The sequence below is a fragment of the Pristiophorus japonicus genome, chromosome 21 (assembly GCF_044704955.1).
Source record: "Pristiophorus japonicus isolate sPriJap1 chromosome 21, sPriJap1.hap1, whole genome shotgun sequence".
In the NCBI taxonomy this organism is placed as follows: Eukaryota; Metazoa; Chordata; class Chondrichthyes; family Pristiophoridae; genus Pristiophorus; species Pristiophorus japonicus.
The window spans coordinates 14902135-14974223 of record NC_091997.1 but is presented as its reverse complement, the minus strand read 5'-3'; the positions used below and the strand labels follow the sequence as shown (position 1 = coordinate 14974223).

The following is a 72089-nucleotide window of genomic DNA, read 5'->3' as shown; positions in this document are numbered from 1 at the left end:
CCCTGGTCCAGTCTGTTTTGACCTATATCATTGCTGATCTAAAAGAGTTCAGTTTCCTGGCGCTAACCAACTCCTTTTCACCAAGGATGTCCAGTCACTCTGCGCATTCATCCTCCACCAGGACGGCCTGCAAGCCCTCTGCTCCTTTCTTCAATGGTGACCCAACCAGTCTCCATCCATCAACAACAACCTCCTCCACCTGGCTGAACTTGTTCTCACATTGCACAACTTCTCCTTTGACTCCACTCACTTCCTCCAAATGGAAGATGTCGCTATGGGAACCTGTATGAGTCCTGCGATTCCTGCTTTTTCGTGAGATACGTGGAACATTCTTTGTTCCAGTCTTTCTCAAGCCCCGCCTTCACCTCCTTTTCCAGTAAATTGATGACTGTATCGGTGACGCTTTCTTCTCTCAACTTTGCTTCAAACTTCGTTTGCCGATGCCGATCACTTGCACAATCACACATCTGGTTGTCATTTGGCTTTTGCTGCACCCGTCTTTGACTTCGCTGGTTGGGTGTCTCACGGGTGTCATCAACCAAATGGACTCAGCTCCACTTACCCGCCCGCTCCCCGTAACCCTTAATTCCCTTATTGGTTAAAAATCTATCTATCTGTGGTTTGAATACATTCAATGAGCTAGCCTCAACTGCTTCCTTGGGCAGAGAATTCCACAGATTCACAACCCTCTGGGAGAAGAAATTCCTTCTCAACTCGGTTTTAAATTGGCTCCCCCGTATTTTGAGGCTGTGCCCCCAAGTTCAACTCTCCCTGACCAGTGGAAACAACCTCTCTGCCTCTATCTTGTCTATCCCTTTCATTATTTTAAATGTTTCTATAAGATCACCCCTCATCCTTCTGAACTCCAACGAGTAAAGACCCAGTCTACTCAATCTATCCTCATAAGGTAACCCCCTCATCTCCGGAATCAGCCAAGTGAATCGTCTCTGTACCCCCTCCAAGGCTAGTATATCCTTCCTTAAGTAAGGTGACCAAAACTGCACGCAGTACTCCAGGTGCGGCCTCACCAATATCCTGTACAGTTGCAGCAGGACCTCCCTGCTTTTGTACTCCATCCCTCTCGCAATGAAGGCCAACATTCCATTCGCCTTCCTGATTACCTGCTGCACCTGCAAACTAACCTTTTGGATTCATGCACAAGGACCCCCAGGTCCCTCTGCACCGCAGCATGTTGTAATTTCTCCCCATTCAAATAATATTCCCTTTTACTGTTTTTTTTTCCAAGATGGATGACCTCATATTTTCCGACATTGTATTCCATCTGCCAAACCTTAGCCCATTCGCTTAACCTATCTAAATCTCTTTGCAGTCTCTCTGTGTCCTCTACACAACCCGCTTTCCCACTAATCTTTGTGTCATCTGCAAATTTTGTTACACTACACTCTGTCCCCTCTTCCAGGTCATCTATGTATATTGTAAACAGTTGTGGTCCCAGCACCGATCCCTGTGGCACACCACTAACCACTGATTTCCAACCCGAAAAGGACCCATTTATCCCAACTCTCTGCTTTCTGTTAGCCAGCCAATTCTCGATCCATGCTAATACATTTTCTTTGACTCCGCGTGCCTTTATCTTCTGCAGTAACCTTTTGTGTGGCACCTTATCGAATGCCTTTTGGAAATCTAAATACACCACATCTAGCAGTACACCTCTATCCACCATGCTCGTTATATCCTCAAAGAATTCCAGTAAATTAGTTAAACATGATTTCCCCTTCATGAATCCATGTTGCGTCTGCTTGATTGCACTATTCCTATCTAGGTGTCCTGCTATTTCTTCCTTAATGATAGCTTCAAGCATTTTTCCCACTATAGATGTTAAACTAACCGGCCTATAGTTACCTGCCTTTTGTCTGCCCCCTTTTTTAAAAAGAGGCGTTACATTAGCTGCTTTCCAATCCGCTGGTACCTCCCCAGAGTCCAGAGAATTTTGGTAGATTATAACGAATGCATCTGCTATAACTTCCGCCATCTCTTTTAATATCCTGGGATGCATTTCATCAGGACCAGGGGACTTGTCTACCTTGAGTCCCATTAGCCTGTCCAGCACTATCTCCCTAGTGATAGTGATTGTCTTAAGGTCCTCCCTTCCCACATTCCCGTGACCAGCAATTTTTGGCATGGTTTTTGTGTCTTCCACTGTGAAGACCGAAGCAAAATAATTGTTTAAGGTCTCAGCCATTTCCACATTTCCCATTATTAAATCCCCTTCTCATCTTCGAAGGGACCAACATTTACTTTAGTCACTCTTTTCCATTTTATATATCGGTAAAAGCTTTTACTATCTGTTTTTATGTTTTGCGCAAGTTTACTTTCGTAATCTATCTTTCCTTTCTTTATTGCTTTCTTAGTCATTCTTTGCTGTCATTTAAAATTTTCCCAATCTTCTAGTTTCCCACTAACCTTGGCCACCTTATACGCATTGGTTTTTAATTTGATACTCTCCTTTATTTCCTTGGTTATCCACGGCTGGTTATCCCTTCTCTTATCGCCCTTCTTTTTCACTGGAATATATTTTTGTTGAGCACTGTGAAAGAGCTCCTTAAAAGTCCTTTACTGTTCCTCAATTGTGCCACCATTTAGTCTGTGTTCCCAGTCTACTTTAGCTAACTCTGCCCTCATCCCACTATAGTCCCCTTTGTTTAAGCATAGTACGCTCGTTTGAGACACTACTTCCTCACCCTCAATCTGTATTACAAATTCAACCATACTGTGATCACTCATTCTGAGAGGATCTTTTACTGGGAGATCATTTATTATTCCTGTCTCATTGCACAGGACCAGATCTAAGATAGCTTGCTCCCTTGTAGGTTCTTGTAACTTACTGTTCTAAGAAACAATCCCATATGCATTCTATGAATTCCTCCTCAAGGCTATCCCGTGCGATTTGATTTGACCAATCGATATGTAGGTTAAAATCCCCCATGATTACTGCCGTTCCTTTTTCACATGCCTCTATTATTCCCTTGATTATTGTCCGCCCCACCGTGAAGTTATTATTTGGGGGCCTATAAACTACGCCCGCCAGTGACTTTTTCCCCTTACTATCTCTAATCTCCACCCACAATGATTCAACATTTTGTTCATTCGAGCCAATATCATCTCTCACAACTGCCTTGATATCATCCTTTATTAACAGAGCTACCCCACCTCCTTTCCCTTCTTGTCTATCCTTCCGAATTGTCAGATACCCCTGTATGTTTAATTCCCAGTCTTGGCCACCCTGTAACCATGTTTCTGTAATGGCCACCAAATCATACACATTTGTAATGATTTGCACCGTCAAATCATTTACTTTATTTCAAATGCTGCGTGCGTTTGGGTAGAGTGTTTTAATATTAGTTTTTAAACCATGATTTTTAGTTTTGACCCCTTCTATTGCCCCTTTATATTCATATATATTGTCCCTTCCTATCACCTTGTGGTTTACACTTACCCCAGTGCTACTCTGCTCTGTTGCCTCCTGCTTTTTGCATTCTTCCTTGGGGTCCTGTTCATCTGCGCTCTCACCCACTCTAACTAGCTCAGAGCCCTCTCCTGGGTTCCAAATACTCTTCGCATTGAGGCACCGAGCTTTCAGGCTTGCCTTTTTATTACACTTTGACCCTTTAGAATTTTGCTGTACATTGGCCCTTTTTGTTTTTTGCCTTGGGCTTCTCTGCTCTCCACTTTTACTCATCTCCTTTCTGTCTTTTGCCTCTGTCTCCATTTTGTTTCTCTCTGTCTCCCTGCATTGGTTCCCATCCCCTTGCCATATTAGTTTAACTCCTCCCCAACAGCACTAGCAAACACTGCCCCTGGGACATTGGTTCCGGTCCTGCCCAGGTGCAGACCATCTGGTTTGTACTGGTCCTACCTCCCCCAGAATCGGTTCCAATGCCCCAGGAATTTGAATCCCTCCCTGCTGCACCACTGCTCAAGCCACATATTCATCTGCGCTATCCTGCGATTCCTACTCTGACTAGCACGTGGCACTAGTAGCAATCCCAAGATTACTACTTTTGAGGTCCTACTTTTTAATTTAGCTCCTAGCTCCTTAAATTCGTCTCGTAGGACCTGATACCTTTTTTTACCTATGTCGTTGGTACCAATGTGCACCACGACAACTGGCTGTTCTCCCTCCCTTTTTTTTCTATTAAAACTAGGGAAGCTCCTTGTTCTGATATAACATCCCAGTCTGCCTATTCATTCCTTTAAGTAATCCCTCTAATTGTTTGTGCATTGTTTTATCATATTCCCATTGTCTCTCTGTGAGTTCACATAAATATCAACCTGTAATTATTAAAAGTGTTCAATTTGTCTAAGTACCTTATGATAAAACTCTACATACATTCAGTTACATAATTCAGATAATGAATGATAAAGAAGAAAAAATGTAACAGCATTTCCAATCGTAAACCGTTATAAAATGTTTCATGTGTTCGCGCCACTATGATCATTCACGGGTCCTTTATAAACACAGTAAGCATCTTTTCCTGCACCTCCCATTTTAAAGTATTAATTGCAGTCCTGTCAGTTTTAGATCAAGTCTACATCGACTACACTCAGGCATGTGCGCTACCCATCGTAGCCTCATGATGGTGCAGAAATATGGAAAGATCAAAAGTTCTTATATCCCATTGCTCCTTAAGCATGTCCTCATACAAAATCCCCACTATGTCAATGTTTCGACATCCAAGGTGTCAGTCATACTGTTTCCTACTGTTGTCACAATCTTTCGTTAAAGAATGACACATCCACATCTGCGTGCAGGTCTTGACCAAAGACGAAACAAGAACCAACGGCTGCAAAACTGGGTGCCATAGTGCCCGTTGTTTGGATGCTACAAGTGCAATTTAGGTACCAAAATAGCATCTGCAGCCGACGCGCACACCCCTGCAGCTGGCCGTCCCAGATGCCACCTTGGGTAAGGTGTGGCCTGCACACAGGGAGCGACTGCCAGAAGTATGCAGAGTAGACAGATCATGACATCAGTGTGTAACATTTCAAAATTCAATTTTCCAGTTAATGCCCTCTCTTAAACTCATACAGCCGAACACGCATTCAGTGGCAGGAAGCGCTATTTAAAGGGAAAATCAACTGCTTACAGGTTAATTGTTGATTGATTTCTACTGGCTGTTGCTGCATTTATAGAAGTGTTAGGTGCTTTCTGGATCTCTTTAAAGTTGGTAAAGCTAAAGTACTTCGTCCTGCCTTCAAGGATTCTGCTTTCCCCCAGACATGGGTGTAATAGAAGGCATTCCACTTATCCTACAGCATGAAAGGGAGAATGAGCAGAGGCTACACAGAGCAGGACAAGCTGCTGGAAGAGCGAGAAGGAGGAGGGGTGAAGGGCTCTCAGTGGGAGGCCATATCCACCCAGCGTGTTCAGGGAACAATATGCCTCCTCTCATAATTTTTTACGGTGTGATTATTTCCACGCTATTCTGGTCCCTCTGAGCATGATCCCCATTTGGTGCTGCAAATGTTCTCCTGGCCAGCCTCCCATCTGTCACCGTCAATAAACTTGAGTTCATTCAAAACTCTCCTGCACGTATCCTAACACGCAGAATGTCCCCATTCACCCATCACCTCTGTGCTCGTTGACTCATGGTCCACCGGGGCTAGAAATTCTGTACCGCCCCAGTTAACTTTTGAAAAGTAGAAAAAGTAGCGGCAGGTGCTCGTGATTCTCTCCTGCCGGGACATTCAGCTTCTGCGCTTCAAAAGGGAAGTGGATCGCCAAATCAAGCGCAAACTATTTCTCTTAGGGCGCTAAAGTCCAAGAGCAGAGCAGTAGGGGCGGAGCGCTGAACAATTTGCAACGCAATGCTAATGGCATCAGAGGCTGCTTCCCTCGCTTAAAGGGAAAGGCCAATGATGGTGCATCACCTACTTGTCGGCAGGTCTGCGTTGCCAAGTGACCTGCATGACTGCCATTAAAGCTCGAAAAACTCTCACAAAGCGGAGGGCTTGGACAACTTGCAGCAATGAAACATGAAAACTTTGAGTAGACACCAGACTGCTGCAAATTATAAAGGTTGGCCTACCTGAAAACCTCCCTTTAATTAGCGCTCCCCCAGCAGGCAGCCAAGGTGACAACACCTCCTCTTCCTGCCATTGTCGACACGCAGCGGTACAGCAGGAAGCGGGAGGCAATTCCACATCCGGGGCCATAACAGGGTGCTGCGCACTTTATAACGTCTGCGCGATGCTATAGGCCCAGGCGCTAAGAGTTCACACTAGCACTAAACCGGCACTGAAGTTCACGGAGATCGCTGAATTTGTCAGGCCCGGTCACTAACTCCTTACCGCCCAGTTAGCGCCCCCCCCCCCCTGCTGCCACTTAGGCGCTATCGGGAGTCGTTAAGCAGCCAAATTTCTTCCCACTTGATTTTAAAATTCTCATCCTCATGTTGAAATTCCTACATGGCCTTACCTCTTCCTATCTGAACTCGGCAGTCTGAACACTGAGTGCTCCTAACCCAGGCTGTTCTCTGAAAGCAGCAGTGTTAGTAGACTGCTTCATTATCTGACGAATTGCGAATGAACCTAAACATTTTGTAATCACCAACGAACATCTCCAGCTCTAATCTTATGATGGAGGGAAGGTCATTGATGAAGAAGCTGAAATTGGTGGGCCTAGGACATTGGCCTGAGAAACTCCTGAAGCCAAGATGATTGGCCTCCAACAATCACAACCATCTTCCTCTGTGCTAGGTATGACTCCAGCCAGTGAGTTTTTCCCTTGGTTCCCATTGACTTCAATTTTACTAGGACTCCTTGATGCCACACTCGGTCAAATGCTGCATTGATGTCAAGGGCAGTCACTCTCACCTCACCTCTGGAATTCAGCTCTTTTTTCCATATTTGGACCAGGGCTGTAATGAACTCTGACGTCGAGTGTTCTTGGCGGAACCCAAATTGAGCATTGGAAACCAAACTCCTACGTGAACCTCAGCAAGGAACAGTGTGTCAGATGTCTGTGTTTCACTGGGACGTCCTCACTGAAATCTGCCACCTGATGCATCCACAACTGCAACCTCAGAGCAGGGCGAAGACTGCATTGCCAGTGTCTGTGAAGGTGATGCTGAGCATGAACTTCTACCCATCGGGTGTCTTCCAGGCTAGAGCAAGAGATATTTGCAACATCTCCCAGTTTGCTGTCCACTTTTGCATAAGGAAGGAAACTGAGGCTCTGTATTCCAAGAGAACTGAATACATCTCATACACTCTGGCCAGGGAGCAGTAGACGGAATGAGCATGTGGCTTTGCAATACTTCAAGCTTCCCATAGTGCGGGGTGCCATTGACTGCATGCACATGGCTTTGCCGGCACCGTGTCTGAAATCTGAGACCTACTGCAACCGAAAAGGATTCAATTTTTTCAATAACCAGCTGGTGTGCATTCAGCAAAGCATGCAAGTGAAAGCCCGGAATGCCTGGTATGCTGGCAGCCGTCATGATGCCTTCATTCTGTGGCAGTCCACTGTGCCAGCTGCATTTGAGCCACCACGACAAACCAGAGGGTGGCTACTTGGTAACACGGACTGTCTGTTAACAGCATGGCTCATGACTCTGGTGTGCAACCCACACACACACGAGGGAAGCATGCATACAATGAAAACTGTTGTGTATCTGTAAAACATGCACTCCCATGTTCTGCCACCAGGGAGCGCATCCCCTGAAGTCCCAAGGGATCCCAGTACCCCTTGGGAGCACTGTATATAAGCCAGCCCCTAAGGCCTGTTCCTCACCCTGGAGTGTTTTAATAAATACTGAGGTCACTGTTACTTTAACCTCCCTGTGTGCAGTCTCATCTGCATTAGAAACACAACAACTGGCGAAGAGTACACGAATCCAACGGAAAGATGCAGCAAACTGCGGGCATCCTGGAGAAGTTCTCGGAGGGTGAGGACTGCGAAGCCTATGTCGAACAGCTAGACCAGTACCTTGCAGCCAACGAGCTGGATGGAGAAGGAAGCGCTGCAAAAATGAGAGCGGTCCTCCTCATGGTCTGCGGGGCACTGACCTACAGCCTCATGAAGAATCTTCTGGCTCCGGTGAAACCCACAGATAAGTCGTATGAGGAGCTGTGTACACTGGTTCTGGAGCACCTTAACTCGAGGGAGAGCGTGCTGATGGCGAGGTATCGGTTCGATACGTACCAGCAATCTAAAGGTCAGGAAGTGGCGAGCTACGTCGCCGAGCTAAGGTGACTTGCAGGACAATGTGAGTTTGATGGCTACCCGGAGCAAATGCTCAGAGACTTTTTTGTACTGAACATTGGCCACGAGACCATCCTACGAAAATTTTTGACTGTAAGGCTATTGCGATAGCACAGGCGTTTATGTCCACCAGTGATAACACCAAACAAATTTCTCAGCACACAAGTGCTGGCAACATTCATAAATTAATTGGAACTCTATTTGCGAGCAGAAATGTACAGGGCAGAAACCACGAGTCTGCAACTGCCAGCAGACCTCAGGTGACCCACATGATTCAGAGTCCGCAGCAAAGGATGAATGCAAGGCAATTCACACCTTGTTGGCATTGTGGAGGCTTCCATTCACCCTATTCATGCCGCTTCAAAGGGTATATTTGCAAGAGCTGTGGAACAATGGGGCACCTCCAACGAGCTTGCAGACGAGCTGCAAGTTCTGCAAAACCTGCTAACCACCACATGGCAGAGGAAGCTCGGTCCATGGTGGATCAAAGCAATTTCGAGCCTCAGAGAGAGGACGCAGATGCTGAAGTACACGGGGTGCACACATTTTTGACGAAATGTCCACCTATAATGCGAAACGTAAAATTGAATGGCTTACCCGTAGCCATGGAACTGGACACTTACGCTAGCCAATCCATCATGAGTAAAAAGATGTTTCAGAGACTGTGGTGCAACAAGGCACTCAGATCAGCCCTGAGCCCCATCCACATGAAACTGAGAATGTACACCAAAGAGCTTATCACTGTCCTGGGTAGCGCCATGGACAAGGTCACCTACGAGGGCACGGTGCATGAACTGCCACTCTGGATTGTCCCAGGCGATGGCCCCACACTACTTGGAAGGAGCTGGCTGGGCAAAATCCGCTGGAACTGGGATGACATCCGAGCGCTATCATATGTCGATGAGGCCTCATGTACCCAGGTTCTTAACAAATTTCCTTCCCTTTTTGAGCCAGGCATTGGAAACTTTTCCGGGGCGAAGGTGCGGATCCACCTTGTTCCAGAGGCACGACCCATTCACCACAAGGCGCGAGCGGTACCTCATATGATGAGGGAGAAAGTGGAAATCGAGCTGGACAGGCTGCAACACGAGGGCATCAGCTCCCCAGTGGAATTCAGTGAGTGGGCCAGCCCGATTGTTCCAGTACTCAAAAGTGATGGCTCGGTCAGGATTTGCGGCGATTATAAAGTAACTATTAATCGTTTCTCGCTACAGGACCAATACCAGCTACCTAAGGCAGCGACCTATTTGCGACGCTGGCAGGAGGCAAGACGTTCACCAAGCTCGACCTGACTTCGGCATACATGACGCAGGAGCTGGAGGAGTCTTCGAAGGGCCTCAATGCATCCATCAACACGCACAAGGGACCGTTCATCTACAACAGATGCCCGTTTGGAATTAAGTCGGCTGTCAGAGAAACATAGAGAGCCTTTTCAAGTCAGTGCCACGCACGGTGGTTTTTCAGGACAACATATTGGTCATGGGTCGGGACACCGTCGAGCACCTACAAAACCTGGAGGAGATCCTCCAGCGACTGGATCGTGTAGGGCTGCGGCTGAAGAGGTCAACATGCGTCTTCTTGGCAACAGTAGTAGAGTTTTTGGAGAGAAAGATCGCGGCGGACGGCATTCGGCCCACAGACTCCAAGACAGAGGCTATCAGGAATACGTCCAGGCCACAGAACGTCACGGAGCTGCGGTCATTCCTGGAACTCCTCAACTATTTTGGTAACTTCCTACCGGGGTTAAGCACCCTCTTAGAGTCCCTACATGTGTTATTGCATAAAGGTGAGAACTGGGTATGGGGATAAAAACAAGTAATTGCTTTTGAGAAAGCCAGAAACTTTTTATGCTCCAACAAGCTGCTTGTATTGTATAACCCGTGTAAAAGACTCATGCTAGCATGTGATGCGTTGTCGTACGGAGTCGGGTGCATATTACAACAAGCTAACGTTGCGGAGAAGTTGCAACCTGTCACCTATGCTTCCAGGAGCTTGTCTAAGGCCAAGAGGGCCTACAGCATGATTGAGAAAGAGGCATTAGCGTGTGTGTTCGGGGTAAAGAAAATGCATCAGTACCTGTTTGGCCTCAAATTTGAGCTGGACACTGATCACAAGCCCCTCACATTCCTGTTCGCTGAAAACAAGGGGATAAATACTAATGCCTCAGCCCATATACAAAGGTGGCCACTCGCGTTATCAGCGTATAACTATACCATCCGCCACAGGCCAGGCACCGAGAACTGTGCGGATGCTCTCAGTCGGCTACCATTGCGCACCACAGGGGTGGAAATGGCACAGCCTGCAAACTTGTTGATGGTGGTGCAGCCTGCAGACTTGTTGATGGTCATGGAAGCATTTGAAAATGATAAATCACCTGTCAAGGCCCGCCAGATAAGGACTTGGACCAACCAAGATCCTCTGCTGTCCCTAGTAAAAAAACTGTGTACTGCATGGGAGCTGGGCCAGCATCCCCGTTGAAAGGCAAGAGCTAATCAAGCCGTTCCAGCGGCGAAAGGACGAGCTGTCCATTCAGGCAGACTGCCTGTTGTGGGGTAACTGTAAATTCCTGGATTCTTTTACCTCAATCTGGTTCAGTAAAATTACTGAGTCGAATACCTCTTGTGCTTTGAACAAAGCAGTCTTTATTACCGGCCAGTAAGACCTATCAGACAGAAGATATACTCTCTGGATAGAGCGTACACACTCCCTACGGATAGGTGAAGTTACATCGTAAAGCGTTAACAGTTGTACAGTTTTGAAATCAGATAACAAAATACAAATGGATTGACAGTCTAACTCAGCCACTCATTAGTCAATCTATATGAGATGTTCTTCTTGAAAGCTCAAGTATTGCCTCTAAATGTTTCAATCTAATGGTGTGACTATTAACTGAGACCTTGCAATTCTGCAGATGTATTTCATGTTACAATTAGATATTATTGGCAGGATTAGTGACTTGAAACCTTGAGAAAGACTGTTAGCTATGCTGATGTTGCACTATTTGCAATCTGACATTCTCCCAGCTATTCTTCCATGGCTTATACATTTTCATATATCCCGTTTACCTTACTGTCCTTAATATATTCCGTTCAGATATCCACATCCCCCTTTTATCATTCTATGATAACATTTAGGATCATTCTATGAGTATTGCATTGTTGAGTAGTTCTCTAGTTTGTTGGATCATAACCCGGGAACCCTTGACCACAAGAGGGTCTGCTAACCTTGTCATTACTTTACAGCAGAGGTTAAGGCAACCAACAATCAAACAGCAGGTAATTATTATGATGAGAACAATTGCCCCATGTATTAGATAGGATCTCCAAGATCCACCCAGAAACCAATCAAACCTGCTAAGTTCTTTTGCTGGTGTGGATAACTTCTTCACCTCCCTCCTTATGTGATCGGCAAGGTGGGTTATGTTTTCTGAACTATCAGGAATGTAAGTGCAACATTCAGATCCTATCAGGGCACAAGTTCCCCCTTTCTCAGCTAACAGGTAATCGAGGGCCATTCGGTTTTGTAATGCTACGGTCCTTATCGCTACCATTTCAGCTGTGATGCCCTCCAGAGCCTCAGCAGTGCGGTTAGCTACCTGTTCCAATATCGTTTCTAAGTTCTGTACTTCATCCATGAGACGTTTTATCCCCACTGGGAATACCAGGACCCCAAAGAACTTGTCGGCGGGGGTGATGGCTCGCTTAACTCGTACGGAGGCATGTACTTCCGCCAAGGTACGTACTTGTCGCATAAATGGCACCACATATCCCATATAGCAGGACCCTGTCCATCGCCTGGGCAACCAAGGATATGCCTTATGACCGCACACGAAATACGTGCCGTTAAAGGCTGCTTTCTGGTATATTGCCTCTGGATCCCAGGACTGGGCCCATACCCTCCCGTCTGTGTTATTTGGATCATAAGAGTGAAGGGTAACCCGTGTATCTGTGGTGAGGTTGAGACTTTGTGGGCAATTGCTATACCCTACGACATGTCCCCTTGTACTGGTATCATTTCGAATTAGACATATGCCCCCTGTTGGCCTCCCAATCCTTGAGATGTTGATCAGAGCTATGAATGGGGGTTCCTTTTCCCGGTTGTAGGTTGGTTGGTACCATCCCTGGAATGTCTGACTACTGGGATCTCCAATACTCTCCCACTTGGTGACCTCACCGTGTTCGTTCAGGTGGTAACGGTATGTTACCCCTCCTGGTCTCCGTGATCTCTCTTTTGACCCGCCTTTCATCATTCGTACTAGTATTGGTCCCCCTCCTTTTATTATGGTTTGGCTTTGAATCCATCTAACAGTCTCAGTTAGGGTCAGTGGAATGGTGTGTAAAGGAATTCCCCCTTTGGAATGTATAGGGATATGTGAACACACCCAGCATTTAGAGAAGTGCCCTTTTTCCGCATAAACGTAAGACATATACAAAAAGGTGTTTACATGGAGCTCTCGCCTTTGTCTTCCTTCCCGTGCACTAAAACTGTCATATATCAACACTATTATGCAGACAGTAGCATACAGACACAGTCTCATCTTATAAATAGTCCAATTTTTTAGCTGATAAAAAAAGTTCTGTTTTCACGTTTCCCTTCAGGTCTCCGTCAGTGTATTTGGCTGTCTGACAGGTAAGAGTTCAAACTGATCCTCCTTCAACTGCCTTGTTCAGCTATAGGGAGGAGGAGATCTGGAACAGAAACAAGAATTAGACTAACCAGCAAAATTTGTTTAAATGGTGATGAGCTTGCAGTGGTGCAGGTGAACCCAGGCACTTTTCCCTTCTACCTTAGCTGCAGTAGGGGTAGTGAGTAACACCTGAAAAGGGCCCTCCCATCTCGGCTCCAATCCTTTTCGAACCCATTTCTTAATCAGAACATACTTTCCTGGAACCACGAGGGTTGATTCAGGTAAAACTGGGAGGTCAAGGTGAGCCCCTCGAACCTGGTTGTGGGCTTCTCGCAGAGCCTGAGTTAAGGAAAGAATGTATGTGGTCATCTCCTCAGTCATGTGGTGGAATTGGACAGTGGAGGGGACATTTTGATTCCAAGGGGTCCTTAAGGGCTTACCATAAATGACTTCAGTGGGGGTGAGTTTAGTTTTACCAGTTGGGGTAGTGCGTATCTGGAATAGGGCTATGGGAAGGAGTTTAAGCCAGTTTAGTCCAGTTGATGCTACTAGTTTTGCAAGTTTGTTTTTCAGAGTTTGATTACCACGCTCAACCAGTCCTGCAGCTTGGGGTCGGTAGGCGTAATGTAGTTGCTGGTTGATGTGCATCTGGGAGCAGAATTCTTTGTTAACTTGGCCAATAAAGTGAGGGCCATTATCGGAACTCAGTCACGCAGGGATACCATATCTAGGAACAATTTCCCTCATTAACACTTTAACAACAGTTTGAGCTTTATTGTCTAGGGTAGGATAAGCTTCAATCCATTTGCTGAATACATCCACTATTACTAACACATATTTATAATACTGCACCCTTTGCAACTCAATGTAGTCCAACTGCAAGGTCTCAAAGGGACCTTCTGGTAGGGGCGTCTTACCCCAATCACAGGGGACTCCCTTCCCTGGATTATGCTGTTGGCAAACAAGGCAACGACTACTAGTTCTGGGTGAGCGCCTGGAGTCTAGGGTGCCACCAAGTAGCCAAAAGCGTATCACTTGTTGCCCTTGCTCCACAATGAGTAGCAAAATGCAGACATTCTATAACCCATGAGGCCAACTCGTCAGACATGCAAGTCTGTTCCGCGGGAGTGGTCCAGAGTTTAGAAACATTGTCATAAGTACATGCATAATATTTCCACAACAGTTTATCTTTTTGAGGAGCGTCCTCCTGTGCTTTTATAACATCTTGGATGGTTGGCATTGGTTTTTCCGAGGCTAACTTATCCTTATCAGGATTTTTAGTCTGTCTCATCATTCTGGGCACTACCATCCGTTGTTCCCGAGAGGCCTGTTTGGCCTCTTGGTCAGCACAATGATTCCCTTTATCAACCAGAGATTTTCTGGTAGTGTGGGCAGTACATTTGACGATGGCAATGCGTTTGGGGAACATGAGGGCTTGCAACAAATCAGATACTAACTGTTTATGAGATATCCCACTCCCCTGTGAGGTTAGGAATCCCCTATTTTTCCATAATTGTCCGAAATCATGGGCTACCCCAAAGGCATACCCAGAGTCGGTATAGATATTAACCTTGAGGTCTTTAGCCAGGATACAGGCTCTGGTAAGGGCAAATAGTTCAGCTTGTTGGGCAGAATAAGCGGTCTCAAAGGCGGCAGATTCCACGATCTGATTCTCCTGGTTTACTATGGCGTATCCAGAATTTCGTCTACCTTCTGGGTCAATGGAGGAACTTCCGTCTACATACATAATACAGTCTGGATCCTTCATTGGTACATCAACTAAATCCCCCCTGACCGATGTGATCTCCTGAATTAAGGATAAACAATCATGACTGGGTTCTTCCTCATCTTGGGGTGGCTCGATAAGAAAACAAGCCGGATTGATAGCAGTACAGTACCGAAAGGTCAGCCTTGGATTATTTAGTAGGTAGATCTCATATCTACTTTGCCTAGCCATGGTAAGATGTTGAGTTTGCAGTTGGCCCAAAAGGGCAGCTACGGAGTGAGAAGTATATACAACAATATCTTGCTGAAGGGTAAGGTTGGCGGCAGATTGTAGGCTATTGTAGATAGCAGTTAATATTTGAGTACATACGGGGTGTCCCAAGGCAACGGGATCTATCTTAGAAGAGTAGTAAGCAACAGGCCTGTGTTTATCCCCGTGTTTCTGAGTTAAAACAGCAGTAGCACAATCTTCCATGATTGTGCAATACAATTGAAAGGGACGGTCGTAGAGGGGCCGTCCCAAAGCCGGAGCTTGCAGCAGGGCTGTTTTTAGTTCCTTAAAGGCTTGGATGTCTGTAGATTCTAATTTAAAGTTGCCTTCCTTGGTAGTGTACGGTGTGAGCTGTTTGGTCATCAGGGCAGCATTAGGAATCCAGGATCTACAGTAATTTATCATCCCCAACCACTGCCGCATTTGTTTAGCCGTGCCAGGGACTGAAAACTGGCAGATAGGTTTAATTCGACATGCCTCCAAGGCTCGGTGGGTGCCTGTTAAAATGATCCCAAGAAATTTTACTTGGGACTGGCCAATTTTGACCTTCGACGGGGATACTATGTATCCCAGGGAGGACAAGTGATTCAATAACTGATTAGCATCCTCTCTATTACTTGGTTCATCTACGCTGGATACCAGTAAATCGTCCACATACTGAATTAAAGTAGATCCCTTATTCAGCGTGAGAGACTGTAATTGTTTCTGCAGGCACCTTGAGAATAAGGTTGGGGAGTGGATGAACCCTTGGGGAAGTCTTGTCCAGGTATATTGCTGTCCCTGGTAAGTGAAGGCAAATAGGTACTGACTCGCCTGGGCTAGCGGTAAAGCGAAGAAGGCATGTTGGAGGTCTATTATTGTGAAGATCTTGGCGTCTGCTGGGATTAAAGACAGTATCTGTGCTGGGTTAGGAACTAGAGCATGCAGGGGCTGGACGATAGTATTGATAGCTCGGAGGTCTTGGACCAAACGGTATTCGTTTGGTCTGCCTGGCTTAGGTATTGCCAGTATAGGAGTATTACATGGGGACTGACATCGGACCAAAATCCCCTGTTTCATTAGCCCCTTAATCAATCGGTGGATACTGACACCAAATGTAAATTCCTGGATTCTTTTACCTCAATCTGGTTCAGTAAAATTACTGAGTCGAATACCTCTTGTGCTTTGAACAAAGCAGTCTTTATTACCGGCCAGTAAGACCTATCAGACAGAAGATATACTCTCTGGATAGAGCGTACACACTCCCTACGGATAGGTGAAGTTACATCGTAAAGCGTTAACAGTTATACAGTTTTGAAATCAGATAACAAAATACAAATGGATTGACAGTCTAACTCAGCCACTCATTAGTCAATCTATATGAGATGTTCTTCTTGAAAGCTCAAGCATTGCCTCTAAATGTTTCAATCTAATGGTGTGACTATTAACTGAGACCTTGCAATTCTGCAGATGTATTTCATGTTACAATTAGATATTATTGGCAGGATTAGTGACTTGAAACCTTGAGAAAGACTGTTAGCTATGCTGATGTTGCACTATTTGCAATCTGACATTCTCCCAGCTATTCTTCCATGGCTTATACATTTTCATATATCCCGTTTACCTTACTGTCCTTAATATATTCCGTTCAGATATCCACATAACCACGTAGCGCTGCCCAAAAATGGCAGGGAGATGTTCATCTCGGATCTCCACAGCACAAACCCGGGTATAGTAATGATGAAAGCGATAGCCAGATCCCACGTGTGGTGGCCCGGTATCGACTCTGACTTAGAGTCCTGTGTACAGCAATGCAGCGTATGTGCTCAGTTGAGCAACGCGCCCAGAGAGGCACCACTAAGTTTATGGCCCTGACCCTCCAGACCATGGTCGAGGATCCATGTCGACTATGCGGGCCCGTTTCTCGGTAAAATGTTCCTGGTGGTGGTGGATGCTTTTTCAAAATGGATTGAATGTGAAATAATGTCGGGAAGCACCGCCACCGCCACCATTGAAAGCCTGAGGGCCAAGTTTGCCACCCACGGCCTGCCTGACTACTGATCAGTGACAACGGGCCATGTTTCACCAGCGCAGAAGTTAAAGAATTCATGACCCGCAATGGGATCAAACATGTCACCTCGGCCCCGTTTAAACCAGCCTCCAATGGGCAGGCAGAGCGGGCAGTACAAACCATCAAACAGAGCCTTAAACGAGTCACAGAAGGCTCACTCCAAACCCGCCTGTCCCGAGTACTGCTCAGCTACCCCACTCGCCCACAGGGGTGCCCCTGGCTGAGCTACTCATGAAAAAGACACTTAAAACCAGACTCTCGCTGATTCACCCCAACCTGCATGATCAGGTAGAGAGCAGGCGGCAGCAACAAAATATAAACGATGGTCGCGCCACTGTGTCATGGGAAATTGATCTGAATGACCCTGTGTATGTGCTAAACTATGGACATGGTCCCAAGTGGATCGCTGGCACGGTGATAGCTAAAGAAGGGAATAGGGTGTTTGTAGTCAAACTAGACAATGGATACATTTGCAGAAAGCACCTGGACCAAACGAGACTGCGGTTCACAGACTGCCCTGAACAACCCACAGCAGACACCACCTTTTTCGAGCCCACAACACGCACCCAAAGGATCAACGACACCACGCCGGACCAGGAAATCGAACCCATCGCGCCCAACAGCCCAGCAAGGCCAGGCTCACCTAGCAGCCCTGCAGGGCCAACAATATGCCAGCCCAGCGAGAGCACAGCCAACACACCAGAACAGACATTTGTACCGAGGCGGTCCACTAGGGAAAGAAAGGCTCCCGACCGCCTCACCTTGTAAATAGTTTTCACTTTGACTTTGGGGGGGGGAGTGATGTTGTGTATCTGTAAAGCATGCACTTCCATGTTCTGCCACCAGGGAGATCATCCCCTGAAGTCCCAAGGGATCCAGCATCCTTTGGGAGCACTGTATATAAGCCGGCCCCTAAGGCCTGTTCCTCACTCTGGAGTGTCTTATTAAAGACTGAGGTCGCTGTTACTTTAACCTCCCTGTGTGCAGCCTCATCTGTGTTAGGAACACAATAGTTAGCTCCAGGAAACTGGACATTGTTAAAGCAGCGGAGGGATTTGACAGCGTTGTGGATGTAGGTCATAACAGACTGGACAAGGGGAGAAAAAATAGAGTAGGGATATGAAGAAATAAGCTCCATGGGGTAAGAACAGTTTGAAACAAGTGTTCTACCAAGATACTCCTGGTTGTGGATCTTGGGAAGGAGGTAGAAGTGGGCTATGCAGGGTTGGGAAACTATGAGGTTGGAGACCATGGGGCGAAGAGGTCCAGAGGAGATGAGTTCAGTGGTGGTCTGGGAAATGATGGCTAGATGTTTGGTGGTGGGGTCACGGAGGTCGGAGGAGGTGTAGGAGAGTTGGTGTTCAGCCTCTGCACAGTAGCGGTCTGTTCACCAAACAACAGCAGTGCCACCCTTATCAGCAGGTTTAATGACTATGTCAGAGTTGGACCTGAGAGAACAAAGTGCTGCAAGTTCAGAGAGAGGTAGGTTAGAATGTGTGAGGAGAGCAGTGAAATTGAGATGGTCGATATCACTTCCCAATGAAAAGATCTAGAAGGGGTAAGAGGGCAGAGGTAGGGATCCAGATGGAATGATAATTCTAATGAAGGGAGAAAGGATTTGCTGTCTGGGGAGGCAAGTTTCCTGGCCAAAGAAGTAGACTGAAGAAGAACTCAGCAGTGTGCGGAGCTCGAAATGCAATAAGGGAATGAAGCTGAGGCCTTTGCTGAGGTCAGATTGTTTGGGGTCAGAGAGGGGAAGGATAGAGGGTATAGTGAAAACATCACAAAGGTGAGGTTGGATGGGGGGATGGAGTTCGAGGAAAGTGAAAGGGAAGGACCAGAGGGGCGTTGGTATCTAAAAGCTGTTGACGCTTGCGATTCCTTACACCTGAAAGGAAGAACATTTTTTTGTGCCAAAGCGCCGGATCAGGCGAAGGCTGAAATGGAACCGCAGATGAGACAACTCTGAAAGAAAGTGAGTCGCTGCTGCTGAAGAGGCAGAAAAAAAGAAACACAAGAAAGGAAGCAGAAAGCAATGAAGGTGAGCAAGGCAAAAGGCACAAATAGAAATCCTGTCAGAGAGAAGAGCAGAACTTCTTCAAGGTGGGCATTCCTGGAAGAGAAGTGACAGTGAATTAAACACTAATACAAAGGTAAAATACTGTGGATGCTGGAAATCTGAAGTCTAAACAGAAAATGGAAATACTCAGCAGGGCAGGCAGTATTTGTGCAGAGAGAAACCGAGTTCACGTTTCAGGTCAGTGGCTGAGTGTTGCCTGATATATGTGCGGATTGCATTTGATTTTTCACCAGATCCCCATCTCCCCATTCCCAATGGCCAGGGATGCCAACATGCCGCTGATCTCCAGTGCTTCCTCCTCGCCAGTTGTCCGTTGTTGAACTTTGTGGAGGACCATCTCTGGGTCTCTCCCTGTTCTCCCATTTCTAAACCTAGTTAGGTCATTAAAGCGTTTCCTGCATTAAATCAGTGAGCGTGGACCTCCTGGACCAACTCCAGCCACGCATTCTTGGTTTCATCAACTGGTTTGTTCCTTCCATTGCTGGGGAAGAGTATCTCTCTGCGGATCCTCACAGGCCCCAGCAGCAAAATCAAGGGAGGCATCACTGAAATACGGCAGAGCCTTTGCCTGTCTCCAATCTATTGTTGCACACCCTCTTGTCTTCTTCCAAACTCCAACTCTTCCAAAGTGCATCTTCAGATTGGCCCTTTAAATACTGGCATTAAGATCGCGTCATGTGGATCCTCATCACACCCGCTGCTGCATCTTAGATGCCAGACCCATAAGTAAAATCCTAATAGGCTGTCTCAGTTAAAAGCCCACTGGCATACATACTAAATTTACTTCCGATATCACCGCCACCCCCCCATGACGGTCCCAACGCGTCCCCGAGTAAATATCAGGACCAATATGTTGAAGATATCTTTTTCACTCATTTTAGAATTTAATGTTCAAAAACTAAACTAATTGTTCAAATTTTAGCACCTCATAATTCCCTGTAAGATTAATATGATTAATACAAGTAATTTTAAATCTACAAAAACATTAAGTACATTCAACTGCCACCAAATGCAAACACAATTCAGTACAATAGCTTGCATTTGTATCGGGTCCTGAGCAGAATAAAACATTCCAAGGGGCTTCACAAGAGTGTGATCAAACAAAGGTTGACACCAAACCAAAGATCGAGACATTAGGACAGGTGACAAAAAGCTTGTTCAAAGAGATGGCTTTTAAGGATTGTCTTAAAGGGTGAAAGAAAGATAATAGGATGTAGGGAGAGAATTTCAGAGCTTATGGCCTAGATAGCTGAAGGCACGGCTGCCAGTGTGCAGCAAAGGAAGTGGGGAATGCGCACGAGGCCAGAGTTGGAGGATCCCAAAGTTCCGGGTGGGTTGGAGGGCTGGAGGATATTACAGAGGTATGGATAGGTGAGGCCATGGAGAGATGTGAAAAGAAGAATGGGAATTAAAAACTGAGGCATTGTTGGACTGGGAACCAATGTAGGTTAGCGAACAAGGGGTGATCGGTAAACTGGATTTGATGCGAGTCAGGATACAGGCAGCAGAGTTTTGGATAAGCTTAGTTTTGTGGAGTGTGGAAGATGGAAAGCTGGCAGAGAGAGCATTGGAACAATCCAGTCTGGAGGTAACAAAGGCAAGGAAGACGGTTTCAGCAGCAGATGGGCTGAGGCAGGGTGGAGGTGGAAGTAGGCGACCTTGATGATGGAAAGGATATGTGGTCGGCAACTCAGCTAATGGTGAAATATGACACCAAGGTTACAAACAGTTTGGTTGAGCCTGAGACACTGGCTAGGGAGGGGATGGAATTAGTAGGGAGGGGATGGAATTGGTGACTAGGGGATGGAGTTTGTGACAGGGGCCAAAGACAATTATTTTGGTCTTCCCAATGTTTAATTGGAGGAAATTTCAGTTCAACCAGGACTGGATGTCAAATAAACAGTCCAACAATACAGAGGCAGTGGAGGGGTTGAGAGAGGTGGTGGTGAGATAGAGCTTGGTGCTTTCAGTGTACATGGGGAACCTGAGATTGTGTTCAACCGTAGCCATCAAATTTTGGTATAACATTTTAAGTGTTTTTTGAAATAATGTAGAGCAAGTTTGTAATTCGCTCCAGCTTGACTGTTCCGTCTAAATGTTGCATATCTGTTTTCAACTGCTTTCAGTGAATCGTCTTTTGGTTTATCCCTCTTTTGATGACTAACGGTGACATCATTACACGATCCCACAAGCAGTCTGCTAAGACCATCAACGAAAAACTCTAGGAATGATGCAAATTCAATATTGTTGGTGAAATCATTATTGTTATAGAAAAACTAAACTTAGTAATAAAATAACACAGAATGAAAAAGGCCATTCAGTCCGTCAAGCCCACTTCTTCCACACACCATATACAATCTACACTATCATGAAATCTACTCCATCCATTAAATGCCCTGTGGGGAAGCAATGTTTCATATTACCCTATTCTCCCAAAATAATCGGGTCGGGTTCATCAGCTTTGGCTGGCTGTGATCCACAAGACCTTCTGCATTCTGAGTCCTGGTGCCCGATGTTAAAAGTGGAGGCGGGAAGGGCACGCGCGAGCCTCAGAGCTGGCGGCGAGATGGAGAACCAACTGATCTTAACAGCCGGGCCTGATTTAAATAGACCTTCCCAGAGTTCCGCCTGGCACCACGCCAGATCCACATGCTGTCCGGCTGGTGGCAGGAAGTCGCAGCCGGGGTCCCACAGGGAAGATTCCCAGCAGTCAGTGGGAGGACGGGTCTGGAGGCAATCGGGGCGAAGCCGGCTGGGAATGGAGCAACCTTAGGCCGGTAAGTCAACTCAGTCTCATTTTAACCTCTCCTTCGCACTATTCTCGTTGGGGGGAGGGGCTTAAAGCTCAGGCCATTGTTTCCCATGTGTAATGTATGTACCTGTGAGTATGTTCACGGATTTGTAGAGCTGTTGATTTTATATGTTTTAAAGTTTAATTTGTTTTATTGCCAGGTTTTAGTGCCCCCTCCCATTTTAGCCAGGGGGCACTTGTATAATTTGTGATTTTAGTGCCACAAAAAATCCACAAAAAAAAACCACAAAAAAAAGGGCACTTGAAAACTGTTTAGAGTGTCGTTTCCCCCCCCTCCCCCCCCACCACCCCCACCACCCCACCACCCCTTTAATAAAGGGGCACTTGAACTAACTGTTTATTTTGTCTTCAACTAAAAGAGTTGTAGAGCTGTTGAGTTCAGCCCGACTGCCTGCCGCTCTTCCGCAGTTACATCCGAGCCAGGGTGTCCTTGGAGGTGGAGCACGCGGTGTCCACTGGTACGCTCGCGGCCTTCCGCGAGAGGTGGGCGCCGGAGGGACTGGAGTGCATCACCACCCCCGGCAACCAAATTTTAATTTGATTTTATATGTTTAAAGTTTATTTGGTTTATTGTGCCGGATTTTAGTGTTCCCTCCCTTTTAGCCAGGGGGCACTTGTATAATTTGTGGTATTAGTGCCCAAAAATCCCCACAAAAAAACACAAAAAACCCAAAAAAGGGCACTTGAAAACTGTTTGGAGTGTCCCCCCCCTTTAATCGGGGGCACTTGATTTAATGTTTGTTTTGTTTGCAACAAAATAGTTGTAGAGCTGTTGAGTTCAGCCCAACTGCCTGCCTCTCTTCCATGGTTACATCCGAGCCAGGGTATCCCTGGAGATGGAGCACGCGGTGTCCACCGGTACGCTTGCGGCCTTCCGCGAAAGGTGGGCACCGGAGTGACTGGAGTGCATCACCATCCCCGGCAACCAAATTTTAATTTGATTATTATTGTTTAAAGTTTAATTTGTTTAATTGCCGGTTTTAGTGCCCCCCCCCCCTTTTTAGCCAGGGGGCACTTGTATAATTTGTGTTTTTAGTGCCCAAAGAAAACCCCCCAAAAAAACAAAAAAAACAAGGGGGCACTTGTTTGAAAGTGTTTGGTGTGACTTCCCCTTTAATCAGGGGGTACTTGATTTAATTTGTGGCAACCAAAAGAGTTGTAGAGCTGTTGAGTTCAGCCCGACTGCCTGTCTCTCTTCCGCGGTTACATCCGAGCCAGGGTGTCCCTGGAGATGGAGCACGCGGTGTCCACGGGTACGCTCGCAGCCTTCCGCGAGAGGTGGGCACCGAAGGGACTGGAGTGCATCATCACCCCCAGCAACCAAATTTAAATTTGATCTTAATGCCTAATGTTTAATTTGTTTAAGTTGTCGGTTTTAGTGCCCCCTCCCCCCCGCCCCCCCCACTTTTAGCCAGGGGACACTTGTATAATTTGTGTTTTTAGTGCCCTCAAAAAATAACAATGGGGCACTTGAAAATATTTTGGAGTGTCCCCCCCCCCCCCACTTTTAATCAGGGGGCACTTGATTAAAGTGCACAAATAAAATAGTTGTAGAGCTGTTGAGTTCAGCTCGTATGCCTGCCTCTCTTCCGCGGTTTCATCTGAGCCAGGCTGTCCCTGGAGATGGAGCTCACGGTGTCCACTGGTACACTGGCGGCCTTCCACGAGAGGTGGGCGCCGGAGGGACTGGAGTGCTTCATCACTCCCGGCAACCAAATTTTGATTTGATCTGTTAGTGTCTAAAGTTTAATTTGTCTATCTTTCTCGGTTTTAGTGCCCTCGCCTCCCTTTTAAAAAAAACAAGGGGGCACTTAAAAAGTTATGGAGTGTGCCCCCCCTCTTAATCAGGGGGCACTTGATTAAAGTGCACAATTAAAATAGTTGTAGAGCTGTTGAGTTGTGAGTGGCTTAGTGATGGTCACAAGACTCAATAAAACCCCAGGCAGTTGGGTTCAGGGGATCTGTGGTGACGCAGGTGGTTGCGAGCCTGGTGGATGAACTGGTAATGTGTAGTGTAATTGTTAAACGTTTGCTAATAACACATTTCTTCGTTGCAATGTGTGCTATGATTTCTTTAGCAAATAACCCACAAAGCAAATACATTACAGTTACCTAGGCATGAAGACAAACAAACCTAATTCTCACCACCTAGTGCAATTATCAACAGAGAGACAGCACGATTGAATGGTTCATTTACCTGGGTGAGCCACCCTTGCCAATCGAGGATCAAATCCAACACTCAGTATCTTTTCTGTCCGTCCAGAAAAAAGTTCACCACAACGCTGGATATCACACAGTTTGGAAACTCATCCAGTGGATGAAAACCACCAGACTTGGAAAACAAGCAATCTCCATCATAATCATTTCCTTTTTCATGCCACAGCTTAAAGTGGAATCGATTCCCATTCACAGAGGCACCAACCTATGGAAAATTATATTTCTTCTTATTTGCTTTTTTGCTATTATCTATTTATACTCCTTCCTTCCTTCAGTGCCAGCTGTGACTCAGTTGATGGCACTCTCACCTATGAGTCAGAACTTGAGCACAAAAAATCTAGGCTGACACTCCAGTGCAGTGTTGAGGAAGCATTGCACTGTTGGAGCTGTAGTCTTTCGGATGAGATGTTAAACTGAGGCCCAGTCTGCTCTCTCAGGTGGACATACAAGATCCCATTGCACTATTTCTAAGAAAAGCAGAGGAGTTATCCCCGATGTCCTGGCCAATATTTATCCCTCAATCAACATAACAAAAAAAAACAGATTATCTAGTCATTATCACGTTGCTGTTTGTGGGAGCTTGCTTGTGCACAAATTGGCTGCCTGGTTTCCTACATTACAACAGTGACTACACTCCAAAAGTACTTTATTGGCTGAAAACACTTTGAGACGTCTGGTGGGCATGAAAGGCGCTATATAAATCCAATTCTTCCTTTCTTTCCTTCGTTCCTTCCGTCCCTCCTTCTTTCTTTTAACAATATGGCATCAAATTGGATATGGCCTGAAAATGGGTGGTGTCATGGGCCAGTGCTGTTTGGTGCAGGAAGCATGCCCTCTCATGCTGCCTGCTCATTGACATGATTGGAGTGCTGATCTCAGTGCTAATTGTGCTTCTGGTTGGCTTAGCGCTCAACAGGTGTGCCAATATCGGGTGCAGTCCAATAGCCAGTAATGTTCTGCCTCGTCTCTCTCCACTACTTGAGAAGGTAATTTGATGCAGCAGCACCTCATTACCACTCGAGTTTAAAGACATAACTCAGCAGCTAAACAGAGAACAAGCCAGAAGGTTCTCGGGTGCGGTTCGCAAGGCATTGGTAGTGCCAGTGGAGAGAAAGTGGGGGTATCCTGGTCCTGAAGGCTCTGGCAAGAGATAGCTGCGAATGTTACAGCTAACAGTGTCATATCACAGACTCCAATACTGCGTCTCTCACAGGTCAAGGTGAGTGAAAGCTTCAGCAAATGCCATATCCCACTCTCTGTCGGTTCCATTGAAATGAATCATAATCCGATTTTGGATCGATTTAGCATCATGCAATACAGTCCCCACGCTATAAATATATTTTCACGTGTTATTCTAGAAATGACAAGTTCATAGATGCAAATCATTTTTTGCTGCTCCAGCTATATCTTGTATACAAAGGAAGATTCATTTTGGGAATGTATCAAACTAAAATATTTATCAGATTGAAGCATCTGAAACAAATGTCTCCAATTCCCTGTAGTTCTATACTTACCACATCCAAGTTTGTGTTTTCCAATACATGTACCAGCTTTTCCAATTTTGTTTCTTTTGTGAATAAAAAAAATCTTCATCCACCCAAAGAAGGTATTTAGTTGTGACCTGAGAAGCTGCCAAGTTTCTTCTAGCAAACCATCCCGGAGAAGAAAGAAATTCCAAATGTTAAAGATCAATAAGTGTTGACAATTTGGTTTCATTGAAATGGGTTTGGTCTCAATAATGCTACACCAATGATCATGCTTATTTAAAGTCACATGAGAACAATGGCAGAAAGATTACTCTGCTCCCTAGTATTTTCCTCATCCCTCGTCCCCCCTCACCCCCCGCCGTTCTTTTGATTCAATTGAAAGGCTTGTACATCTCTCAAGGATGCTGTCCAAAATGTGGAATGGAAGGGAAACCTGACATGTAAGTTAACAGAGAACAAGAATAGTAGCAAGACTGCAACTCACCTAAAGGTGCTTCTACAGTAAGGAGACAATAAATAATAGAGAAAAGGCACAATCAACCTTAATGTCAGCAGGAATATGAATTCTTCTTAAATCAAAACCAAGCAAACATTTTTCTCTAAAATTACATAAGCCCAGATTTTGCAATCAGCGGTGAAGTAATGGCGCTCACTGTCCACAAAGTTTTCATGGGCCTTTGAGTGGAGACTTGCTCAAATCTGCCACAAGAACTGGTGCAGCGCCCTCTACAGGGGACCTGTGGTGTCTGTCAGCAGGCCAAAAAACAGTGATGCCCTTCAACCAATCAGATTGAAAAATCTTCACTGAGCTACGCGGTGTCTAAACCATGAAGTGTGAACCAAGAAGTTTAAATTAGGTTTAAAGCATGTACAGAAGACAAACTAAAGATTGGGAAAGACAGGTGGAATTAATACACATACATACATACATACATACAAAGTAAAATAAATTAGTTTAATTTTTTTTTAAACACCAATTAACTTTTGAAGGAATTAGATTACACACTTGTAAAATTAAATTTTCAGGGCCAGAGAATTTTTTTGGCAGTAATGATGTGGCATCTGTATGGGTAGAGCTGCGGAATACCAAAGGGCAGAAAACGCTAGTGGGAGTTGTGTACAGACCACCAAACAGTATTAGTGAGGTTGGGGACAGCATCAAAGAAGAAATTAGGGATGCGTTCAATAAAGGTACAGCAGTTATCATGGGCGACTTTAATCTACATATAGATTGGGTTAACCAAACTGGTAGCAGTACGGTGGAGGAGGATTTCCTGGAGTGTATTAGGGATGGTTTTCGAGACCAATATGTCGAGGAACCAACTAGAGGGCTGGTCATCCTAGATTGGGTGATGTGTAATGAGAAAGGACTCATTAGCAATCTTGTGCAAGGCCCCTTGGGGAAAAGTGACCATAATATGGTAGAATTCTTTTATTAAGATGGAGAGTGACACAACTAATTCAGAGGCTAACTCCTGAACTTAAGGAAAGGTAACTTCGATGGTATGGGACGTGAATTGACTAGAATAGACTGACAAATGATACTTAAAGGGTTGACGGTGATAGGCAATAGCAAACATTTAAAGATCACATGGATGAACTTCAACAATTGTACATCCCTGTCTGGAGTAAAAATAAAACGGGGAAGGTGGCTCAACCGTGGCTAACAAGGGAAATTAGGGATAGTGTTAAATCCAAGGAAGAGGCATATAAATTGGCCAGAAAAAGCAGCAAACCTGAGGACTGGGAGAAATTTAGAATTCAGCAGAGGAGGACAAAGGGTTTAATTAGGAGGGGGAAAATAGAGTATGAGAGGATGCTTGCTGGGAACATAAAAACTGACTGCAGAAGCTTCTATAGATATGTGAAGAGAAAAAGATTAGTGAAGACAAACGTAGATCCCTTACAGTCAGAATCAGGTGAATTTATAATGGGGAACAAAGAAATGGCAGACCAATTGAACAAATACTTGGGTTCTGTCTTCACGAAGGAAGACACAAATAACGTTCTGGAAATACTAGGGGACCGAGGGTCAAGCGAGAAGGAGGAACTGAAGGAAATTGTTATTAGTCAGGAAATTGTGTTAGGGAAATTGATGGGATTGAAAGCCGATAAATCCCTTGGGCCTGATGGTCTGCATCTCATAGTACTTAAGGAAGTGGCCCTAGAAATAGTGGATGCATTGATGATCATTTTCCAACAGTCTATCGACTCTAGATCAGTTCGTATGGACTGGAGTGTAGCTAATGTAACACAACTTTTTAAGAAAGGAGGGAGAGAGAAAATGGGTAATTATAGACCGGTTAGCCTGACATCAGTAGTGGGGAAAATGTTAGAATCAATTATTAAAGATGAAATAGCAGCGCATTTGGAAAGCAGTGACGGGATCAATCCAAGTCAGCATGGATTTATGAAAGGGAAATCATGCTTGACAAATCTATATTAGAATTTTTTGAGGATGTAACTAATAGAGTGGACAATGGAGAACTGGTGGATGTGGTGTATTTGGACTTTCAAAAGGCTTTTGGCAAGGTACCACAAAAGAGATTAGTGTGCAAAATTAAAGCACATGGTATTGGGGATGATGTATTGATGTGGCTAGAGAACTAGTTGGCAGACAGGAAGCAGAGAGTCGGGATAAAGGGATCCTTTTCAGAATGGCAGGCAGTGACTAGTGGGGTGCCACAGGGCTCAGTGCTGGATCCCCAGCTATTTACAATATATATCAATGATTTAGTTGAAGGAATTGAAAGTAATATCGCCACGTTTGCAGATGACAGTAAGCTGGTTGGCAGTGTGAGCTGTGAGGAGGATGCTAAGAGGCTGCAGGGTAACTTGGCCAGGTTAGGTGTGTGGGCAAACGCATGGCAGATGCAGTATAATGTGGATAAATGTGAAGTTATCCACTTTGGTGGCAAAAACATGAAGGCAGAATATTATCTGAATGGCGGCAGATTAGGAAAAGGGGAGGTGCAACGAGACTTGGGTGTCATGGTACATGAGTCATTGAAGGTTGGCATGCAGGAACAGCAGGCGGTGAAGAAGGCAAATGGCATGTTGGCCTTCATAGCTAGAAGATTTGAGTATAGGAGCAGGGAGGTCTTACTGCAATTATACAGGGCCTTGGTGAGGCCTCACCTGGAATATTGTGTTCAGTTTTGGTCTCCTAATCTGAGGAAGGACGTTCTTGCTATTGAGCGAGTGCAGCGAAGGTTCACCAGACTGGTTCCCGGGATGGCAGGACTGACATGAGGAGAGACTGGATTGGCTGGGCCTGTATTCACTGGAGTTTAGAAGAATGAGAGGGGATCTCATAGAAACACATAAAATTCTGACGGGACCGGACAAGTTAGATGCAGGAAGAATGTTCCTGATGTGGGGGAAGTCCAGGACCAGGGGTCACAGTCTAAGGATAAGGGGTAAGCCATTTAGGACCGCGATGAGGAGAAACTTCTTCACTCAGAGAGTTGTCAACTTGTGGAATTCTCTCCCACAGAGAGTTGTTGATGCCAGTTCGTTGGATATATTCAAGAGGGAGTTAGATATGGCCCTTACGGCTAAAGGGGTCAAGGGGTATAGAAAGAAGGAAGGAAAGGGGTACTGAGGTGAATGATCAGTCATGATCTTATTGAATAGTGGTGCAGTCTCAAAAAGCCGAATGGCCTACTCCTGCACCTATTTTCTATTTTTCTATGTTTCTATAACAGAAAATAATTGACAGCACTGTTATGACCTCCGACATCCCAAAGTGCTTCACAGCCTTTCTAGTAATGTTGAAGTATAGTCACTATTGTAATATAGGGAAACACTGCAGCTAATTTGCATGCAGCCAAGTGCCACAGACAGCAGTGAGATATATGACCGAATGATCTGCTTAAGATATCATAATATATGGACACCAGGAGAACTCAGCTGCTCTTCTCCAAACCTTGCTGTCAAATATTTTCTGCTCAACTGAGGACAGATTTAATACCTAATCCAAAAGACAGCACCACCGACAGTGCAATAATCCCTCCGTACTGTATTGAAGTGTCAGCCTAGAGTTTTTGTGCTCAAGTCTCTGGAGTGGGACTTGAACCCACAATCCTTCTGACTCCGGCAAAAGTGTTACCACTTAGTGAATGCTGACATCCAAGAGTTGGCGCGGGGTTGTTGACCAAATAGCTTCCTTTAGTACTGCAGAATTTTATGATTTTTATTTTATAAGTCTGCATGCTTTTGTGAATAGACTTGATTTGGTGTTTATGCGATATTCTCAATCTATATTGGAACAGTCAACATTGAGATTGGGTCACAAAGGCTCGAGAGCTGTAATGGTACCATATGATTCCAATTCAACTAATTGTGCTTTGAAATCTAATTCTGGTTTAAAGTCTGTACATAAATTGAGTACGGGAATCTTTACTGTGCTTTTGCGAATGGCGTTGTGTATTGCTCGATATGTGGTCCTTCAATTTTTTCGGTAATGTCACTGTCATCTGCAATGATTATTGTCATGTTTGGGTAAAACCACCGAACGCTATCTATCATAATTCAAAGCTTATGATATCTTAAGAATGTCTTTGTTATGATAACCAAGGAATAGATGTTACTGTCTAGAATAAGGAAAATAAAAATCTCAGTTAGTTGAAGAAACAAATTTTATTCAAATATACTGATCAAATCTCTGATTTGTAACCTACATTCCAACCAAATTTACCTGGTCTAGGATCATGTAAGCGTAGCATTGGGGTCTGCCTGACAATAATCGGAAATACAGCGGTATGCTCTTCAAACTGAAAAGACACTTTTGTAAAAAGAAAAATATGTAAAATATGCATCAAACAAAATATTTTCTGTGTAGCAAATTTATAAAATTTCATTGACTGATTGTAACAAAAATAGCAGAGTCATTTATGCAACAGATGCAATATTTAATTCTGGATCTTAATATCAAAGAGGAATCTTCCTGTTAAACTCAATGATACAACAGTCTTTCTGGTCCTGGTGAATTCTCCATTATATCATTGGTAGAGGAGCTCAAAGAAGAGGCTGTAATGAGAACAACTTTGCTGGTTTGCGCAAGAGGCCAGAGTTGGAGGAGTGCAAAGATCTTGGAGAGTTGTAGGACTGGAGGAGGTTACAGAGATAGGGAGGGGCGAGGCCGTGGAGTGATTTGAAAATAAGGATGAGAATGTTAAAATCGAGGCATTGACAGATCGGGAGCCAATGAAGCTCAGCTCATGGTTGAAGGGGACTTGGGTCAACTTAGGATATAGGCAGCAGAGTTTTGGATGAGTTCAAGTTTATGGAGGGTAGAAGATAGGAATCTGGCCAGGAATCCTTTGGAGTCATCAAGTCTAGTGGTAACAAAGGCTTGGTAAGGGTTTCAGCAGTAGTTGAGCTGAGACAATTGCAGAGATGAGCCATGTCACGGAGCTGGATGTAAGCAGTCTTAATGGAGCAGACATGGGTTCGGAAGCTCAGCTCAGGGTCAAACAGGACACCAAGTTTGCGATCTGGGAAGAACCCTCATTTTGTTAGATGGGAATGTCCCCTGGCATAGGGAGCCAAAAATTAAATTTAAGCATGTTTTGTTTTTAATGTCTACATCATGAAGGAAGGTCTGCAATAAGCTACCACGAAAGGGGATTTATTTCATGTTCAGGTTGAGTTGACAGGTAATTCAAAACGACATCAACAAATAAAACTTGGCAGGCTACTGTACTTGCCTATATCAGCTGTATGAATGTGATACCTCTTGCTTGTGTAAGTAACATATTTGAGTATTGCATTGATGAGTTCCAAACTTGGGCTTGTTACTGTCAGTTCTTTCTCGCCGAAACCTTTTAGCACAACCTCAGGGACTTCAGCAATTGTATTAAATACTCCTTGCGTAGCTTTCAGTTTGATGTAAATAACAAGAAAATAGCTAATTTACCTCACGTGTCACAGAATATTATGTGTAATTGTGTAATATTATACTACAGCATGTTTGTGCAACTGAGCATCTGGGGAAGATGGTGGCAGTCAATATCTGTCAAGTGAAAGAACCACAACTTTTATTCTCTGAAAAGTATCTTAAATCTTCCAATGGATTCCCCCATTTTGGACTGTGAATTTCATGGGAAAATATAGAATCCTTTTATAATTGGAGACTGGTATTATTTTAAATAGTAGAAGACTTTATGGGTCCAATTTTGCAATCCTGATTAAAAAGTCGCAAGGACTTAATCACATCCACTGTTGTGTATTGCAGAACAGTGGGGGGCTGGACTGGCTGGATAATGCAAGCTCAGTTCATTGGTATAATTTAAATAATCCCTGTTATGCTGCTGATGCCTTGGGTAGGAAGTGTGCCTGCATGCGGGGGTGGGCCTGCAGCTAAAATCTAACGATAGGAAAGTACGGGCTGAAATTGCCTCGTGATCTGTCAGAAGTCAGCCCGACTCGTGCTCCGCATAGCGCCTTTAACTACTTTAGTTAAAGGGGAGGGCTGCTGCAGACTCTGTATGGCCCTTTGGTGGCTGCAACTGGGCCGCCGGAGACAATCTGGAGCGGGCCAGCAGCTTGGCACGCAAAGAGGAGTGCCGGGCTGCATGATGGCGGCCTGGTTGCGACGAGGGCCGCCATTGTCGGGCCAACTAAAAAAAGGCGGCTGACCCAAAAAAAAAAAATGCCGGCCTGGGGCGGATGTCAGCGCCCCACAAAGCGGACGCTTACATCGGCCCACATTCGTCTCGCGACCCTTGGGGCAATTTCCCCCACAGAGCGCAAAGGTGTCGGCGCATGGCGATGACTTCATCGCCAGGTGTGCGCTGACCCGGGGTGCAAATTGTGGTGCGTGGCACAAACTCCAAATTACTCCCAAAATCTCGGGGGCAATTTCGCTCCAGGTACCACCTGGGCAAAAAGGCAATTGCATCCCATTAGCAAAAAAGGGGAAATTTCAGCTCCTAAGGTGGTGTTGAATAGGTTCAATGTTGTCTACAATACCTTCAGCAAATGGCATTAGATGTGGATGAAGACAATTTACTTTAAGAAATATGGCACGGTAAAATTGCCCAAAAGTCCCATGTATCAGATAATGGCTCCACATTCCAAAGTATTGCTTGATAACTTGTCTGTATTTTGCTCACCAATGCCGACCGTTTACACAATCTTACAGCTCTGTCATTGCATGTCATGGATACCTACACCTCTGCAGGGCACATATTCAAGACGCAAGGTACAATTGAAAACCTTGTGACGCTCATACCTTCCAAAAGCAAATCATTGGAGTACAGTCTAGCTCCAAGATGTATTTTCACTTACTAACACACAGATTGGCCTCATAGAATCATAAAATCAGAGAATCATCATCATCATCGGCAGTCCCTCGAACGAGGATGACTTGCTTCCATGCCAAAAATGGATGAGTTCATAGGTGTTTCAATCATATTCCGGATCCCAAACTATATGTTGAAGGGTGGAAGATACCAGTGCGTGGATTTTTTTTAATGTGTGGTGGCCGTTGCACCCCAGACACCACACGAGCTTGACAGCGCTAGGTCTTGGTCCAGTGGCAAGGATTAACCAAGACGACTGGAGACCAGCTCTGCTACACGGACCTAGTGCGCACACATATCACAGTGTGGGCTGGCCCATGCTGACCCTGGGCCCACTTCTCTTCTGGCCCCGAACTCATGCCTCTCCTGGGCCCCGATCACATCCCTCCACGAACTTGTCGCTCCTTTGCCTGAATTCACCGCTCCTGCTGTACCTACCCGCACTGCAATCATAGAACAGTACAGCACAGAAGGCGGTCATTTGGCCCATCGCGTCTGCTTTGGCTTTTCGACGAGAAATCCAGTTAGTCCCACTTCCCCGCTCTTTCCCCACATCCCTGCAATTTTTTCTCCAAGTAGTTATCCAAATCCCTTTTGCTAGCTACTATTGAATCTGATTCCACCACCCTATCAGGCATTGTGTTCCAAATCCTAACCACTCGTTGTGTAAGAAAAAAATGTCCTTGTGTCGCCTCTGCTTGTTTTGCCAATTACTTTAAATCTGTGCCCTCTGTTTATTGACCCTTCAGTCATTGGAAACATTTTTCTCTATATTTACTCTATTTAAACCCTTCATGATTTTAAACACCTCTATCAAATCTCCTTTTAGCCTTCTCTGCTGTAAGGAGAATAACCCTAGCAGTCTATCCACATAACTATAATCCCTCATCCCTGGAACCATTCTAGTAAATCTCTTCTGTACCCTCTCCAAAGTCTTCCGGTCCTTCTTAAAGTATGGTGCTCAGAATTGAACATAATCCTCCAGCTGGGGCTGAACAAGTGTTTTATGTAGGTTTGACATAGATTCCTGGCTTTTGTACTCTCTGCCTCTACTTATAAAGCCCAGAATCCCATATGCTTTATTAACTGCTTTGTTAACCTGTCCTGCAACCAAGATTTGTGCACAACACCCCCAGGATCTCTCTGTTCTTGCATCCTCTTTAAAATTATATCATTTAGCTTCTATTCCTCATTTTTTGTACCAAAATCTACCACCTCACAATTTTCTGTGTTGAGTTTCATCTGCCATGTGCCATAGTCCATCGGCCTGTCTATATCTTCTTGAAATCTGTTACTATGTTCCTTACTGTTTAGTACACTTCCAAGTTTCATTTCGTCTGCAAATTTCAAAATTGTGCCCGGTACCCCCAAGTCGAAGTAATTAATATATATCAAAAATGGCAGTGTTGCCAGTACTGAACCCTGGGGAACATCATTGTATACCTTCATTCAGTCCGAAAAACAGCCATTCACGACAACTTACTGTTTTCTATCCCTAAGCCACTTTTGTATCCATGCACGTCACTGTCCATGTACCCCTTCAACTTTAGGGGCATAAGATTCGGATCCTTCGTGTGCGTTTTTTGGTGCTACAAGTGCCGTTTGGTTCCAAAAAGGTGTTTTTGGTGCATGCACACACTTGTGGCGTGATTTATGTCAGACGCCATGTTGGTAAGGGTATAAGTGCGCGCAGTTAACGTTTGCCAGAAGTATGCAGAGCAGGCAGATCATGACATCAATCAGCGTGCAATGGTGATTTGACAACAGCAGTGCAAATTTGAAGCTCCACGCTCCAGCTAACGCCCTGTGGCTATCATTCTACAAGTGTTTGGTGCATTCTATAGTGGCTTAAAGTTGCTAAAGTCTACAGGGTATGGTGTTACAGGTGCTGACGGACTTTTTCCTGACTTCAAGGCTTCTGCACAAATCAATTCCTGTTAGATATGGGTGCCCTAATAGGCATTCCCCTTGGAGTACAGCACAACTTGAAGAATGAACAGAGGACATACAGAGCAGGACAGGCGACTGGAAGAGGGAAGAGGAGTAGAGGGAGAAGGGCTCTCCGTAAGAGGCCATATCCACCCAGGGTGTTCAGGGAGCAATTCTCCGACCTGAACCTCAGCGAGGAACAATGTGCGAGACATCTGCACTTCACTAAGGACCTTCTCTTTGGAATCTGCCACCTGCTGCAGCCACATCTGCAACCTCAGAGCAGGGCAAGGACAGCATTGCCAGCGGCAGTGAATGTGATTGTGGCGATGAACATTTATGCCTCTGACTCCTTCCAGGCAGGTGCTGGAGATATTTGCAATAACTTGCAGTTTACTGACCACTGTTACACAAGGGAGGTCACTGAGGCTTTCTATTCCAAGAAAGCTAACTACATTTAATTCTCTCTCGCCAGCAGATGGAATGAGCTCAAGCCTTCACGAGGTTTGCAGACTTTCCCCATGATGCAGGGCGGCATTGACTGTATGCACATTGCTTTGCGGCCACCGCATGTCAACTCTGCCATGTACTGGAACCGAAAGGGATTCAACTTCCTCAAGGTCCAGCTGATGTGTGACCATAGGCAGAAATTCATGCAGGTTGAGGCCAGGTATCCTGGCAGCAGTCAGGATGCCTTCATTCTGTGGCAGTCCGCTGTGGCACTGAAGCATTTGAACCACCACGGTATACTAAAGGCTGGCTACTGGACGACCAGGGCTGTCCGCTGACGACATGGCTCATGTCCCCAGTGAGCAAACCACCCACACATGGGCAGCTTGCATACAATGAAAGCCATGCTACTACACAAAATGTGATATAGTAGTCCATGCTGGCACAACTCTTCCGCTGCATGGGCAGCTCTGGAGGAGCCCTGCAGTACTCGGCAGAGCGGGTGTCAAGATTTTGTGCTGGTCTGCTGCATGCTGCACAACTTTTCCACTATGAGGGCACAGCCCTTGCCACCCTATCTCCAACCTCCCTTCCTCTTCAAATCCTTGAATGTGCTGTCGCCACCCAAATCTGTACCCAGCTTTCCCGCAACTCCATGTTTGAATCCTTCCGATTGAGTTTCTGCCACACTGCTAAAACTGATTAATTCAAATTATTGCATAATTCAATTTTTTTGTGCAAAAAATGTCTTAGACTTAACAGGAATAGAATCTCATCTCATCCAAAAGGCAGTGCCTCCGACCAATCAGCACAGCACTGAAGCATTAACCTAGATTATGTACTCAGATTCCGGAATGGGGCTGGAACCCACGATCTTCTGACTCCGAGGTAAGAGTGCGACCACAGAGCCAAGCTGACACTCAATATCCTGCTGGCAATCATCATCTGGACTCGCATGTACAGAATGGCACCTTCAATAAGGTGCAGGAGGGCTACCAGTAGCTGCGGAACAGTAGCCCGGTAGGAGTCAACGCCCACAGGAGAGGAAAAACTTGGAGGAAAAGAAGAAATGTAAGATTTTACATACCATATAGTCCTGTCTTTTCGATGCATGCACACCTAAACCTGGAGGAAGAGATTATGTTTTATATGAAATGAAAAATAAAAATGAATAATGATTATTGCGCTACTGAAAATTAAATTGATATTCTAACCTGGGATGATCGACTGTAGAGGCAGTACTTCAACTCCTTGGATAGGATAGCTTAGAGGAGAATTGGGTTGGGCTATGATTATATTCTTCAACGGTGATTCATTTCTGTATAGAAATAGGTCATTATAAAAATATAACTTTGTACATGCACTCTACTTTTGTTTTCAACTACAATAAATTTATTAATGGCCATGAAATTCCTTCCAACGTACGTCTCCGACCCGAGAATTTTTTGCGAAAGTACCTGGTGGTCGCAGAGGCAGCTTAGATTGTGGTGGGAGGCTTTCCCTTCTTGTGCATCGGAGTGCGCCCCCGTCCTCGAGATTCGCACGTAGAAGCTGGAGTCACGTGTGATTGGACAACCCACCACGGTACAGTATTCTCATTGATAGCAAATGGGACCTCTGTATCTCCGATTTCTCATTGCTATCAATGAGAAAAAGGCCCAAACACAACATAAAACATTTTAAAAAATCACCTCACATGTTTAAAATTAATTGAAATTAAAGTTAATTAAATGTTTGTTTGACTTTTTTTTTTAAAGAGTTTTAATAGGGTTTAAAAGAAACTTACCTTAGTGGACAAGGTTTTCAACGTAAAAATGTGTATTTAAATTTTATTTTTATATGTTTTAAAACTCTTACGCTGGTAAAAGTAAGCCATGCACCTGCAAATCGCCCAATCTCGCCCACGTGAATATCCTGGCTGTGGAGATGCGGAGGATCTGTCAAACAAATCTTGACAGTTCGTAAAAGCCGGTTTTGGGCGCATGCCCATTGCACGCCAAAAACCGGCTTTTGCAAGGCCACATTGAATCCGTATGTATTCAGTACAGACCTAGCGAGGCCAGAATTTTAGCTCCAATGTCTGCTCATCAACTCGAAACAAACTCCGTCCACTAGCCACCAACTCCATCCCTCTCCCTGGCAACTGTCTGAGAATTAATCGGATCATTTGCGACCTTAGTGTTCTATTTGACCTTGAGATGAGCTTCTGACCACATATCTGCTCTATCACCAAGCTGGCCTACTTCCACCTCATCCTTGCCTTTGTTACGTCTAGACTTGAATATTCCAACGATCTCCTGGCCAGCCTCTCATCCTCCATAAACGTGTGCGCATCCAAATCTCTGCTGCCCGTATCCTGACTTGCACCAAGTTCCATTTACCCATAAGCCCTGTGCTCACTGACCTACATTGGCTTCTGGTCCGGTAACGCCTCAATTTAAACATTCTCATCCCTGTTTTCAAATCCCTCCATTGCCTCACCCATCACTATTTCTGTTACCTCCTCCAACCCTACAACTCTCCAAGATCTCTGCACTCCTCCAATTCTGGCCTCTTGATTATCGCCAATTTTAATCGCTGCACCACTGGCGTCCATGCCTACAGCTGCCTCGGCACTAGGCTCTGAAACTCCCTGTCTAAACATCTCTGCCTCTTTACTTCTCCCTCCTCCTTTAAGACGATCCTTAAAATCTACCACTTTGACGAAGGTTTACATCATCGCTCCTTATATCTCTAAGTGGCTCGGTATAAAAATTTTTTCGATAGCACTTCCGTGAAGTGCCATGGGACTTTTTGTTACGCTAAAACCGCTATAGAAATGCAAGTTGTTGTTGTAGTGGAGGGTTTTATGTACTCCCACAATCCACCAGAAGCAAGTTTTCTGTTGAGTCAACCCAGAATTCAGAGCGGCAATCACTCACTGGAGCCCCACTTGCCAGGACTGTCTGGTGCAGGGTTGCATTGCTGCACCTTCTGACTCAGAAATAGGAATCCCACCAGGCTCACTCCCCACACAGAGTTAAATGTGGTGAACTTTTTTCATTTCCTAAAACCTCTGAAATAAATAGTTTAATTCCACTCCAAAATGCACCTGATTACAATACAAAATATGAGAGGAATTTACTTTTGTGCTGGATTTTTGGCTTTGATGATTTCGGTGTGGTAATAGTGGCAGGGCGGTAAATTTTGCACATGGGACTGTTTGCTCCTCAGTAAGTAAGATTTGGCAGCTGGGTCCTGAGTTAGGGGGCGTAATGTTAATAGAAGCATTGTATAACTCTCTTGGGCGCTAGCATGGGAAAATCCCCCAAACATTCCTAAAACATTGCCCATTCCACCACAACATAAGCCGGAAAAAAAATTAAAACAGAAAACAGTCACATTTACCTTAGGAGTCCATTACTTCCCTCTCTGCAGTCGGTATCATTGAACTGCCTAATTTCCCAGGCATTCACTGCGGGGCATACAGGTTGGGCTGAAGTCAAAACTCGCACCAGTGTCACAACCAGGGGCGTTGCACACCAGCGCAGCTCTTCCAGGCGTTGCTGCTCTGTGCCGCAGCAAAGCCAAACCCAAGCATACCTGGTGGGGAGCTGGAGGCCGACTGCCCACCCAGAAGACATCACCACTGCCATTGTCGCTGCTCAGGGGAAAAAAAACAGAGCGCAAAAGACCCCAAAATCCGCCCTATTATAGTGTCTACAGCACAGAAACACGCCATTCAGTTGGACTGGTCTATGCCACCGTTTTTTACTCCACACGAGTTTCCTCTCACACCTCTTCATCAAAGCATATCCTTCTATTCCTTCCTCCCTATTGTCCTTACCTAGCTTCTCCTTAAATGCATCTATGGTAGTCTCCTAAACTACTCCTTGTGGTAGCGTGTTCTACATTCTTATCACGCTTTGGTTAAAGTTGCTCCTGAATTTCCTTTTGGATTTATTAGTGACTATCTTATATTTTATCTAGTTTAGACTCACCCACAAGTGGAAAGATTGCCTCTACACCAACCCTATCAAACCTTTTCATGACCTTTGTATATGCTGATGACATTGCCTGAGCCACGCAAAACAAGTAACCTGTCCATCATCGAGTAGACCCTGACCAGTGATTTACAGAGGATGGAGGCCTACTTCTGCCGATGGCGACTTCGGCCAAACCTGCAAAAGACAGTCACCTCGACATTCCACTTCAACACAAATAAAGAAAACCAAGCTTTGAAAGTCTCCTTTAGCGGCACAGAGAAAAACCATGCCACAAAACCCACCTACTTGGGAATCACGCTCAATCGCACCCTGTTGTATAGACAGCATCTCCAGAACCTTGAGAAGAAACTGAAGAGTAGGGTCAACTTGATGCAGAAACTCGCTGGATCCACATTGGGAGCATACGCTCAAACCCTCCATAAAGCAGCACTCGCCCTGGTGTACTCTACAGCGAAGTACTGCGCTCTGACATGGCTATCAAATCCGCATGTCAAATCCTTAATGTCCAGCTGAATTCTACTACGAGAATTATCACCCAGGCTGTCCATGCTTGCAAACATCGCACCACCACACCTCCGCTGCGAATATGTAGTCTGCAGAAAATACAACCGCTACACCAGGCCGACTTGAAAAAAGTACCATCAGCCCATCTCAAATCTAGAAGGCCATTTTGGACCATTGCCGAAGCCCTTCAGCGATCTTCCCTCAGCCTTGATCACCAATGGCGCAATGCTTGGAAGAACTGTGACATATGGAATGGATTCCTTATAGAGGACCCCACAGTACAACCTGAAAGATCAATCCTTCCGTGCAAACATTGGACAACCATCAACTGCCTCAGAACAGGTCATGCTAAATGCTGCCACCTTCTCCATAAGTGGAAGATTAACACATCCCCATCAGGCAAATGTGGAGCTCCTAATCAGACCCTGGAGCACATCACTGAGCACTGCCCTCAGAGAAAATTTTCAGCAGCCTACAAGATATCCACGCTGTTACACAGAATGCTTTGGCCTGGATATCTGACTTGGATGTTGACATTTGATTTGCTTTGCTATTATCACATGAAAGAAGAAGATTTTGAAGACCTTTATCAGGTCACCCCTCAAAAATTAAAAGGGCGGTGGGTTATATTTTGGCTTCTGACCAATGAAAGCTGGGGGCCGATTTTCATCAAGGCCTCCAGCCACCAATGTGCCGCCGATGGCCACCGAGGTTCCCAACAATACTTTGGCTGGGATATTCATGGCCGAGGACCCTCGAAGATCGGTGGGCGGCAAATGGACGACGTACGCCGCCAATCTGGGCGGCAGCGGGTGGATGGTCTCATTCTCGGCGGCAGAGGCGCTTGCCACGCAAGTGCAGCTGAGGATGGAGTCGGACCCATGGAGGGTTGAAGAGCTGAAAAATAAATCACCAATATAAAAAAAAAAATTTTTTTAAACATCCAAACACTTTCAGGGGACCCCGTGCAGGTAAGTAATTGTTGACATTTTTTTTTTTTAAATGTTCACTTACCTTTTTTTCAGGTTCTTCAGACTTGCTGTCGGGGACAGTTCAGCCTCCAGCCAGTGGTCCACCCCGTTCTCCCGCCTACTCCTGCCCACATCAATATGGGAACTCGGCGGGCGGGAGGTCAGTTGTGCCACATGGGCGTCCGCTGGTTCCCGGCGGCTCTCTCCTCCTGCCTGCTCAGGCCACCTCCAAAGTAGCACTGGGCAGATCTTGACGAGGAATGTCGGTGGCAGTGGGCGGTGAGGTAATGAATTCCGGCCCCCTGGATTCAAATCCAGCTCACACTGAAATTCTCCTGTGTCTGGAATGGTCCAGTGTGAAATTTAGTTTGGGCAGTGCCAATCCAGGTCATGTGCTTACAGCATAAGGCTGTTGTCATAGTTGCAACAGGTCAAGGAATTGGGGCCTTCTGAGTTTGGGGTCTTGAGGAAGAACACAAGGAGTTTTAATCTGCATCCTAATCTAGGATTATTTTGGGTAGATTTGGACTTTTGGGAGACCGACTGTGCGCTTTGTTAGAGTTAAAAATTGCTCAAGAATAGCATTTTCAAAATTAGATACCTTTTTCTGTATTGTTCATACTATAGTTTTCTCCTTTCTTTGACAAAATATCTTTCTGATAAGATTTTTCTAAAGGCCATAGTCTCCCAATGTTACAGCTGCAATTATTTTTGATATATGACCTGTAGAAGATTTGAAGTTGATATTAACCAAAGTGACAAATAAAAGAAAAGGAGTTTCATATATCTGCTCATTATAATGGGGAGAAATTACAACATGCTGCGGTGCACAGGGACCTGGGGGCCCTTGTGCATGAAACTCTTTCAGAAAAATCATTGGGATGGGCCGCACACCAATCGAACCCTCACTCTTGGCGTTATTAGTACCACACTCTAACCAACTGAGCTAACCAGTTGCCCCTTGTGCATGAAACTCTTTTGAGTTTACCTGCGAAAACATAAAACATTAAAGAGTGCCACCCGACCTGGGTGACACTCCAGACATTTACAAGGCCCTTTTTTTCCCCCCTTTGTTTTTTTTTTTTTTGTGTTTTTCTTTTTTTGGTTTTTTTTTTGGGCACTAAAATCACAATTTTTCCCCAGTGCCCCCTATAAAAGGGAAGGGGACACTAAAAGCACCGGCAATTAAAACAAATTAACTTTAAAACGTAAAATCAAATTAAAATTTGGTTGCCGGGCGTGATGATGCACTCCAGTCCCTCCGGTGCCCACCTCTCGCGGAAGGCCGCGAGCGTACCGGTGGACACCGCGTGCTCCATCTCCAAGGACACCCTGGACCGGATGTAAGAGCGGAAGAGAGGCAGGCAGTCAGGTTGAACGACCCCTTCGACCGCCCGCTGCCTGGACCGGCTGATGGCACCCTTGGCCGTGCCCAGGAGCAGTCCTACGAGGAGGCCTTCGGACCTACCCGCTCCCCTCCGCACAGGGTGCCCAAAGATCAGGAGAGTGGGACTGAAGTGCAGCCAGAATTTCAGGAGCAGCCCCTTCAAATAGTGGAACAGGGGCTGCAACCTCGTGCATTCAATAAAAACATGGAACACGGACTCCTCCAGACCGCAGAAATTGCAGGCGGCCTGGGAGTCCGTGAACCGGCTTAAAAATTTGTTGCACGGCACTGCTCCGTGCACCACCCTCCAGGCCAAGTCCCCGATGAATAGTGGGAGGACCCCTGCGTAGAGTGCCCTCCATCGGGGACCCCCGCCTCCTCCGGACGGCAAGATGGTACGCCATAGCGTGTCCGGACGGCCGGCGAGGATGGCAAAGTTGAGGGTGTGCAGGAGCAGCCCGTACAGGAAACCCCTCCGCGCGGAACTGAAAGGCACGGAGGGGATTTCCCGGAGGCGGCTCAAGTTGTGAGGCGCCAGCCCCCGAGGGAGGTTCCGGGGTTTGGCGCCGATGAGGAATTCCGTCCGGACGGGGGTCAGTTCGGACGGGATCTCCCCACGTGCTTGAGCCTCCTCGATGCACCTAACGGAGTCAGGGCCCAGAGCTGTTTTTAGCGACTCGATGGCATCGGCCGCGTGGCGGATGTTGGCAGAATTTAGGCGCCGCGCCAGCGTGTCTGGCGCCATCCAGCCCGCTCCTCCGCCATCGAGCAGGTCCCTGACCCTGGTCACCTCACCAGCCACAGCCCTCTCTTCCGACCGCCACATAAAGCCTCGGCCGTGGAGGTACGGATTCCCGAGCAGCGGTTCCTGCAGGACGGCCGCCACTCCAGCCGGCGGAGAGCTGCGCTTGGTGGAGACTTTGTTCCAGACCCTGATGAGTTCCCTGTAAAAGACAGGCAGCTCCCGGAGGGCGGTCCTGGCACCCCCCAAGTTCACAAACAGGAGCTCCGTGTCATAATTGAGGTCGAGCTGCTGGCGGAAGAAATACCTCGCCAGAGCGCACCACCTAGGAGGGGGCTCGACGTAAAGGTATCTCTGCAGGGTCTGAAGACGGAAAGTCCCCTTGTGCATGAATCACAAAAAAAAAGTTAGTTTGCAGGTGCAGCAGGTAATCAGGAAGGTGAATGGAATGTTTGCCTTCATTGCGAGAGGGATGGAGTACAAAAGCAGGGAGGTCCTGCTGCAACTGTATAGGGTATTGGTAAGGCTGCACCTGGAGTACTGCGTGCAGTTTTGGTCACCTTACTTAAGGAAGGATATACTAGCTTTGGAGGGGGTACAGAGACAATTCACTAGGCTGATTCGGGAGATGAGGGAGTTACCTTATGATGATAGATTGAGTAGACTGGGTCTTTACTCGTTGGAGTTCAGAAGGATGAGGGGTGATCTTCTAGAAACATTTAAAATCATGAAAGGGATAGACAAGATAGAGGCAGAGAGGTTGTTTCCACTGGTCGGGGAGACTAGAAGTAGGGGGCACAGCCTCAAAATACGGGGGAGCCAATTTAAAACCGAGTTGAGAAGGAATTTCTTCTCCCAGAGGGTTGTGAATCTGTGGAATTCTCTGCCCAAGGAAGCAGTTGAGGCTAGCTCATTGAATGTATTCAAACCACAGATAGATAGATTTTTAACCAATAAGGGAATTAAGGGTTACGGGGAGAGGGCGGGTAAGTGGAGCTGAGTCCACGGCCAGATCAGCCATGATCTTATTGAATGGCGGAGCAGGCTCGAGGGGCTAGATGGCCTACTGCTGTTCCTAATTCTTATGTTCTTATGTAATCACATTCAATGTAGGTATTGCTCATTGATTCATAAGACAAATCCACTTAACCGTTGATACTGCTCTTGCCAACACGGTTTGGAAATGTTTTAACCATTCGATAATAATTATTGAGACCCCAAGTGAACAGTTAAGAGGTTTGGCTTGCTTCAGTGATGTAACTTTCTCAACTATTCCATTTTGACCCTCGGCATGTGTGCGTACTTAGCCACAGGTTGAGACATCCAATTACTTTGCAAAGCATTTACAAATAGAAAGATTTTACTGTTTTTAGCTTTAGCTGAAGCATTGATAGCTGCATCAAGAGGCTTTATCTTGTCAGTCATATCCAAGTGGGGTTTGTTGCCTCAAATAAATAGACATCAGAGTCATGATATGACCTTGTGGCTTTAGCAGTGAATGAGCCAGCACGTCCCAAAAATTACTCATCATTTATGTACATATTTATCCTTTAGGCTTTCAATCCTGTTCTAAAACAGCTCCTGATCAATTGTTTGTCTTGACTGCTGATTGATGCTGTCTCCTGGGTCAGACCATACACTATTGGATGTCGATCATTCAGCCATGAGGTTCCTGCTCTTCAGAACTCTCTTTCTAACCATCTCTCCTTGCTTTCTCTCATTCTGCCTTCAACGTTTTCACAAATGGTATTGCACAACATCACTTCACAAAGACAAGTATAGCCATTCTATGCTATGGCATCCCGAACCAGTCAGGCATTATGTCCATTTGGAGCAGATGCAGGGCCGGAAATTGCCCTTTTTCGTTAAGGCCTCCGATCACCAATTTTTCATGGAATGGCCATCGTTCGTGCAATTGCCCTCGAGCGTTTTCCCGGCGGTGACCATATCTACCCCCACCACCCACTTCCGCCCCGCTGCTGCCAAAGCTTCTTCAGTGCGTCCCGCCCCGGAAGCGAAATTCAGCTGAGAAGTTCTTCTGACAGCTTTCTCTGTCAGTGCACTGTGTTAGAAATGGCGGTGCAGCTGCCATTAAAGGGGAAGTCGCACTACCACGGCCGCCAAATATTCCCCCAGGTTCAGCCAGGCCGCCAATAGACAGCCAGGCACTCCCACTTGGGTGCCAGACCACCGGCCTGGCCAAAACCCTCCCTTGTGGCCAGTGGACCTAACTAAAATCAGCGATCCTCGATTTTTACCTCTTAAAAATCTTAGGCACTCGGGAGTCTGATGAGAGGAGAGGGAGAGGGACAGCACGAAGCTCTCCACACCCACATTCCTAACTAGCAGCTCGAAGCTAATTAGAGGTAATTGGCCTCGAATTATCCAAACTGCTCGCCTCCTTCCCCCTGGGCTAAGCCAGTCTATCAGCATCACAAAGAATTTTTAAAACCACACATGTTGCAATCGGGAGCTGGAGTTGTCCGTCACCAGGAGCCATGGTGCATCTACTTTTATCTCAACTTTCTCTGTTTTCACCTCCAGCCCCCAATTCGCCACCCTTTCAGATGGGTTTCAGATGGATTTAGTGTCCACCACAAGAAGCGGCCAAATCACCTTTGCACTAATACACAAGCTCTCTGCAGTGGGGGCTCTATATATCCAATTCCCTTTTGAAAGTTGTTATTGAATTCAGGCAGTACATTCCAGATCATAACAAGTCACTGCATTGAAAAAAAATCTCCTCATCTCCTCTCTGGTTCCTAAATCTGTCAGTGGAAACAGTTTCTCCTTATTAACTCTAACGAAACCCCTGATCATTTTGAACATCTCTTTTTAAATCTCCCCTTAACCTTCTTTGCTGGTAGGGCGGGTAGGGTCACCCCCATTATTGTACTGTTTGACAATCTAGTGCTGGCTGGAAGGTATCTAAACCCATCGTGTACTCAAAAAAATTCATTATCTCCTCTTCCCTCAACCATAAACAGACAATAGAAAAAACATCAAAACTAATCTATAAAATCTGTTTTCCAGAATCATAGAATGACAGCACTGGAGGATATTGAGATCGTCGTACCTGTTCCACCTCTTTCAAAGAGCTGTCCAATTAGTGCCACTCCCCTGCTCGTTCAACATACACCTGCAAGTTAATTCTCTTCAAGTAAATTTACCCAATTCTCTTTTGAAAGTTATCATTCTACCTGCTTCCAACGCCCTCTCAGGCTGTACATTCCAAGTCACAACAACTCACCGATGAATCACCGAGATAAACGTGTCCTTTTCAGAATGGCAGGCAGTGACTAGTGGAGTGCTGCAGGGCTCAGTGCTGGGACCCCAGCTATTTACAATATACATCAATGATTTAGATGAAGGAATTGAGTGTAATATCTCCAAGTTTGCAGATGACACTAAGCTGGGTGGCAGTGTGAGCTGTGAGGAGGATGCTAAGAGGCTGCAGGGTGACTTGGACAAGTTAGGTGAGTGGGCAAATGCATGGCAGATGCAGTATAATGTAGATAAATGTGAGGTTATCCACTTTGGTGGCAAAAACATGAAGGCAGAATATTATCTGAATGCTGACAGATTAGGAAAAGGGGAGGTGCAATGAGACCTGGGTGTCAGGTACATCAGCTATTGAAGTTTGGCATGCAGGTGCAGCAGGAGGTGAAGAAGGCAAATGGCATGTTGGCCTTCATAGCAAGGGGATTTGAGTATAGGAGCAGAGAGGTCTTGCTGCAGCTGTATAGGGCCTTGGTGATGCCTCACCTGGAATATTGTGTTCAGTTTTGGTCCCCTAATCTGAGGAAGGACATTCTTGTTGTTGAGGGAGTGCAGCAAAGGTTCACCAGACTGATTCCCGAGGTGGCAGGACTGACATATGAGGAGAGACTGGGTAGACTGGGCCTGTATTCACTGGAGTTTAGAAGAATGAGAGGGGATCTCATAGAAACATATAAAATTCTGATGGGATTGGACAGGTTAGATGCAGGAAGAATGTTCCCGATGTTGGGGGAGTCCAGAACCAGGGGTCACAGTCTAAGGATAAGGGGTAAGCCATTTAGCACCGAGATGAGGAGAAACTTCTTCACTCAGAGAATTGTTAACCTGTGGAATTCTCTCCTACAGAGAGTTCTTGATGCCAGTGCGTTAGATATATTCAAGAGGGAGTTGGCTATGGTCTTTACAGCTAAAGGGATCAAGGGGTGTGGAGAGAAAGCAGGAAAGGGGTACTGAGGTGAAAGATCAGCCATGATCTTATTGAATGGTGGTGCAGGCTGGAAGGGTCGAAGGGCTGAATGGCCTACTCCTGCATCTATTTTCTATGTTTCGATGTTACGCTCATGTTGCCGCTGGTTGTTTTGCTAATGGCCTTAATCTGTGTCCTCTGGTACTGACCTTTCTACATGGAAGAAGTTTCTCTATGTACAGGGGGTTTAAGAGCAGGGGAGTTATCCCTGGTGTTCTGGCCAATATTTATCCATCAACGAACATAACAAAAACAGATTATCTGGTATCACATTGCTGTGTGTGGGAGCTGGCTGTATGCAAAATGGCTGCCGCGTTTCCCACATTAAAACAGTGACTACACCCTAAAAGCACTTCATTGGCTGTAAAGTCAATGGTCATGAAAGCTGTTGTATAAATGCAAGTCTTTATTCGGAAAAAGTCAAACGCCAGTGCAGCCGATCACACATCAATTTAAAAGCCTGTTTCTAAATTCATTACATTAAAAGACTGGAGATTAAAATAAAAATGCATTTCAAACAGTGTAATTACTTTGGCTGAACTAAACAGAATTATGTTTATGTTTATGTTAAGAACTGCAGGTAAAAGAGAAGAAAAGAAAAAAAGCAGGACCTCACAGGTAGTAATCTCTGGGTTACTGCTGGTGCCATGTGCTACTGAGTACAGAAATAGGGCAGAGAAGATGGATGCATGGCTGGAGAAATCATGCAGGCGGGAAGGCTTTAGATTCCTGAGGCATTGTGAACGATTCTGGGGGAGGTGAGACCTATACAAACCAGACGAGTTGCACCTCAACAGATCAGTATTCTCGCGGGAGGGTTTGCTAGTGCTGTTGGGGAGGGTGTAAACTAGCTTGGCAGGAGGATGGGAACCGGAGAATAGATTCAGTGGAGAGAAAAGCAAAGTTGGAATTAGGCAGCAGAAAAGTAGAAAGTGAATTTGGAAGACAGAGGAAACAAGGGCTGGAAAATAGACAACAAGGAAGTTTGGCACCAGTAAATAGTATATACTTCAATGCAAGGAATACAGGGAATAAGGCAGATAAGCTGAGAGCACAGAGACACTTGGGAGTACGATATTATAGCTATTACTGAGACATGACTGAAAGAAGGGCAGGTATGGCAGCTGAACTTTCCTAGTTACAGAGTTTTCAGACGGGATAGAGAGGGAGGTAAAAAGGAGGGGGGTGTCGCAGTGTTAATTAAAGAAACAATTGCAGCTGTGAGAAAGGATGATATGTTTGAGGGGTCATCAAACAATGCCATATGAATTGAATTGAAGAAAAAAGGGGCGATCACACTACTGGGAGTGTCATATAGACCCCCAAACAGTCAGAAGGAGACAGAAGAAAAAATATGTGAGCAAATCGCTGCAAAGTGCAAAAACTATAGAGCTGTAATAGTGCGGGATTTCACCTACCCCTAATATTAACTGGGGACAAAGTAGTGTGAATGGTACAGAGGGTGCGGAATTCCTAAAATGCATTCAGGAGAACTTCTTTAGCCAGTCTGAAACAAGCCCAACAAGGGAGAAGGGGGTGGTTCTGGACTTGGTTTTGGGGAATGAAGAGTGGCAGATGATAGGGGTATCAGTGGGAGAGCATTTTGGTGCTAGTGATCATAATTCAGTAAGATTTAGGATAGTTATAGAAAAAGACAAAGGTGGATCAGGAACAAAAGTTCTCAATTGGGGTAAAAAACAATTTTGCTCAGCTGAGATGGGATTTGGCCAAAGTGGACTGGAAACGGCTACTTGATGGTAAATAAGTGTCAGAGTAGTGGGAGGCATTAAAGGAGGAGATCTTGAAGGTACAGAGCAAGTATGTTCCCTTGAAAAAAGGGTGGGTCTAACAAAACTCGAGCCCATTGGATGTCAAGGGCCATACAGGGTAAGAGAAAGAAAAAAAGGGAAGCTTGTGACAGATACCGAGAACTCAATACTGCAGAAACTCTAGCGGAGTATAAGTGCAGGGGTGCAATTAAAAAAAGATATCAAGAAAGCAAAGAGAGAGCATGAAAGAATGTTGGCAAGTAAAATCAGGGAAACCCCAAAGATGTTTTATAAATACATTTGGAGCAAGAGGATAACTAGAGAAAGAGTGGGGCTTATTTGAGACCATAAAGGAAATCTGTGTGTGGCGGCAGAAGATGTGGGTATGATTCTTAATGAATACTTTGCATCTGTTTTCACAAAAAAGAGGGACGATGCAGACTTTGCAATGAGGGAGGGGGAGTGTGAAATATTAGACAAGATAAACATAGTGAGAGAGGACGTATTAAGGGGGTTAGCAGCTTTGAAAATGGATAAATCCTCAGGCCCAAATGAAATGTACCCCAGGCTGTTAAGAGAAGCAAAAGAGGAAATAGCAGAGACTCTGAACATCATTTTCCAATCCTTTCTGGTTATAAGTGTGGTGCCAGAGGACCTGGAGGAAAGGGAGAAAGGGATAGACTGAGTAATTACAGGCCAGTCAGCCTAGTCTCAGTGGTGGGAAAATTATTGGAAAAAATACTGAGGTGCAAGATAAATCTTCATTTGGAAAGACATGGATTAATCAAGGACAGTCAGCATGGATTTGTTAAGGGAAGTCGTGTCTGACTAAGTTGATTGAACTTTTCGAGGAGGTAACCAGGAGGGTCAGAGGGCAGTGCGTATGCTGCAGTGTATATGGATTTTAGCAAAGCTTTTGATAAGGTCCCACATGGCAGACTGGTCATGAAAGTAAAAGCCCGTTGGATCCAAAATTGGCTCAGAGGCAGGAGACACAGCGTAATGGTTGATGGGTGTTTTTGTGACTGGAAAGATGTATTCAATGGGGTTCCACAGGGCTCCATGCTGGGTATCTTGCTTTTTATGGTATATATCAATGATTTGGACTTGAATGTTGAGGATATGATTAAGAAGTTTGCAGATGACACTAAAATAGGTTGATAATGAAGAAGAAAGCTGCGGACTGCAGGAAGATATCAATATATTGGTCAGGTGGACAAAACAGTGACAAATGAAATTCAATCCGGATAAGTGTGAGGTAATGCATTTGGGGAGGTCTAACAAGGCAAAGGAATACACATTAAATGGTACGACACTGAAAAGTGTAGAGGAACAAAGGGACCTTGGAGTGCAGATCCACATATCCCTGAAGGTAGCAGGCCAGGTAAATAAGGTGGTTAAGAAGGTATTCTTTGCCTTTATTAGTTGAGGCATGAAATACAAGAGCAAGGAAGTTATGCTTAAACTGTATAATGCACTGATTAAGCCGCAGCTGGAACACTGTGTTCAATTCTGGTCACCACATTACAAGAAAATGTGATTGCACTAGAGAGGGTTCAGAGGAGATTTACGAGGATACAAAAGCAAAATACTGCAGATACTGGAATCGACAAAAGGGCATCGACCTGAAACATTAACTCTGTTTTTTTCTCCACAGGTGCTGCCTAATCCACTGAGACTTCCAAGATTTCCAAGAATGTTGCCTGGACTGGAGAATTTTGGCTGAGGAAAGATTGGAGATGCTGGGTCTGTTTTCTTTGGAACAGAGGAGGCTGACAGGATACCTGATTAAGGTGTAGAAAATTATGAAGGGCCTGAATAGAGTAGATAGGAAGGACCTGCTTCCCTTTGCAGAGGGGTCAACAACCAGAGGGCATAGATATAAAGTAATTGGGGGACGTTTAGAGGAGATGGGGGGAAGTTTCTTCACTCAGAGTGGTGGGGGTCTGGAACTCACTGCCTGAAAGGGTGGTAGAGGCAGGAACCCTCACCACATTTAAAAAAAAATACTTGGATGTGCACTTAAAGTGCCATAACCTACATGGCTACGGACCAAAAGCTGGAAAGTGGGATTAGGCTGGATAGCTCTTGGTCGGCCGCGCGGACATGATGAGCCGAAATGGACTCCTTCCATGCTGTAAATTTCTATGATTCTTTGATTCTATGTATTCGTTATGTCTAACAGAACTAAAGACAAAAAGATCGACCTCATGTTTATGTTGAGAATTGAATTGCAGGTAAAAGAAATGATATGTATTCCTTGTGTCTATCAAACCAAAAATGATCAACGCAGAAGAATAAAATAGAAGCTTAAAATGATTCGTAACTTCGAGTTAAAACTTCTAGTACAGTCCTTACTTAGGCAGACGGAACACGATCAAAGCACTGCTTTAGAAGCTCTGCACACAAGCTTTGTTTCCAATACTGTTGCTTCTGTTACTGAAGCCTTGGATAGCTTATGGATTTTTGCACTATCTATTTAGCACATTTAACCAATGGGCAGTCCCAAGAGTTGCACAATGACTCAGATATTAACCCGTCACGGGAGTGCAGTGGATGGGTGGGGTGATGGCAGGCGATGAATGCGCAACTTCGTGGGACAGGTAGGTCTGACTGATTTTACCGGTCAGGCTTCAGTATCATTTTACTTCTGAAGTTCGTGACTCCACTGCACGTGAGCGGGCGCTACATGGACCCACATGATGTGATTCCCCGTTGACTACTTAAAGTTAAGAGGTTAAACGGAGGAGAAGGTTTGGAAGCAAGGAGATTCTGCAATACAAGGAGAAGATAGAGATGGCTGCAAGGCGACCGAAGGCTGCCCTCTCCATTCATGGACGCTTCCCTGGATGTTCCACTAGATGTAGTCAGGGTCATGAGGGAGGTCATCTTTCCCCACAGCAGAAGAAAGAAAAAGCCTGCTCCCAAAACAAAGAAGGCATGGCTGGAGTTGGTACAGGAGGTCAGTACCAGCAGCTTCACCATTAGATTGTGGATACAGTGCTGCAAATGCTTCAATGACTTAACGAGGTCAGGAAAGGTCAGCAAATGTAAGGCTGCATCGACACCCTGCAGTGCACTCCCTTTCACCCTGTCTGGTCAATCATACTTCATTCAGAGCACTCCTCACACCCATTTTTTCTTTCATCAGCACCTAATGTTCTGTTTACATGCACACACTCAAGATTACTCCACATACATCCTCACCTCCCACTTCCAATCACTCAGCTGTAGACTACACCACCTCGGCATAGGTGGCAGAAGCCTGGGCTGGCTGGATGACAGGCAGCGCCAAGGGCAATGGTGGAGTCATTATGATGGGACCTGGAATAAAGTTATGCTGAGAGAGCACAGCAGAATCCTGCTCCACTGACCCACTGCTATTACCCCGGGGCAGCATCTCAGCATTTCTAGCAATCTGTTGGGAGCACAGATTGCTGGCCTACTGAGACACCATGAAAGCCTCTGCTGATGTCATCACCATGTACAGCAACGCCTTTTCTACTCGTGATGGTCCCTTTTAATGCACTGCAGCAGAAATTGACCAGCGCCCCGAGAGGCCGCTGTGGGCGATCCCCACGCCAACCTCGTGGGTCGCGAACCAGGGTCACCCATCGCAAGGCGAACCTTAAAGGGGTGGTGCACTGCGTCACGTGCTGCCTACTTTAATTTTATCCCCCTTATAGGTTGGGCTGTTTACCGCTCCTTTCGTGGTATCTGGGACCGGTAGTGCCCCAGGCCGCTGCGCTTTTGACGATGACGTCCTCGCAGTGCACAGCAACCTGTTTTCGCTTCGTGGCGGCCTGCTTTCGCCCCATGGCAGAAATTGGGCAGTGCCCTACGAGGCTGCCGTGCGCCATGTCTGCGGCAACCTTGCGGGTTGCAAACCGGGCCGCACTCTGCTCGCAGGGTGAAAGTTAAAGGGAAATTGCACAGCGCCATTTTTAATTTTCGCACGACTTACCAATCCGAACTCCGGGAGTTTTTCTGCGGCGTCCTTGCCACGATGGTGCAGCCTGGCACTCCACTTCGGCGTCGGGCTGTAGCCATGGCACCCCGCAAGCTTGCCCTTTACTGCGTATACACCAAAATCTACACTGTTCTGATCGGTTTCCATCCACTGAAGTCTTTGATTATCATTGGCCCATCCTTGGATTTACATGCAGCTGCAATGTGTCCCCTTACTTTGGCACCAGTAGCATCTTTCCCACCTGAACCAACACTGTTGTGTGGTATGGTTACCATCACACCTATGAAATCTATTCTCCCTGGTTTCATAACACTCGCTCCGATTAGGGCCACCCTTCTCTGCGTTTCTACTGCTACTACTGCCGGTCATGGGCGAAATTCCTTAATATTTTTCACTGCCATCTCCATGGGGGTGTCTTTTTTGCAAGCTTTCTCAAGAGAGATCATCCATACCTAACAATTTTGATTGGCTGCATGCACATACAAATTTATCTCAAAGAGCCCTATCTAGGAATCCTCTAAAATTGCAGTGTAGACATCATTTTCTGATGGCAACAATGTATCCACTGATGGTTTCATTAGGTCTTTGGTTTCTCATTGCTATTTCTAAAAGCTGTGGATACTATAATTCTCTGCACCAATCATGACTGTCAGAATAGCTTTCATCTTCTCGTGCACTGCTTGATTCCTTATTTGTGAATTTGCCGCATCTGCTGGGACCTCATTGACATGCTTAGCTCTTTTTTAAAAAAAAAACATTTGCAATCTTTCACTGTAGGATCTAAATGATTCCTTTATTCTTGTCAAAGGCTCCCAAATTACTGACATAACTTGTCGCATTCATATTGCCTTCTTAGCTTAATATTCTTGAATTGCTTTTCAATTACTCTAAATGGCTTTCCACAAGCTCTTTTGTTAGTTCAATACTCACAACAAAAAATTGTACAACCAGACCCTCCTTCGGGAATCACGCTGCCAGTATATCTCCTTGCTGTGCTCCAATTGCATGTGCCTTCTCATAAAAGGAAATTCCACCAAAAATGTCTTCATGAAGTAACTCCCATCCTCGTCACCATTTTGTAATGTATTTGCTTCTTGGGTTCTTTGCTTAAGAATTCATAGCAACACATTACTATTAAGAACTAGTTGGTTTATTAGCAAAGGTTTCACAATCTCACTTACACATTATTTGCTCATCCACCAGGCTCACAACCATCTGCCTCATCTTGGATTTCCTGAACCCAACTGGCTGACGTTTTATTGAGTGACTGGCTAAGCCACTCACAATTCAGCAGCTCAACAAACCTGTGAGCATACTCACAGGCCCATACATTACACCCAGCATAAGTGATTGTTATCTCTTGAGGCACATTTAAGGTTATGTTTGGATTGATGGGTTGACTCTGTTACTTTAAGGTAGATATAACTCTCTGTTGTTAAAATGAAGACTACTGCTTATAGGTGCATGAATGGAAATATCCACGGGATCTGTAGAATCTTGTATTTGTCATACTTTTAACTTTCGGTCTATTAAGTGCTGTCAGACCTTTATGCATTCAAGATTCTCTTTGCAAATTTTTGCAGTCTTAATTTCACATATTAAAAATAATTTTTGTGTAAAGTAATACCAAAAATGCATACTCTTATACAAAATAAAAACACAATGCAGAATATAGCAGCAAATTTAGTTAAAATGCATTTACAAAGTTCTGACTTTTATATTTTTATCAGTAAAAAAAACTTGTGGCAGGAAGTGGTGCTGTGACCACGAATGGTCAGCAGATACACTGCGAGACATCACTCCCTGCCAATTTGAGAATGTTCCATTAACTCCCCTTCTGTTTTCTGGATAAAAGAACTGAATTCCAGAAGTGAGGTGAGAGTGACTACCCTTGACATCAAGAGAGGACTTGACTGGGTGTGTAATCAAGGAGCCCTAAGAAAATTGAAGTCAATGGGAACCAAGGGCAAATCTCCACTGGCTTGAGTCATACCTAACACAAAGGAAGATGGTTGTGATTGTTGGAGGCCAATCATCTCAGCCCCAGGACATTGCTACAGGAGTTCCTCAGGGCAGTATCATAGGTCCACTAATTTCGGCTTCTTCATCAATGATCTTCCCTCCATCATGGGGTCAGAAGTGGAGATGTCCGTTGATGATTACAAAGTGTTTAGGTCCATTCACAATTCCTCAAATAATGAAGCAGTCTACTAACACTACTGCTTTCAAGGAAAAAACAGGACTCACCATTCTGGGTTAGGAGCACTCACAGAGCACACACTGTCAAGTTCAGATAGGAAGGAGTGAAGCCATGGATGAATTTAAAGATGAGGATGAGAATTTTAGAGGAGAAATTTGACGGCATAGCGCCTCCCGTAAGCACCTGTGTGGGGGGATGGCGGAACACTAACAGAGCGCTGAGAGGTTAGCGACCGGGCACGCCGAATTCAGCGACTTCCACAAACTTCAGTGCCGGTTTGGTGCTCGTGTTAACTTATACTGCCTGGGCCTCTAGTTCCTTGCAGATCATGTAGTCATAACATGCGTAGCGCCCAGTTACTGCTCCGGATGTGAAATTGCTTCCTGCCCCCTGCTGTACCGCCGGGCTTCAACAACGGCAGGAAGAGGAGGTGTTGTCACCTCGGCTGGCAGCTTAGAGAGCGCCACTTAAATAGAATGGTTTTCAGGTAGGCAATCCTGCTCAAAGATTCAATGTTGCATTGCTGCAAGATGTCCAAGCCCTCCACTTTGTGAGAGTGTTTGGGGCTGTAGTGGCAGTCGCGCAGGTCACCTTGCAATGCATAACTGCCGACAAGTAGGTTGTGCACCATCATTGGCCCTTCCCTTTAAGCGAGGGAAGCAACCTCAGATGCCATTAGCAATGCACTGCAAATTGTTCAGCGCTCTGCTGCTACCACCCCGCTCTCTGACTTTAGAACCCAGGAGAAGTGGTTCGCGCTTCATTTAGCACTCCACTTCCCTCTTGAAGCGCTAAAGCTGACATTTCCAGCAGGAGAGAATCAGTAGCTACTTTTAAAAAAGTTAACAGGGGCACTTTGGAATTTCTAGCCCCGGTGGACCATAGCCAATGGTGGTCAACTAACACTGGGGTGATGGGTGAATGTGACTTTCTGCGTGTTGGATATGTGCAGGAGAGTTTTGGATGAGCTCAAGTTTATTGACAGTGGAAGATGGGAGGCTGACCAGAAGAACATTTGCAGTACCAAATGGGAATCATGCTCAGAGGGACCACAGCCTAATATCTGTGGTTGGGAAAATGTTGGAGTTCATTATTACAGAAGCAAAAGCAGGACATTTGGAAAAGCAAAATTCGGTCAGGCAGAGTCAGCATGGATTTATGAAGGAGAAATCATGTTTGACAAATTTGCTGGAGTTCTTTGAAGATGTAACAAACAGGGTGGATAAAGGGGAATCAGTGGATGCGGTGTATTTGGACTTCCAGAAGGCATTTAATAAGGTGCCACATAAAAGGTTACTGCACAAGATAAAAGTTCACAGGGTTGGGGGTAATATATTAACATGGATAGAGGATTAGCTAACTAACAGAGAACAGAGAGTCAGATATATGGTTCATTCTCTGGTTGGCAACCCTTAACTAGAGGGATGCCGCAGTGCTGGGACCCCAATTATTTACAATTTATATTAGCGACTTGGAAGAAGGAACGTAGCCAAGTGTAACGATACAAAGATGGGAAGAAAAGCAATGTGTGAGGACACAAAAAAATCTTTAAAAGGACATAGACAGGCTGAGTGAGTGAGCAAAAATTTGGCAGATGGAGTATAATGTTGGAAAGTGTGAGGTCATGCACTTTGGCAGAAAAAAATCAAAGAGCAAGTTATTATTTAAATGGAGAAAGGTTGCAAAGTGCTGCAGTATAGCGGGACCTGGGGCTACTTGTGCATGAAACATAAAAGGATAGTATGTAGGTACAGCAAGTGATCAGGAACGCCAATGGTATCTTGGCCTTTATTGCAAAAGGGATGGAGTATAAAAGCAGGGAAGTCTTGCTACTGCTATATAAGGTATTGGTGAGGCCACACCTGGAATACTGCGTGCAGTTTTTGTTATATCTTTAATACTCTTATGAATGACTCCACTAGGTCTAGTATTGTAATTGAGCTGTTGTGACCTTAGTCCCATTTATTGGAACTCCAGAGTGAGGCACAAGCATGGTGGGCAGCCTTTTATACTGGGCCCTGCACACCTATGCAGGTGACCCTCAGGTCTCCCACCGCAGTGCCCTCTGGTGGCACACCTTATGTTACTATCTTCTCTGCTCAAAAGAGAACAACCCCAGCTTCTTCAATCTATCAATGCAACTGAAGTCCCTCATCACTGGAATCAATCTCAGAAATCTTTTCTGCACCCTCTCTAAGGCCTTTGTAAAGTGCAGTGCCCAGAATTGGACACAGTACTCCAGTTGAGGCTAAACCGGTGTTTTATACAGGTTCATCATAATTTCCACGCTTTTGAACTCTATGGGGCCAAAATTGATGGCCTTATCGCCCACTGCCGCCGACATTCCTCCTCGAGTTGTGCCCCGTGTCAGTTTCGATTTGGTTTGGAGCGGGTGGGAGGGGAGAGCTGCCGGGAACCGCCCGCTGACGTCAGTGGACGGCCAAGTGGTGTAACTGACCTCCCGCCTACCGAGTTGCCAGATTGGTGTGGGCGGGAGTCGGTGCCAGAGCGAGACTGCTGCGAGGAGGCTGGTCTATCCACGATGGTGAGTATGAAGAGCTGAAAAAAAAGGTTGGTAATTTTAAAATACTTTCTTTGCAGCGACTTTTTTTGATGGGGTCCCCTGAAGGTCTTCCGATGTTTTTTTTTAGTGCTTTTTATTTGCACCTCTTCGACCCTCCATGGGCCCGACTCCATCCTCCAGCGGCACGTGGGCGTCAAGCGTCTTTGCCGCCGAGAAAGAGAGTTCCCACCCGCTGCCGCCCAGATTGATGGTGTAAGTCCCCCTTTTGACGCCAGTAGCCCTTTCAAGGACATTTTTGCCAAAAACCCCAGCCAGAATACCGTCAGGTATCTCGGCAGCCATCAGCGGCACTTGGGCAGCCCTTGCCCTTCACCAGTTTCGGCCCTATTACCTCTATTCATGAAACCTAGGATTCCGTAAGTTTTTTTAACTGCTTTCTCAACCTGCCTTGCCACCTTCAATGATTTGTGTACAGATACCCCCAGGTCTCTCTGTTCATACACCCCTTTTAAGATTGTACCCTTTAGTTTGTATTCCCTCTTTCCACCAAAATGTATCACTTTACACTTTTCTGCGTTAAATTTCATCTGCCACGCATCCGCTCATTCCACCAGCCTGTCTATGTCCTCCTGAAGTCTATCACTATCCTCCTCACTGTTCACTATACTTCCAAGTTTTGTGTCATCTGCAAATTTTGAAATTGTGCCCTGTACAGCCATATCTAAGTCATTAATATACACCAAGAAAAGCAGTGGTCCTAGAACTGACCCCTGGGGAACACCACTGTATACCTTCCTCCAGTCCGAAAAACAACCGTTCACCACTACTCTCTGTTTCCTGTCACTTAGCCTATTTTGTATTCATGCTGCCACTGTCCTTTTATTCCATGGGCTACAACTTTGCTGACAAGCCTATTATGTGGCACTTTGTCGAATGTCTTTTGGAAATCCATGTCAACTACATTGCCCTCATCAAACCTCTCTGTTACCTCATCAAAAAACTCGATCAAGTTGGTTAAACACGATTTACCTTTAAAAACAAATCCGTGCTGGCTTTCCTTAATTAATCCACAATTTCTGTATAAAAACAGAAAATGATGGAAATCTCAGCAGGTTAGGCAGCATCTGTGGAGAGGAAGCAGAGTTAATATTTCAGGTCGATGACCCTTCGTCAGAACTGTTAATTTTGTCCCTGATTATTATTTCTAAAAGCTTCCCCACTACCGAGGTTACACTGACTGGCCTATAGTTGCTGGGCTTATTTTAACTTGTGAAGTGTAATCACTTTTGTAATATAGGAAACACGGCAGCTGTTTATTGCTATAGAATTAATATTTATATTGCGGCCTGTCAGACTGTTAATCTGACGACAAATCTTTCCATAGAATGTGAAGGAACAAAATCAACAACCTACCTTTTTTATAATATGGGGCTAGAACCTCCACTTTTGAGCTTATTGCCCAAAAATGGCCGTTATTTCCGGCATGGGCGGTAAAAAAGGGTTTTCAGATCGCCGGCTTCTCGCCCATTCTCAAAACGCCTAGTTTACATTTTTAAAAATGGGTGTTCCCGTGAGCGATATCAAATGGGCGGTAGCGTTAAATTTTTCGGACCTTCTGCCGTGAAGTGTGGCCGTCCTTAGCAACAGCATGGCAATGCTTGATTCCCGCGATTCTGTTGGTCAAGGGTCCCCATGACATGTGCAGAAGAAGAGACAGAGAGAGGGGCAGCTCAGAGGGACTGAAGGCGTGTCGAGGTGTGGTGTGGCTGCTTTGGGAGGAAGGAGGGAGACTTTAGAGCTTCACAGCAAGTAGGCAAACAAAAATGAGCTGTTGCCAGCCACATATTTGACCGAATTTGTCCTATAATGGAGGGAGAGGAGGAGGCATCACAGCATGCTGTGGAGACTGATGCTGGAGAGAGCAGTGAGGCGTGAGAGAATAATATTGGAGGCCGCAAAAGAGCCAGGAGGTTCTCGGAAGAGGCAAATGCCTCCTTCCTGCAGGAGGTCGAGTCACGCTCGGGTGATTTGACACAGGGAGTGCTTGGGAAGCCCACCCCAAAGGCCTACCAGAGGATATGGACCGTGATAGCAGAGGTGGTCTAGTCGGCGACCAAAGAGGTGCGTGAAGGCAACCAATGCCGCAAACGATGGAACGACCTTGTGGGATCCGCAAGAGTAAATATTACATGAACTTATGTATTTATATAATTTGATTTGTAACAGTCATGAATGACTATCAGCAGATGTGAAGTCTTGCACTTTTACCGGGAATGTTTTACTCAAAGCCTGCGGTCTCGGTGTACGTCTTTAGGTAAAGAATGATAATAATCATAATAATCATGATTACATCTGTCGGTTATGTGTTGTATCAGTGTCTGTGACAGTACCTAGAAATGATATCACACCATGTCCTTACTATACAGTATAAATGTACATGAGGCCCATACTTGAGAGAAGGTCACTCTGTAGTACCAAGACTCAAGTGATGAAGGTGGGTGAAAGCCCAGGTTAGGAGTGTCTCCTACAAGTTCGCCCCTTGTGGTCAATGTTCTCAAGGTGTACAACTTAGGTCAGATTATACATGGGTTACAATGATAGTTGAATACATGACATCACCTCCCCCCCCCTCCCCCCCCCCCCCCCCCAAGTCTTATTGGGATCACAGGTTAAGTCTTTCTGGTGGTTTACGCTCCCTTGTAGAGCGCCTGAGTTGGGGCTCCGGTTGTTGGGCGCTGGCCTGAGTGTCTGCTGTTTGCGGTGCCTCAGGCCTGTCTGGACTGCCCACAATGACTGGGCTCTCCTCCACTTGGTTCCGGTGTTCAGTCACCTGTGGTGGAGTAAACTCTACGTCATGTTCTTCCTCTGCTTCTGGTCACAGTCTGAAATTTTTTGAGGATGTTTCCAGTAGAGTGGACAAGGGAGAACCAGTTGATGTGGTATATTTGGACTTTCAGAAGGCGTTCGACAAGGTCCCACACAAGAGATTGATGTGCAAAGTTAGAGCACATGGGATTGGGGGTAGTGTACTGACATGGATTGAGAACTGGTTGTCAGACAGGAAGCAAAGAGTAGGAGTAAATGGGTACTTTTCAGAATGGCAGGCAGTGACTAGTGGGGTACCGCAAGGTTCTGTGCTGGGGCCCCAGCTGTTTACACTGTACATTAATGATTTAGATGAGGGGATTAAATGTAGTATCTCCAAATTTGCGGATGACACTAAGTTGGGTGGCAGTGTGAGCTGCGAGGAGGATGCTGTGAGGCTGCAGAGCGACTTGGATAGGTTAGGTGAGTGGGCAAATGCATGGCAGATGAAGTATAATGTGGATAAATGTGAGGTTATCCACTTTGGTGGTAAAAACAGAGAGACAGACTATTATCTGAATGGTGACAGATTAGGAAAAGGGGTGGTGCAAAGAGACCTGGGTGTCATGGTACATCAGTCATTGAAGGTTGGCATGCAGGTGCAGCAGGCGGTTAAGAAAGCAAATGGCATGTTGGCCTTCATAGCAAGGGGATTTGAGTACAGGGGCAGGGAGGTGTTGCTACAGTTGTACAGGGCATTGGTGAGGCCACACCTGGAGTATTGTGTACAGTTTTGGTCTCCTAACCTGAGGAAGGACATTCTTGCTATTGAGGGAGTGCAGCGAAGGTTCACCAGACTGATTCCCGGGATGGCGGAACTGACCTATCCAGAAAGACTGGATCAACTGGGCTTGTATTCACTGGAGTTCAGAAGAATGAGAGGGGACCTCATAGAAACATTTAAAATTCTGACGGGGTTAGACAGGTTAGATGCAGGAAGAATGTTCCCAATGTTGGGGAAGTCCAGAACCAGAGGTCACAGTCTAAGGATAAGGGGTAAGCCATTTAGGACCGGGATGCGGAGGAACTTCTTCACCCAGAGAGTGGTGAACCTGTGGAATTCTCTACCACAGAAAGTTGTTGAGGCCAATTCACTAAATATATTCAAAAAGGAGTTAGATGAGGTCCTTACTACTAGGGGGATCAAGGGGTATGGCGAGAAAGCAGGAATGGGGTACTGAAGTTGAATGTTCAGCCATGAACTCATTGAATGGCGGTGCAGGCTAGAAGGGCCGAATGGCCTACTCCTGCACCTATTTTCTGTTTCTATGTTTCTATGCTTCTTCTATGGGGTTGCTGAACCTCCTTTTAGTTTGATCCACGTGTTTGCTTCAGATTTGTCCATTGGTAAGTTTAACGACCAAAACCCTATTCCCCTCTTTGGCAATCACAGTGCCTGCAAGCCATTTGGGCCCGGCAGCATAATTAAGGACAAAAACAGGGTAATTGACATCAATACATCGTGCCCTTGCATTCCTGTCATGGTAGTCACATTGTGACTGATGCCTGCTCTCAAAGATTTCTTTCATAGTAGGGTGTATAAAGGATAACCTGGAGTTGAGCATCTTTTTCATAAGCAGCTCTGCGGGTGGAACCCCTGTGAGCGAGTGTAGTCGGGATCTATTGACCAACATGGGGCGTGATAATCGGCTTTGCAGGGAACCCCCTTGGATTCTGAGCATCCCCTGTTTGATTATCTGCACTGCTCATTCCGCCTGACCGTTTGAGGCCGGCTTGAACAGTGCTTTTCTGACATGGTTGATTCCATTGCCTGCCATGAAGTCCTGGAATTCAATGCTTGTGAAGCGCAGGCCATTGTCGCTGACCAAGACAACCGGTAGACCATGGGTGGCAAACATTGCCCGTAGACTTCCTACCGTGGCAGAGGATGTGCTTGAATTTAAAATGGCATACTCAATCCATTTGGAGTAAGCGTCTACTACAACCAAAAACATTTTTCCCATGAAAGGACCTGCGTAGTCCACATGGATGCGTGACCATGGCTTGGCGGGCCAGGACCAGGGGCTAAGGGGGGCTTCCCTGGGTGCGTTGCCCAGCTGAGCACACGTGTTGCGCCGGTGAACACAAAGTTCCAGGTCTGCATCTATCCCTGGCCACCAAACGTGTGACCTGGCAATTGCCTTCATCATGACAATGCCCGGGTGCTCATTGTGAAGTTCTCTGATAAACATCTCTCTGCCCATCTGGGGCATGACTACTTGGTTTCCCCACAGTCGGCAATCGGCCTGAATCGAGAGTTCATCCTTGCGCCTATGAAATGGTTTAAATGCCTCAGGGCATGCCCCGTACGTGGCTGCCCAGTCCCCATTTAGGACACATTTCTTGACTAAAGACAATAGCGGGTCTTTATTTGTCCAGACTTTAATCTGACGGGCTGTCACAGGTGAGCCTTCACTTTCGAAAGCTTCAACAGCCATGACCATCTCAGCATCATGCTCAGTTGCCCCCTCAGTGGTGGCTAGTGGGAGCCTGCTGAGTGCATAGGCGCAGTTTTCAGTGCCCGGTCTGTGCCGAATTGTGTAGTCATAGGCGGCTAACGTGAGTGCCCACCTCTGTTTGCGGGCCGATGCATTCACATTTATGGACTTGTTGTCGGCCAAAAGGGACGTTAGAGGTTTGTGATCTGTCTCCAGCTCAAATTTCCTGCCAAACAGGTAGTGGTGCATTTTTTTTTACTGTATATACACATGCTAGCGCTTCCTTTTCTACCATCTCGTAGCCCCTTTCTGCCTGGGACAGACTTCTGGAGGCATAAGCTACCGGTTGTAACTGACCATTGGCATTCACATGCTGCAACACACACCCGGCCCCATAGGACGACGCATCGCACGTTAACACAAGTTTCTTACACGGGTCATATAACGTTAACAGTTTCTTGGAGCATAACAAATTGCGTGCTCTATCAAAAGCTCTTTCCTGGCAGTCCCCCCAGACCCAATCGCGACCTTTGCGTAGGAGCATGTGTAGCGGCTCTAACAGCGTGCTCAATTTGGGAAGAAAATTACCAAAATAGTTCAGGAGCCCCACGAACGAACGCAGCTCCATCGTGTTACGGGGTCTGGGTGCTCTCTGGATCGCTTCCGTTTTGGACGAAGTAGGTCTGATTCCGTCTGCTGCTACCCTCATCCCCAGGAATTCTACCTCTGGAGCTAGGAAGACGCACTTCGCCTTTTTCAGTCGCAGACCTACCCGGTCCAGTCTGCGTAGCACCTCCTCCAGGTTGCGGAGGTGTTCTTCAGTATTGCGACCAGTGATGAGGATGTCGTCTTGAAAAACCACCGTCCTTGGAATCGACTTGAGGAGGCTTTCCATATTTCGCTGAAAGATCGCGGCACCGAACGAATCCCGAACGGACATCTGTTATACTCAAACAACCCCTTGAATGTCGTGATGGTGGTCAGCTTCTTCGACTCACTCGCCAGCTCCTGGGTCATGTAAGCTGAGGTCAGGTCCAATTTTGAAAAAAGTTTACCACTGGATAGTGTCGCAAAGAGGTCCTCCGCTCTCGGTAGCGGGTACTGGTCTTGGAGTGACACCTGATTGATGGTGGCCTTGTAATCGCCACATATCCTGACCGACCCATCCACCTTGAGCACCAGCACGATCGGGCTCGCCCAGTCACTGAATTCGACTGGCGAGATGATGCCTTCCCTCAGCAGGCGGTCCAATTCGCATTCTATCTTTTCCCGCATCACATACGGCACCGTCCTGGCTTTGTGGTGTACTGGCCTGGTGTCCGGGTTTATGTGAATCACTACCTTGGCCCCCATGAAAGTGCCGATGAGTCAAATTTGTCCATGACCTGTCAGCATGATATTCGCTCCACAGAAAAAATTGCATTGACATCGCCCCATTTCCAGTTCATGACAGCAAGCCAACTCCGCCCCAGTAGTGCGGGACCATCCCAGGGGACAATCCAGAGTGGCAACCTGTTCTCCGAATCTTTGTGGGTCACGACTACCATGGCGCTGTCTAGCACCGGAATGATCTCCTTTGTATATGTCTGTAGCTGTGCGTCACTCGGCAATAATTTTGGCCTCCTGTCCTTGGACACCCACAACCTTTTGAACTGTTTGACACTCATCAGGAACTGGCTGGCCCCAGTGTCTCGCTCCATTAATACTGGGATGCCATTGAGGAGCACTTTCATCATTATCAGTGGCGTCCTGGTTTCTGAACTGTATATGTGCTCCACATGAACTCGCTGAACTTCAGCTTCCAGCGATTTCCCCCAGTATTCATTTGGCCTCGTAGGGCTTACATCGGGCCCGTCCTCCTCGTACATCAACCCGGCTACAGGCTTCCTGCACATATGCGCCAAGTGACCGCTGACATTGCAGTTTCTGCAGGTATTTTGCTGATATCTGCAAGCTCTGGCTGGTTGTTTGCCTCCACACCTCCAGCATGAGCGAAACAAAAGGTCCATTACCAGTCAATCGTCTCTGTCTCTGTACCTGTCCTTAAGTGCACCATTAACAGGTGTTGATGGCCCCATTACTGGCCGTATTGTCCATTGCGATGGCATGAATTGCCATTCAGCTAGCCATTGTCTCTGTTGAATTCCCCCTTTGGGTTCGACTACATGCTGGGGCATGTACAATTGCCCTTGTCTGCCTAGAGAACTGTGTGCAGCATTAACAATGTTGGCTCCCTGGTCGTTTGCCGCATTTGAGCCAAGATTTTTGTCATACATCATTCTGGTCTCTTCCTCCCCTGAGATAAATGTCTGGGCTATCAGAGCCGCCACTTCCAAGGTTAAGTCTTTGGTCTCAATCAGTTTCCTGAAAACCCCAGCGTGCCAGATGTCCTCAATAAAAAAGTCTCGCAGCATCTCCGCTCTGCATGCATCTGGGAATTACATAGGCTCGCCAGTCGCCGGAGATCTGCCATGAAGTCTGGAACGCTTTGCCCTTCTCGCCGCCAGTGCGTGTAAAACCAGTGTCTCGCCATGTGCATGCGGCTCGCCAGTTTAAGGTGTTCCCCGATCAACTTACTGAGTTCTTCGAACATCGTGTCCGCCGGCTTCTCTGGTGCTAGGTCCTTCATCAGGGAGTACGTTCTGGATCCACAAACCGGCAAGAGATGAGCCCTGCGTTTGTCGGCCGCATCCTGTCCCAACCATTCCTTAGTGACAAAACTTTGCTGTAGTCTCTCAATAAAGTCGTCCCAATCATTGCCAACACAGTACCTCTCGTCTGTGCTGCTAGTGGCCATGCTCGCATGGTTTAAATCCCAGTTTCTCGTCCCCAATGATATGTCCTTACTATACAGTATAAATGCACACGAGGCCCATACTTGAGAGAAGGTCACTCTGTGGCCAGTTATCTTTATTACCAAGACCTCAAGTGATGAAATTGGGTGGAGCTTCCCCTTTTATACCTGGAAGTTCAGGTTAGGAGTGTCTCCCACAAGTTCACCCCCTTGTGGTCAATGCTCTCAAGGTGTACAACTTAGGTCAGCTTATACATGGGTTACAATAATAGATGAATATATAACAGGAAGCCATTTCCAGTCTGGTGGCAATAGCGCACACCCTCTATTGATACCAAGATGTTCTTTGATAATCCTAGCATTCTAGCAACAGCATCTTGCTTTTTCCTGGGCTAATGTGCAATCTATTCCTTATCAGGCTCGAGAAGTGCAGTCAGAGCCTATTCAAACTCACAGCTAAAGATCAACTAGCAGCATAGGGATCAAATCTGGATCCTTCAGCACTATCTGCTTAACCAGGCACGTGGTACATTAGCATACTGAGTCAACAGATAGGCTCATATTGCACATCTTCAATACATTTTTAAATTATTTGATTTCGATCTGATTAACTCAATACTTTGGGCCTGAAATTGATCGACATACTGCCTAAAAATGCAAGTTTGGTCAAAACCACATACATACCGCTCGGCGGAAGATTCATCATTGACATACTGCCGAGTGGAATGCACACCGTCTGCTATGTGGAACTGCCCGCATACCTCCCAAAAAGTGCAAGTTTCATGACATACCACCGGAGCTGCATACCGTCCTGGAAAAGGTGGTTTTACGCAATGTTAAGTGGGCGGGAGTGCTTGGAGCCACCATTTTGAAGTCAGCAAAAGCAGCACCTCAGTATTTGAGGTGAACAGTGCGATTTACAGTGAGAAAGGTACTTTTATTGGTACTGAGTACCAATTATTAAGATAGAAGGCATTTCAATTATATTTTTTTCATTGAAAAATCATTTGAGTTTATCAGATTATTTGAGGAGATTCTGTAGATTTAAAAAGAATAGGGCCTGTACTATGTCCGCTTGTATTGCTGACTGCCTCTCTCATGTAGGATCAAGATGAGAGAAGGTTTATTGAGCAGAGTTATCAGGGTAATGGAGGAGGTCACAGACTGATGAGGAGGAGGCCTTAACAGCAAAGGATTTTCAGGGAGAAGCACTCATACTTCGACCTGACCGATCAAAAGTGTGTTCGAAGGCTACGCTTCCGAAAAGAGGTGATCAATGAGATTTGCCAGCTCAGTAAGGCAGACCTACAGCCCAGTACCACCAACATTACTGCACTCTCTGTCGAGATGAAGGTGACTGCGGCACTTTCCTTTTATGCATGCGGCTCTTTTCAGGCAACAGCTGGGGACATATTTAAAAAAGGAGGCAGACGAAAAGCAGGAAACTATAAACCAGTTAGCCTAACATCTGTCGTTGGGAAAATGCTGGAGTCCATTACTAAGGAAGCAGTAGTGAGACATTTGGAAAAGCATAATTCAATCAAGCAGAGTCAGCATGGTTTTATGAAAGGGAAATCCTGTTTGACAAATTTGCTGGAGTTCTTTGAGGATGTAACGAGCAGGATGGATAAGGGGGAAGCAGTGGATGTGATGTATTTGGATTTCCAGAAGACATTCAATAATGTACCATATAAAAGGTTACTGCACAAGATCAAAGTTCATGGGGTTGGGGGTGATATATTAGCATGGTTAGAGGATTGGCTAACAGACAGAAAACAGAGAGTCGGGATAAATGGGTCATTTTCCGGTTGGTAAACAGTGACTAATGGGGTGTCGCAGGGATCGATGCTGGGTCCTTAACTATTTACAATCTATATTAATGACTTGGATGAAGGGACCGAGTAATGTAGCCAAGTTTGCTGATGATACAAAGATGGGTGGGAAAGCAAATTGTGAGGACACAAAATATCTGCAAAGGGATATAGACAGGCTAAGTGAGTGGGCAAAAATTATACAGATGGAGTATAATGTGGAAAAATGCAAGGTTTTTCACTTTGGCAGAAAAAATGCAAAAGCAAATGAAAGTTTAAATGGAGAAAAATTGCAAAGTGCTGCAGTACAGAGGGACCTGGAGGTCCTTGTGCATGAAACACAAAAAGTGAGTATGCAGGTACAGCAAGTAATCAGGAAGGCAAATAGAATGTTGGCCTTTATTGCAAGGGGGATAGAGTATAAAAGCAGAAAAGTCCTGCTACAACTGTACAGGGTATTGGTGAGGCCACACCTGGAGTACTGCATACAGTTTTGGTCTCCGTATTTAAGGAAGGATATACCTGTACTTGCATTGGAAGCTGTTCAGAGAAGGTTCACTAGGTTGATTCCGGAGATGAGGGGGTTGACTTATGAAGATAGGTTGAGTAGATTGGGCCTATACTCATTGGAGTCCACGATATATGGTCTCATCAAAAATCTGCTAGCACCGATGAAACCAATGGAGAAGACATATGAAGAGCTGTGCACACTGGTTTGGGAACACCTCAAGCCGAAGGAGAGCATCTTGATGGCCAGGTATTGCTTTTATATGCACCACCGCTCCGAGGGCCAGGACATGGCAAGCTATGTCACCGACCTAAGACGCCTTGCGGGACCGTGCGTATTTGCTGGATTTTTCGGGGAAGTGTTGCGGGAATTTTTCGTGCTTGGAATCGGCCACAAGGTCATTCTTCGCAAACTGCTGTCTGCTGAATTCCTAGATCTGAGCAAGGCCATCACAATAGCCCAGGCTTTTATGTCCACGAACGATAACACTAAACAAATATCATTGCAGCATCGGAACTCACCGGCACGTACTGTGCATCAAATAGTGCCTTCAGCAGGCAGAACCATACATGCCAGGAACTACACACTCGCAGAGGCCAGACCTAGGATGACTCAGAGTCTGCCGTGGGGCGTGAATGCGAATCCATTAGCACCATGTTCGTGCTGCAGGGGTAATCATCGAGCCCATCAATGTCGATTCAAGCACTACGTGTGCAAGGGCTGTGGAACAATGGGGCACCTCCAGTGAATGTGCAGATGTGCTGCGACTCACCACGTGGCAGAGTCGGCAGAAGATGACCGATCCGGCGTGGATCACGCTGAACGAGTAAGAAAGACAACTCAACGCAAGGCTGAAGAGGAAGTGCATGAGGTACACACCTTCACCACCAAAAGCCCACCGATAATGTTAAAAGTCAAATTAAATGGCATTCCAGTTTCCATGCAATTGGACACGGGGGTGAGTCAGTCAATTATGAGCCAGAAGGCTTTTGAGAAACTGTGGGGCAACAAGGCACAAAGGCCAAAACTAAGCCCGATCCACACCAAGCTGCGTACTTACACCAAAGAGCTCATACCAGTCATTGGCAGTGTGGCAGTGAAGGTATCGTATGATGGAACTGTGCATGATTTACCACTAGGGATTGTACCAGGCGATGGCCCAACGCTGTTCAGCAGAAGCTGACAATGAAAGATCCGATGGAACTGGGACGACATCAAAGCACTGTCTTCGGAGGATGATGCGTCGTGCGCCCAAGCGTTAAACAAATTCCCATCGTTATTCAAGCCAGGCATCGGCAACTTCACAAGCGCCAAAGTGCAGATCCATCTAGTCCCTGATGCACGACCCGTTCATCACAAGGCCCGAGCGGTTTCATACATAATGTGAGAGAAAGTCGAGATCGAGTTGGACAGACTTCAACGAGAGGGGATCATATCGCCAGTTGAGTTCAATGTGTGGGCCAGTCCAATTGTTCCGGTGTTGAAGAGCAATGGGACAGTCAGAATCTGCGGGGATTACAAGTTAACGATCAACCGAGTCTCACTCCAGGACCAGTACCCACTACCCAAAGCAGATGACCTGTTTGCAACACTAGCAGGGGGGAAGTCGTTCACCAAGCTGGATCTAACCTCTGCTTACATGACACAGGAGCTGGCTGAACCTTCGAAAACATTGATGTGTGTCAACATGCACAAAGGACTGTTCATGTACCACAGATGCCCCTTTGGGATTCGCTCGGCAGCGGCCATCTTCCAGAGGAACATGGAGAGTCTGCTGAAATCGGTTCCATGCACCGTGGTGTTCCAAGACGACATCTTGATCACTGGCCGCAACACCACCGAACACTTGCACAACCTGGAAGAGGTTCTCAAGCGACTGGACAGAGTGGGACTCAGGCTGAAATGCTCCAAGTATGTGTTCCTGGTGCCAGAGGTTGAATTTCTGGGGAGAAAGATTGCGGCGGACGGCATCAGACCCACAGAATCCAAGACGGAAGCCATCAAGAATGCACCCAGACCACAGAATGTGACAGAGCTGCGTTCGTTCCTGGGACTCCTCAACTATCTTGGTAACTTTCTACCGGGATCGAGCACTTTGCTGGAACCATTGCATTTATTGCTATGCAAGGGTGATGACTGGGTTTGGGGTAAAGCTCAAGAGACAGCCTTTAACAAGGCCAGAAACCTGCTATGTTCGAACAAGTTACTTGTATTGTATGACCCATGTAAATGTTTAGTGCTAGCTTGTGATGCATGTTCGTACGGGGTCGGTTGTGTGTTACAGCAAGCCAATGGGTCAGGCAAACTGCAACCGGTTGCATATGCGTCCAGAAGCTTATCTAAGACTGAAAGAACCTACAGTATGGTTGAGAAAGAAGCATTAGCATGCAAATACGGGGTTAAGAAAATGCACCAGTACCTACTTGGGCTCCGGTTCCAGCTCGAAACTGACCACAAGCCGCTCATTTCGTTGTTCTCAGAAAGCAAAGGTATTAACACCAATGCTTCGTCCCACATCCAAAGATGGGCACTAATGTTATCTGCGTATGATTATGTAATCCGCAACAGACCAGGCACTTAGAACTGAGCAGATGCTCTCAGTCGGCTACCATTGCCCACCACCGGGATGGAAATGGCGCAACCCGCAGACTTGCTCCTTGTAATGGATGCTTTTGAGAGCGAGGGGTCACCCATCACGGCTCACCAGATCAGAACCTGGACTAGCCAGGACCCGGTGCGATCACTAGTAAAAAGCTGCGTCCTCCATGGGAGCTGGTCGGCGGTCCCAGGGGAAATGCAAGATGAAATTAAGCCGTTCCACCAACGCAAAGACGAAATATCCATCCATTCGGACTGCCTCCTATGGGGGAATCGTGTAACTTTGCTAAAAAAGGCGGGGAAACGTTTATACACGGCCTTCACAGTACCCACCCAGGCATAGTCATGATGAAGGCTATCGCCAGGTCGCACGTTTGGTGGCCCGGCACTGACTCGGAATTGGAGTCATGTGTACACCAATGTAACACTTGCTCACTGTTGAGCAATGCACCAAGGGAGGCCCCACTGAGTCTGTGGTCATGGCCCTCCAAACTGTGGTCAAGGGTCCACGTAGATTTCGCTAGCCCCTTTCGAGGAAAGATGTTCCTAGTAGCAGTGGATGCTTACTCTAAATGGATTGAATGTATAATAATGTCATCATGTACGTCCACTGCCACCATTGAAAGCCTCTGGGCCATGTTCGCCACTCATGGTTTGCCCGACATCCTTGTGAGTGACAATGGACCATGCTTCACCAGCTTGGAATCCAACGAGTTCATGACATCAAGCAGGTCAGGTCTGCGCCGTTTAAGCCCGCATCCAATGGTCAAGCGGAACGGGCAGTCCAAACCATCAAGCAGAGCTTGAAACGCGTGACGGACGGTTCCCTGCAGACCCGGCTATGTCGGATTCTGCTCAGCTACCGCACGCGACCCCACTCGCTTACCGGGGCTCCCCCTGCAGAATTGCTAATGAAGAGAGCACTCAGAACCAGGCTCTCCTTAGTCCACCCGGATCTCAATGACCATGTCAAAACCCGGCGTCACCGGCATAACATGTACCACGATCACACGGCTGTATCACGTGACATTGAGGTTAATGACCCTGTGTTTGTTCTTAATTATGGTCATGGTCCCAAATGGGTTGCTGGCAGTGTGTGAGCCAAAGAGGGGAATAGAGTGTTTTTTGTCAAACTTTTGAATGGACAAACATGCAGAAAGCACTTGGATCAGACCAAACTGTGGTTCACTGACAACCAAGAACAGTTTGAAGAGGACATTGCCATCACTGATCCACCAACACACACCCAACCAGCAATCGACCTCGCGGTCAACCACGGGGATGAACCCCACCATGCCCGACAGTCCGATCAGACCAGCCACACCGCAGTGCAGCAATGATCCGACCGACTCACCCATGCCAGGACTTCAACTCAGGCGATCAACCCGGGAAAGCAGAGCCCCGGATCGCCTCAACTTGTAAATAACTTGTATCTAAGACTTTGGGGGAGAAAAAGTGGAAGTGTTCTGAACAAATGCCAGCGGTGTGGCTTGCATTTTTAAAATCACACTCTTTCATGAGGAGCTGATATCTGAACGATTTGCCTGAAAGAGCGTTGATATGAGTGACAACGCGGACACACGGCTGTGTGTGT

The 72089-nt window shown here is 46.0% G+C and overlaps 1 pseudogene; it reads right to left on the bottom strand.

Moving 5' to 3' along the window:
- Positions 1-20989: 20989 nt before the first annotated feature.
- Positions 20990-52837, bottom strand: LOC139234102 (beta-1,4 N-acetylgalactosaminyltransferase 2-like; annotated as a pseudogene).
- Between the last annotated feature and the right edge of the window lie 19252 nt (positions 52838-72089).